The sequence below is a fragment of the Salarias fasciatus genome, chromosome 13 (genome assembly GCF_902148845.1).
Source record: "Salarias fasciatus chromosome 13, fSalaFa1.1, whole genome shotgun sequence".
Classification (NCBI taxonomy): domain Eukaryota; kingdom Metazoa; phylum Chordata; class Actinopteri; order Blenniiformes; family Blenniidae; genus Salarias; species Salarias fasciatus.
Window position 1 is genome coordinate 1,641,369 of NC_043757.1, and position 70,992 is coordinate 1,712,360.

The 70,992-nt window shown below is 45.2% G+C and overlaps 4 protein-coding genes across 5 annotated transcripts; 3 read left to right on the forward strand and 1 right to left on the reverse strand.

The window, feature by feature from the left end:
- Positions 1-11,005: 11,005 nt before the first annotated feature.
- On the forward strand, positions 11,006-34,616 carry LOC115399650 (acetylcholine receptor subunit alpha-like). 2 transcript variants are annotated; one of them, XM_030107163.1, is made up of 10 exons: positions 11,006-11,197; positions 23,465-23,607; positions 29,623-29,667; positions 30,563-30,672; positions 31,470-31,665; positions 31,734-31,971; positions 32,128-32,351; positions 32,449-32,563; positions 33,002-33,126; positions 33,805-34,616. In XM_030107163.1, exons 1-10 carry the CDS (start codon positions 11,143-11,145, stop codon positions 34,075-34,077), a joined length of 1,524 nt encoding a protein of 507 aa, XP_029963023.1. In that variant the 5' UTR covers positions 11,006-11,142; the 3' UTR covers positions 34,078-34,616. The 2 variants fall into 2 exon arrangements, with proteins under 2 accessions (XP_029963023.1, XP_029963025.1); XM_030107165.1 differs by having other exon boundaries at positions 33,002-33,140; positions 33,814-33,934.
- A 1,123-nt stretch (positions 34,617-35,739) lies between these two features.
- lnpk (lunapark, ER junction formation factor) lies at positions 35,740-43,711 on the reverse strand. Its single transcript, XM_030107166.1, has 16 exons — positions 43,651-43,711; positions 42,489-42,556; positions 41,355-41,396; positions 40,996-41,046; positions 40,606-40,742; positions 40,471-40,529; positions 40,328-40,368; positions 40,174-40,257; positions 40,047-40,098; positions 39,838-39,963; positions 39,626-39,698; positions 39,394-39,507; positions 39,201-39,271; positions 38,912-39,088; positions 38,040-38,129; positions 35,740-37,281 (listed from the first exon to the last, which is right to left on the reverse strand). Exons 2-16 carry the CDS (start codon positions 42,513-42,515, stop codon positions 37,103-37,105), a joined length of 1,323 nt encoding a protein of 440 aa, XP_029963026.1. The 5' UTR covers positions 42,516-42,556; positions 43,651-43,711; the 3' UTR covers positions 35,740-37,102.
- An 11,561-nt stretch (positions 43,712-55,272) lies between these two features.
- Positions 55,273-59,372, forward strand: LOC115399220 (homeobox protein Hox-A11-like). Its single transcript, XM_030106501.1, has 3 exons — positions 55,273-55,840; positions 56,499-56,643; positions 59,279-59,372. Exons 1-3 carry the CDS (start codon positions 55,273-55,275, stop codon positions 59,370-59,372), a joined length of 807 nt encoding a protein of 268 aa, XP_029962361.1.
- Positions 59,373-65,580: 6,208 nt separating this feature from the next.
- On the forward strand, positions 65,581-68,699 carry LOC115399573 (homeobox protein Hox-D9b-like). Its single transcript, XM_030107014.1, has 2 exons — positions 65,581-66,340; positions 68,455-68,699. The coding sequence occupies exons 1-2, from the start codon at positions 65,581-65,583 to the stop codon at positions 68,697-68,699; spliced, it is 1,005 nt and encodes a 334-aa protein (XP_029962874.1).
- The last annotated feature ends 2,293 nt before the right edge of the window (positions 68,700-70,992 follow it).

Genomic DNA, 70,992 nt, shown 5'->3' on the forward strand with positions numbered 1-70,992 from the left:
CAGCTCCATGCACAGGTCAGGCCGGCCAACCACAAACCTCGTTTACTGGTTGACAGCTGATGGCAGCCAATGAGAAACCTCAGAGGGAGGGGCAGGAGGGCGCCGGAGACGCACACTCACGTGCTACAGGCCGCGGAGAGGAAGCACAACAGCAAGCACAACCGAGTTTGGTGGTGGTGGCAGCGAGTTCTCATAAATAAAACTGCATTTTTTTTACATCCTTTTGTATGATGTTTTTATTTTTCTGAAAAATGTTCAACTTTTACTGAACCCATTGTAATATATCGTATCGATATCGAGATATCTGGCATGGATATCGAGGTATGAAATTTTGCCCATATCGTTCAGCCCTAACAGATATAACAGTACAATATCACAGTAATGCTGATCAGAATCATACAACCATAATATAAACAGCAATCAAGTACAAGATACATCCTTAAACCAATTCTCTCAATAAAAATCTGTAGAGTTTATGACTTCATTTCATTCTCTTTATGTCTGTGTGTGCTCCATGTTTGATGTTTATAATAAACTCGATCAGAAGTTAAAAACTGATGGATTTATGGTCACTTCTGTGCGGCACAGCAGCGGGGATGGGGCGTCTCCGTATAAGACGTCTGCTCACCCTCCAGCGGACTCACGTGATAGCAATGCTGGTTTTCCTCGGTTGTTCACAGCCGCGGCGCACAGGACAAATTTACCAGTAGTTTCTTTTTTTTCAGTTACCTGGGACCGAGTTGATCGGGAGTCGGGGCCGACTTGGCTTGGGGTCGGCGAGGTCAGAGACGACTTGGATTGTGGCCGTGGCGACAGTAAACCCTCGTCGTTATAATCCACGGGGAAAACAAAATGAAATATTGAAATATGAAAGATTTGAAGGAAGCCGGTGGTTTTTCAAACTCCGATCTCTTCGCCCCTCCGCTCTCCATAACTTTTCTTCAGTTTCTCTCCTTCCTGTCTCAGTGTGTGACACTGAGCCCAGCTTCGCTCCTCAGTGAGACTCCGCCCACTCGGCCATGTGCTCGCCTCCCATTGCACAGTCGCTGCATATTAACTAGCGGGGCGGGGTTTTGTACAGGGCTGGGTGAGGAGGGGAGGAGGGTTGTCTGCAGAGCCGGAGAGCAGGCGCTGGGCTCGAGGAATATGTCCCACAGCTGTTAGAAATTAATTGTAAAACCAAAAAAGCGCGCTTCATAAAGGCGAATTGAGCCGTGCAGGGCGTACCGTACGGTTTTAAACCGTTGCACCCCTAGCTTTGACGTCTGAGTGCAATGACACATTAAACGGCATCATTTTCAGTAAAAAACCTGGAAAATTTGGGGTATTCTAAAACTTTTGACCGGTAGTATATGTGTACATTTATTGCAGACCCTCAGTATACAGAATTTAAGTCTACACCATAGATATTTATTACTAAATATTGGGGTCTAAATTTACATTGTACTATCCAAAGAACATTACTTTAGGTTTGCTTAAATTCAAGGATAATTTGTTCATATCCATCCATGTTTTCAATTTCATTAATTCATTATTTGTATTATGGATTAAATCATAATCATCATTGGAATAAAATATGTTGGTGTCATCTGCAAATAGGACTAATTTTAGTAATCTAGATACCCGAGATATATCATTAATAAATAGAATAAGCAACTTTGGGCCCAACACAGATCCTTGTGGAACCCCACAATCAATGCCCAAATACCCAGATGAAAACATAGTGTTGTCTTTCAGTTCAATAACTTTGGATCCAGCTCAAAGCCACTAATACCGTATCTTTCTAGTTTTCTTACTAAAATGCCTCTGATTCTAAGAGGAAGGCTGAAATGTTAAAAACCCCCTTTGGAGGTATCAGAATTGAAAAAAAAAAAAAAAAAAACAATGCTTACTTAATCATGAAGTGAGTTTTCTGTTTGGGTTTTTTTTTTGCACTTTGATTTCCAGATCTCATCCTGGTAACAGCATGCGAGTGTGAGACACCTGGGATCTGTAATGCTGTCGTGATCGAACACGACTCATCTCACAGGAGCGCCTGCATGTTTTCACAACCAAAGACTGTCGTCAACTAAGCCTCAATTCAGTGTCCAGAGTAATAACACAACTCCTCTTCATCCAGGGATTGTTTTACAGTCGTTGTTCCTTTTGTTTTTTGACTGTATTTCTCTTTGGTGTTAATTTGGGTTCCAGGGAGATGGTTGCAATGTACAGCATGACTCCTGCTCATTATTTCGATGCATTTGAATCAGCAACTTGGTTTGAACATTTCTTGTGATCGAATGTGGAACGGACGACGTTATCTGGCTTCAGAGTTCAGTCATTTTATCTCACAGAGACTAAATCAGATTAAACTGCCTGCATAGTTTCACCTCTGAAAACCTGGATTAAAGTTATTAATGGTGAGTCGATAGATTCATGAAGATCTGCCCAGAAACACGCAAAAATTAGTCAATATAAAACGGGTGGCAGGAAGCCAATCTCTTCAGTGCTGTTAAAATTCCCGCTCTCTTTGATTTAATCTGCACTAACAAGACCCATTTGTGACATGCTGAGAAAACATTTGACTCAGCGTTGGCGCACATGCTAATGAGAGACTTTTAAACAGAAGAGGCAACGTGAGAAAGTACAGCAGGAGCAAATCCTGAAGGGTTTATCTGAAACGCAGATCTTTTTTCTATGAAATCTGGCACAATCAGCAGAAGACGCAGCTGAGACTCGTTCTGTTTACCTGCTAATTAGACAGTTTGATCCTTTAAAAAAATAAAGAACAAAGTGGTTGTGTTCCCATCAAACAGGTCACGCCACTTATCTTCACCACTGGGGAGCAGAACCGACTAAATGTGGGTAAATTAAAAAGGCATCGGTGCACTCGTCTCACAAGGACACGATGCGAGTAAATATAGTATCTGAAGCAGGAATCGGGGCTAATTAAAACACACGGGGACTCGGACTGTTGGGACTTCAGGACCGTCTCCCGCCCGGGGAGTCTTCAGTGGGACGTCTGCGTTTCGTGGCGAGTCCCAGTCTCTGTCCCAGCAAACCGCTGGCGGATCAGGCCTCCGACAGGCTGGACCTCAGCAGGAGACAAACGGGGATTCAAACAAATGATCCGTCACTCTCCGTTCAGAAGGGATTCAAATACAGGTGCAAGTAAAAATACTTAAATATAGGAGCAAAACTGTTAAAAACAATTAAAAAAATAGGTGACATTTAATAAAATCTTCACTATTCTGAACCCTAACTTCATAAATGCATCTAAAGATATTTTATGTTGTGCATCAAAACTACATAAGAAACTTCCTGAGCTGCATTCGCCTCATTCTAAAGATTAAATGTTCCTTATGACTCCAGAACTACTGGACTTGGCTGAAAGTCACTGAAACGGCTCTTTTGGTCATAAAGGTTGCAGAACCCTGATCTCGCTCTTCCATCAGTATTTTTGTGGGTATGTTTGGCGACGGTTTAAGGTTTCATTTAGTATCTGTGTGTGATGTTCGGTGTGTGACGTGGTCTCAGACCCATTTGTTTCTCTGTAATCACCGTTTTCCTTCAGGCTGAGCGAGGCTGTCGGGTGAGGACGGTGTGTCTGCTGCAGAATGGGCGGAGAGCGTGGCACAGAGGATTGTATTTCACCTCTTTCCTTTGATTCTGAACGGTGCCGTCTAAATAAACCCGCCTTGCTGTGAAACCGACCTGCAGGCGGCGAGGCGGCGAGGCAGCCCGGCGGTCTGCAGTTCATCTGTTTCTACTCATTCCTCGCCGCTCAAGTGTCCTTCGGCTCGATGGCGGCGGAAGATTTCCGACGGCCTTCGACGCGTCGCCTGCCCGAAGGACGGCAGCAAATGTGACAGTTCGTCTTCTCCGGCGCCACTCTAGCGAGCACGTAACTCATGTGACGTGTTCTCCATTGAAACATGTCTCAAAAGGCACAAATGCTCCCATCTTGACAAAGAACCCTCTTCTCAGGGAAATATTACAAACTCATTTGTTAGAGAAAGGCACATTTAAAGAGAACAAAGCGGTGAAATCGATTGTGGTGCTGAGCGAGGACAGTTTCAATCCTCTCCATGTCTGACAACACATGTCCTTGATAACAACTGAAATATCTTCCTATTTGAGCCTCAATGCCCAGCTTTCATTATCTGTGATTAAAATTTGAATTAACACAACATATTAGGTGACAAAGCAACATGGAAACGACGTCCGTTTACCCTGAAACCACACAGAAGGATGGTCGCATGACCCGAGGCCTGAGATCCGCCGTGAGGCCGATCAGGAAGCTGGGTGGGAAATGTGGAAATTGACCAGACGTCTGTAAAACGCTTTCATGCAACACATATCGGACATCTCAGACCGCTGGAGTGACTCCATTCGTCTTCTCAGACGATGCTCTCACCTTCGCCGCTGATCTCTGCTTTCATTCAGTGGCTGAAAAAACAAAACGTCGTCACTGGAAACTCAGTAAAAATGCCCGTTTCACACAGCTGGGAGACAGCCGGCAACCGACAGCCGATGAGAGACTCCAAGCTCTGATCAGAGCTGAGAATCTTAAGGACTCTTCATCTGTTCATGCATGAAAGCTAAAACCGACAAAACCCGCCCAGTGACAAGCGAACAACCACGCCCGCAGTAACTACGCCTGAAAGACACACTGTAGTGACTACATAAATGTTCAGCTTGACTTCTGTCAGCAGAAGAATTAAGAAAAACCGTCTGCTCCGAGCCGTCCTTCTCTTTGACGCTCAGCTTCGTTCATGAAGGATAAACGCCACTTCAGACGGGCGACGCTGCCATTTCCATCCCCTGCTTTGGTGAAGTGCCGTCCTCCTTAATCACCACCACATTTAGAGGAGTCTCCTTCACACACACTCAACACGTTTCAGTGTGTTGAAATCTGTCAGTGAGCACAAAGCTGAAAGCAGCAGGTCAAACGCCGCTGAGCGCGACTTCCTGACGGGATCGTCTGAGGAGAGCGCCGAGAGAGAGAACACGCAATCCGGCCTCTCCGCTGGCTTCAAGGAGCCGGCTGGTTGTTTTATTATGTGGCTCTGATTTTATATTGAGGACAAAGATGTTCAGAGTCACAGCCATGAAACCACAAAGCTCAGCTGCACTATATTTAATAAATACATTCCAGAAGTCAAAGTGCTGATCAGGTTCATCCGAAAAAGTGAGGAAATGTGCAAATAAAGAAGAAGAAGAAGAAGAAGAATAGAATAATAACAGAAATCTAGAGGAAGAAAAGATCTAACTTCATATACAACATAAATCCAGTATCATGGTCCGAATGACAGTTGGTACTGTTGGTTGTGTGTGTGTGAAGAAACCACACACACATTCTACCATGAACATTACTGATGGAGAACAAGGAGAACAACTCACTGTAAACATTAAATGGAGGACATTCCTACGGAGAGAACACCAAGCTGGATTGGTGACTGTCAACGTTAAACTACCAGAACCAGGAGAATCTAGAGTCGGAGCAGCATACACGCTGTTTACACACACACACACACACACACACACACACACACTGAGCCGTTTTCAAAAATTTGCACGTCAAACGGACCTCCGAAAGACTCCGACAGGTTTGTCTTTTTCCCTCACAAACAGTACCGCATCGACGAGGCCGTAGAGCCACCAAGCATCTGTTTTTAGTCTGAGAAAAACCACACACACACACACACACACAACACACACACACAGTGATAACATGCAAACTCCAAACTCCACAACAGCAGAGCTGCAGCAATACTGAACTGGTGTTTATGTGGAAACAAATAAGCCAAGAAAAGGTTTAGTGAGTTAACCTTTGAAAACGTGTATTTCACACAGGGTAAAAACTGCTGGTAAAAAAAAAAAACCTGGAACCGTAAACTTACTCGAGCCAATGAACTCTGTTTCTTCAAAAACAATTCAGTTGTATTTAAAAAAGAAACAAAAAAAATTACATCCTGTATTAAATCATTTTCCCACTGACAATTTAGTTATTTTATTCCTTTTTTTTTTTATTTTATCATCTTAATATGACCTTATTTTATTTTCTAACCTTGATCTGTCAACCAGGGGGGAAAACAGGAAAACACAGCAGAAATGTAAATGTGTCCTTGGAACTGTTCCTCCAGCTCTGCAGTTTCTAATCCTACGCTGCCATCTAGTGTCAGAAGCTGGGTACTGACTGGACCTCTCTTCAGAAATATTTACTTATTTCAACACTCAGACCCTACAAAGTCCCGAATTCTGCGATGTATTGAGACGCTGTGCTTCTAATGCAGTCCTGGTGGAGGCTGGATGGGGAAAGTTTGGATTGATTTTTTTGGATAAATCACAGTTTTCCATGATACGTGGTAGCTGGCTGTGGCAGTGGCTGTTTGGGGGCTTGCACCGCTCTGAGGTCCCAACAGCCATACAGGTACCCCGCGTATTCCAGGTGGGCGGTGATAATGTATATATGTGATCTTATTTGTCATTCATCAGCGTTACTTCCACCTCATTGGTGGGAGCGCTCGTTTTCCACACACAGGCATTCAGGCGGAAGGCGTTTGTTTACCTATATGCTTGTGTTATTTGTTATTCTTCATTCAATGAGCTATTCTTTGTATTGGTGCCGATCACATGACAGACGTGAATAGTTTGTTGATGAAAGTGGAAACACAGGCTGAAATTCGTTCGTTGATTATCATGATTTTGTTTCAGAACTGCTTTGTGAATACGGGCATCAGAACAATCCTTCCTTTCCTGTGTTCTTACCGACACCCATCTTGAATGCCGGATCAAACCTGAACGAACTGCGCCTTACACCTCATCTCACTCACACTGATACTTTTTCTACTTCAGCTGAGAAGCTGTAATGAAGCAATATGAGGGTCTTGAAGCGGATTTCTGGCTGGCAGAGCGGTCAGTTCTGATCATCTCTCACTGAGCTTTTCTGGTTTATAAGTGATAAATTACATTTCCTTCTAATGCAACTGTTTTCCTTTTGAACCAAAGCAGCCAATTTAAGACCTTCACTGGAAGTGTCTTAATCACAGCGTTAGTTTGACCAACTTTTGACACTTCTGCAAAAAAAATAAATAAAAAATACTGAGCATCTGCTGTTTCAAGGATTTTTTTGTTTGTTTGAAGAAATGGAGGACCATATTTCATCCTCTGGTTCCTTCAGCGTAGAGGCTGAGGTACATTAACCTTCGGTTCTCCCGGCGGCTAATGGATGCTTAATCTCCTCATAAAACCCGGTGAACAGTGACGGGGTTCAAGTTTCATCACAAAGACGAACACACAATAAAATGAGATAAATAAAACTCCTCTGCTCCGTCGGGATCATGTCAGAAGCTTTTTTGGCTTCAGGACCAGAAAAGAAGGCCTTTTTCTTTTGTTTGTTTTGCTTTGAGACGCTGCTGGAACAAAAAGGTTTTCTTGCTCCAACTCTCAAAAGCTTCATAAAAAGTTGGACCAAATTGGTTTCACTCCATTAATCTGACAAGAGAATGGAGCTGCCAGCTCACCCTGTCCCAGTGTGTGTCTGGCTCGACGCTCGGCGCTGTGACCACATCCTGCCATCTGCTGGATCCAAAGTCACAGTCTGGTCACAACGGGAAAAAGATTTCAGGGGAGGAATCCACGGCCTCTTCCTGTTATCCTCAGAGGGCGGCGTTAGAAAAGGCTAGAAAATGTGGATTTACAAAGAGGGGTTCTCAGATTAAAGGTAGAAGATGTGTATTTGGAGGATCCATGGAGGCCACACCCCGATCCCCTGGACCGGCCTCTTGACCAGATTGGACAAGCGCCTGAGAGAGCTGCATGAACAACGGCCGACGGAACAAACTGTTTCGTACTCACGATAAAACTGATAGGAAGCAAATTCATCCCAACATAAATGGTTGGAATATTGACAGGGTCAGCTCCACTGAAGTTCTCAACTTTCAATGTCATATGTCTTGGTTTTTCACTGCTGGTTATGGCGGCCACCTAAGGGGACGTGCTGCACAGCGCTCCGTCAAAACTGCTGAAGTTACTATGGAAAATCTGCCAGTTAATTGCAAAATGTGTGCCTGGAAGACCGCTGTAATGCCAAGGGCCAAAGAAAGGAGTAAAATACCCATTCAGCCGAAGTTAACGGACCTTAAAACAAGTGGATTATCGCTGAAAGCTAAAGCTAACGACGCAGCTATAGCTAACACGGACATGGCAAGCGGCGGAGACAGAAGGCGGATGTGTTAATCCTGGCTGCTATAAACTATGACAACAGTTTTCATCAAGATTCGACGGCGTTATGACGGCGACTGAAAGCATGAGGAACGGTCTGACTGAATGCACAAAGCGCATTACGCAGACAGAGGAGAATATCGGACAATGAGGACCAGACGGCTGGACTCCAAAGGTCCCGACCCAGTCGGTTTTCTGGATAAGTGGATCCCAGAGAGAGAGAGTTGGTCGATGATGCTAAACTTCTGCCTCCAGCAGCAGAGTTTTGGAAGAGGCCTCTCTAAGGTGCTGGTCATTGAAGTGATGTTCCCCATCACCCATGACCCTCTTGGAGCTGCCGCACCTGCCACAAGGACAACATCTCCAGGAGGGAGATTTCTCCTTGGCCCCGCCCACTTCTGCAGCGGGTATTCAGAAATCCAGGGGTTGTACTCGTTTCCATCCTTTCCTGAAACACAGATCACCTCGTGCCATGGTGGGTTTGCCTTTCAACAGCAGGGTGTGATTTGCACTGAAGGCTTCAAACTCATCTGCAGCAGGCCTGTAGCGACGTGTCGATTTCAAAATATTGTCAACGTCAAACTTGGGCGTCGACGCACAGCAAACTTTACAGCACTTTACAGAACAGAGACCCAAACTGCGACCTCCTCTCGTGGCGGGAAAACAAACAATAAATGCATTGCTGGACTTAACATTACTTCAGAAGTAACCGCATTCACCCTCAAAGCAAGCTAATCACGCCTCAGCACAGCAATGAGTTTCAGAGTAAATTTAAAATGCCCCACTGTCACAGCTGCTGTTCAAATTTACATTGCTGTTTTGTGCTACAACAACACCAAAAACTTTGCCATCCCAGCTTGGAAAAGACGCACAATGCACTCCACAGAAGCAAGGTGAGAGTGAGTAATCATTTGCTTGCTTTGAGCTGTCTATATGTCAGAGTAAAGATGGCGCTGATCTTACTGAATGTGTCTGTTTCCTCACTGCTGCACAGACCGTGCAGCAACCTATGCTACTGGCCCAGGTACCCCTCGGCCTGAGGCTGGTTTCCAGCAGTTGGCTGGATGTGCCTCGTATCGGAGGGTCGCGGGGAGCATAGACGGCTGCCACGTCCGCATAAAGCCCCCTGCAGAGCACGCAGAGTGTTTTAACCGAAGATGTTCCACTCGGTGCAGTCTCAGGCGGTGTGTGATCACCAAGGAAGATTTTGGACATCTTCGCTGGTTACCCTGGCTCGGTCCATGACTCCGTGTGTTGAGCGCCATCTACACCGAACAGCTGTATCCTCCCACTAGCGTTCGTCCTCCTCGGTGATGGTGGGTACCCCTGCCTGTCACGGCCCATCACCATCCAGTGAGGAACCCTGTTGAAGCCAGGTTCAACGGGCACCGCTCCAGGGCACCATCGGTGGTGGACAGAGCATTCGGAGTCATGAAGGCCAGGTGGCGGGCCATATTTTTTAAGGCATTAGAGGTTCAACCCCGCGCTGTCCTGCACAACCTCGGCCTTCAGCACGGGGACCTGCTGGAGGCGGAGCCAGTCCAGGAGCCAGAGCTAGTGGCTGTCCACCAGGACGACCAGAGCTAGCAGAGCGGGGAGCCACTGGGCAGCCATGGCAGCGGCACTGACTGCTCCGAGGGTCAGGCGTCAGGCACTCCTGGACCACGATTACTGACGATTACTCACTACATGTATAACTTTCCAGTGAGGAAAGGGATGGAAATAGTTTATTTTTATGAGAAAGCTCGCATATTTGTGTTTGTGAAACTTCTACTAAAGGGAAACAGCAGCTATCAATCTTTCATTTGAATTCTTTTTCTTTTTTTTTTGCCTGAAAGTTCTTTGATTTTTTCCATCTGAGAGAATTTGTAATGGAGATTTTCAATAAAAACATGAAATGTTCCAGTTGTTTCACTGGAGACTTGTATTGTCTTTTTTGATATTTTTATCATGGGCTGCACAGCAGCGCAGTGATTAGTGGGTCAAATATTGTCCTTTGATGAGCCGTCGTCTCTGCAGGCTGCTCTGCTCCCACTTCAACCTCACTGCAGGTCGGATCTTGTCATTGCCGAACAGCAGGGACACTTATTGAAATTACTTATGTCCCTAAAAGGCGCCTAAACTCGACTCAGCTTGTGCATCTGAGTACTGATGACGTCCTCAAAACTGACATTTAAATGGTCTGTCCCGAATCTCAAGGGAAAAAAATTCTAGTTGGACAAGAGTTGTTTGAAATGAATCCCAGGTGTTTTTCACAGTCTGGGTTTCTGGGCAGGTGAGCTGCCAGCTGTGACCCGCTGGCATCTCCAAACCATTCAGAGAGAGCCGTCTGTTTAAAGCAGGGTAAACTAGGGTGAGTGGGCATCGTGTGTGTGTGTGTGTGTGTGTGTGGTGTGTGTGTGTGTGTGTGTGTGTGTGTGTGTGTGTGTGTGTGTGTGTGTGTGTGTGTGTGTGAGTGAGTGAGTGAGTGAGTGAGTGAGTGAGTGAGTGAGTGAGTGAGTGAGAGAGACACCATGTGCGCGAATGCTTCTCATTCCACCAGAGACGGTTCTCGGCTGTCCTGTCAGCTTCCTGCCCTCAATCGTCGGCTGAAGCCCTCGAACTTCCCGCGCTTCCCGTTGTCCGGTCCGTTTACTGAAAGTGGAGGCTAAAGTACGAGCAGGTCCTCTTTAAAAAACAGAACACCCCCTCCTCCCCCGGAGCCTGGATGTTCGCTCAGGGGTGGGGGGGTGGGGGGGACATGGAGCCGAGATCCTCCATGATATAAAGGGGCTCAGAGCTCACACCGGTGGATCCAGCTTCCGTGTTCACATCAGCTCCCGGGTGACGACGGTTCAACGCTCCAGGAGTCGGCATCGTGCTGAACCTGTTATAACGACGCGCTGTCGGACCGGAGGCTGTGGATTTCAGGACTGACTCTAAACATTTGCTGGAGACATGAACCTTCCTCGGGTCCCGATCTGGCTGGCATGGCTTCTCTCTCTGTACCTGGGTGAGTCCTCGTCTCTTCGCAAGCATCGGACCGTCAGTTTATCACAGGCTGCCTGTTTGGGATCTAAATCCAAAAATAAAAAACAGTCCACTGCATGCTGAACTTGTCTTGAAGCGCTGATCTGTGGTAAAAGTGAAGCAGTGTGTGGAGTGACCACGATCAGAGTCCAGAGGCCACTTCCTGAAAACACACTTTGCTCAAGAGAAACATCACGAGGGGGAAATCTGAGCCAAACCCAACGCCGTGTGTGCAGTGCTCTGTTCAGCGCCAGAAATGTTCATCTGTGTTTCCCTGAGAGTCGAACAAAGAGAGCCTCGGTGGCGTGAACACTTCTAACCTGTAGGATAAGAAAGCGCCACTTCGAGCAGCGCTGGTTTTAAAGTAATCTGGTGACCATAAAGCAAAAACATTCAGTTCTTCAGTTCAATCAATTCATCAGATCTGCGAGCGATCTGTCAATTCTCTGCACAAAGTGCAACGAGTTTCAATTTCCACAGTTTAAAAGCTGTTGTGTTCTGTGGATGCCGTTTCCAGCCATGTTGGTGCTGGTCCTTCAGATGTGCTCTTAGAAACGCAGCTCGGCGTTGTTCGCATTCCTCGCAGCATTTATACTGAACGTACTCGCTGCAGCTGATGCTCACCCAGAGCGACTCACGATTACAAGTGAGAACTTAGTGTCTTTGATCAAGGGCATTCTTGTCAATTCCCGCTTCCCTTGAAGGGAGGAAGACCTGACCTTTCAGATGCAGTTTCAAAAACAACTTCAAAAAATGAAGCGCCTGATAGATTCCACCCTAATTCCATTCTTGAGCTCCAGTCAGGAGATTTCTGCGTCACTTATGCAGATCAAGATCTGCTTCGGCTCCGAACACTGATCCCAACAACAAAATTAACTTCCTACATGGTGCAGAGTGTTCAAAGACTGTAATTACACACAGAATAAGGCTGGTTTATCTGCTCAGCACTGAGAAGGAAATGAAAAGGCTCAAATCAGCGAGGCATCTACTTAACATCTAACTGCCTGATCCACTGCTGTGAAGCGGCGTGGCTTTTTGGCAGTGACTCAAACTGGAGAAAGATTAGACGCCAACATAACTGAGAAAACTCATACGGGCAGAAAATTCCACTCAAGAATTAAAACATCTCTTGCCAAAGAGCATGTTCAGAGAGAAAACTCCACTATGTATTAAATGAAGTCAGACTGCTTAAAAAAACTTCCATGCTACAGATCAGTGTCTGTTTACATCTTGGTGATAACATGAGACCGCAGTAGGCAAACCAAAACGAGATCAAACATGACCATCTGTACCTGGACAATCAGTCTGAATTGAGCCGACAAGGAAAGACCGGGGAAGACCAGACCCCAGGCCGAGACACGACCACACCCGACCAGAACAGAGAAGGGAAGGCAGAGCCCTCGGTTCGCCGCTGAACTGACCGACTCACTGCAGAAGCGCCTCACAGATGCACAGCTGCAGTCAGGGAGGCCAAATGCGAGTTCTGCCTTTCCCGAACCACCGCCAACCTAAATGACCCCGGGAGATTCTGGCAGACAATAAAATGTCTCTCAGCCAATACCTGCTATCCAGACCGGCCTGCCAGCTTAGTAGTGGACTCCACTTCTGTATCAGACAAGTCAGAGATGCTAAATTACTTGGACACGCGCTACACAGCCTCCAGCACCCTGTTTGAGTCTACATGCTCCGATAATCCACCATCCCTCTTCTAAGGCTGCTGACTCAGTGAACCACAGCTTTTCATGTCTAACGTCGGGGGGATGTCAGACCAGGCTGTCGGCTGGTTCTCCAGCAGTGTGTTCCGCCAAATGGTCTTTATTCAGAGTTTAACACTGTAAATGGTGTACCGCAGGGTTCTGTTGTAGGGCCCACTCTTTTTACCGTTTATATGAACGACGTGGGGCATAACGTTAATGCTTCCGTCCATCTTTATGCTGACGACAGTCTGTCATGCAGCATCAGCTGTTCAGGAGCAACTGCTGGATCCAAGGCTACTTTTAAACACAGGAAAGACTAAATGAATGCTGTTTTCCAACAAAAAGACAGTGCCTGCCTCTGTCCTGTGTTTTCTTTCTTCCTGGAGAGACTCTGATTGAGTATATCACCACCTATAAATACTTGGGTGTGACAATCGACGACAGTCTTTATTTTAAAAGTCACATTGAGTAATTAATGAGAGAGCTGAAGCTGGGTTTCTTCTTCAGAAACGGAGCCTGTTTTCCTTTTAATGCCAGTGTAACCGGCTGGTTAATGGTGAAGCCTCACAGCTGTGGCAGGAACCAATGACCAGCTGGGCTGTGTTGTGGGAGGGGATGAATTTGGTGCGGACGCGCTTCCATCTCCTTGGCACCTCTGGGTTGGAGCAGGTATGTGGCAGCATGCACGTCCACTGGCTTGGCGTTGGCATGGATCAATATTTTCAGGTTTTTTTGCTCTTTAAATCCCAGCGAGCAGGTCGGCGTGGCGGCTTGAGGGGTCGGGACAGCCGAGTTGCCTCTGTTGCCTTGTTCTGTCTTCTGTTTTGTTGGTTTTCTTCCTTGCTGTGTTTTCTTTACTCTGCCCCAGCTGTGTCAGTTTTGGATGCGTTAGTTGGTTGGGTTGTTTGTTGATTTCACTTTGCTTTTTGTTGGTTGTTTGGGGTTTGTGTGTTTGCTTTCAGGAAGTACCAGCCAAGGCTCAGCAACAGACTGAGGGGGGCTGCTTTGCTCGGGCATGTTTTAACAAGTTGTGTGTTTTTCTCCCACCGTATTTATTCGTTAGGTGGCGAATCTCGTCTTTTTCTTTGTGTCCACTGACTCAATAAAGTATGTAATTTTATTTCTCTACATAACCGCCTCAGTTTCCATCTTTGAGCTGTTCTTAATTCACCCTCGGTTACACCAGGAAACATTGTCGCGGCCACAGTCTTGCCACTCCTGGATTATGGTGGTGTGTTTATGACTGTCTCTGCTCATTCCTCACATCACCTGGATCCTGTGGATCATGGCGTCCTGAGATTCACACCTGTATAAATACAGGTTAAAAAAAATTAAAAGAAATATTCAACTGTACCTCTATTTTTAAATCTCTGACATGCAGAGGTGTGGACTCCAGTCACATGACTTGGACTCGAGTCATGAATTTGATGACTTTCAACTACCTGAAATTTTTTTTGAAAGACTTGCAACTTGACTTGGACTTGAGCCCTTTGATTGGTAACAACTTGCTTTCAATCAGACAGATAAAAAAAAGTATGTTAATCAACGCTCGCGCTCTCTCTTGGAGAAGGTGTATGTGGCATGCGTGAAAAAAAGTTTCATTACACTGTAAAATGGCCCTGAAAGCAGCTGAAGTCTTTGTTTGGAATTATTGACCTGCCGGTTTATTCTCATTCAACAGTGAGTTACATGTAACTAGACCAGACTTTATTCCGCTCAGTCCCTCGCGATGATTCAATATTCCAAGATGGCGGCCTGTGGCAAACGTTTGACCCTTCCGGAGACAATTTACCAGGAGCCTCAGAGGAGACGGACATCATGAAAAGAGTGGATGGATTGAAGCATAACTATGCAGACATTTTTAAAGCTGTAGCATCAAAGTTAAGAAAGAGAAAATCCACATAAACTCAAAGCTAATAGATGCAATTTGGAATTACTTAAAGGTCTAATACACAATTTTCTCGAAAAGACAAAGCCCCACGTCTGTTACTCACTTTTTGAACAACGCCATGCGCCAGACCATCCGCCCGGCTCTCCTGCTTCTCCCAGGAAACGCGGAAGTGTACGAGCGCGATCTCCTCTTCTCCGGCGTGCACGGCTCTGTTTACAGTTTCTGCGATCCGCCTCGCTCATAAATAAAGCTTTTTTTTCCGAAACAGTTACAGTTTCATTATGTCAGACTCGCCATCGGTAAGTACTAGCTCAGAAGCTCACCGGCTACATAAACACTCTGAATGCGCAAAAGGGAGAAGCTGATTGGGGGCAAGCACGTAGAACCGCCTTACGAAAGCAGCTCGTCAGAATGATTGACAAACGGACCCACCAATTATTAAGGTGATCCACCCGGAAATCAAAATCATGTATTATACCTTTAACTCCGTCAAAGCAGCACACTGTTCTCTAAAGGAGTGGCAGGGTTTACTGTTAGCCACCGACGCAACAAATGAAGCCCGTTCTCCAGAGAGCGCCAATACTCGACAGCAGGCCAAACAGATGGTGGCGTTTGAGGACAAGGGGCCTCCTGTTCCAGTTCACCGTGACGGCGCCGCTCAGTGACTTTCCCACAGCGGAGTGTGCGCCTCAGTCTTTTCTCTCACGGGGGAAACAACAGGTTTGTTTCCTCACGTCAAACTCTCATTTCTCTGCTCGTTGGTGTCGGACGCCAGGCTGGACATGGAGCCCTGACTGACGGCTCCAAGTGGCGTCTCCGTCCCGTCTCCTCGCTGCTATTTTTGTCAGTGTCCAGATCAAAGTATGCTGGCGGAACAGATGATGGCGAAGGGTGGAGATAATGGCCGACCGCCAGAGAAAGAGGAGTGAAGCTCTGAAGTGTTGGCTGTGAACCACGCCACGCTCCCTCGTCTGGTTCACAGTCCGTCACATGAAAAACACACATTTTGGACGGTGTCTTGTCTCATGAATGTGGAAATAACTGAAGTCTGCCACACGCCGTTATCTGACCATCTACCAGTTGTATTCTCACTGCCTGTGTTTTCCACCACGGATTCTGGGCCGCTCGCCGTATCCGTGGTTTTAACTCAGTAACTCCTCTGCAGTTTTCTGCTGCTTGGGAAAACTTTGGGGACCTTGATGTGAATGCCGGTGTGAAATCATCCGACGCTCTCTGTACTGAGAACTTAGACTCCACTGCACCGATGACTCCCACGACGGCGGACTGGCGGCTTACAAGCAGCGAGGCGGTGGCCGTTAGGCAGCAGGACGGCAGCATGGCTACACCGGTAGTGAACCCGTACACCAGAGACCAGAGGCGTGTGCCCCGAGTACCGGTGTAGGACAGTGAGGCCGTGCCGTCGGCCCAAAATGAGCCGTCCGGCTCACTGAATCGTATAAGATCGTCGCTGATCTGAGGGAGGACACCCGCTGGCTGCCGGAGGAGCTCAGGGGAGACAGACTGACGAAGACCCAGGCGGTCGCGGTGGAGCAATCTCTGGTCATCTCGTCATTCGTGGCCGCCGCGGCTCCAGCACCCTGGGCTCCCTCCTGAACTACACCGGACCCCCAGCGCTAATGGGCAGAGGCACTCCGGGAGCCACAACGGCCCCAGAAAGAACCAGGACCACCGATCCAGCGACACCGCTGCGCCAGCAGAGCGCTCCCCGGCCCTGGACACCCATGTCGCCGGCCCCGCCCCCGACTCATCCTCTCTTTTGACCCATGTCGCTTCTCGTTGGGGTAACGGTAGAATCACTAAGCATCAGGAATATTCACTTTAATGCCACAACGTGGTGTATTCCTGGTGCTACTGTCCCCATGATCCTCCACAGACTCCCACAGCTCCTGCAGTCCGTCCCCTCTACTGTCCACCGGCCCATCGTCCACGTCGGCACTAACGACGCGGCCCGGCGACAGGCAGATCTTACCTAAAAAAAGCCGCCCATAGTTTAATCTCACAGGCCCTGGATTATCGGAACTCCTTGCATGTCGGCACGGACCGGCCTGAAGTGAACCGCCTGCAGCTGGTCCAGAATGCCGCCGCTCGTCTCCGAACTGGAACAAAGAAACAGGAGAACGCAGCGCCGGCGCTTTCCTCAGGTTCAGGACAGACTTTCAGATTCTGCTGTTTCCAAGTCGCTGTACGATCCGGCCCCAGATTATTTATCAGACCATGTCCTGAGCCCTGAGGTCAGCTGGCCCTTGACATTCCTCGATCCCTCTTAAAAACCAGGTGAGATGAAGCCTTTATGGTTGCGACTCCCAGACTGTGGAGTAATTTGCCCCTCTCGGTATGGACTGGATAGACTGGATGCTTCAAATCACGGCTGTAAACTGAAAACCTTCGCCTGAGCAGAGCCTCCTCTGGACAGTACGCTCCTTTTTACTTGGTTGTTCTTTTACCGCTTTATTCTAGTGCTGTGAAGCACCTTGGCCAGCTGGAGGCCTTTTAAACGTGTTATAGGAGTAAAACCGACATTGATATTAAGATCTGAAAGGTGAGCCTGGGTTCAGGCTGCATGCGGCTCGCCAGCAGATTCCCAAAATAACACCCAGTAGGCGGCGACTTGGCCGGCGGGTCACATTAGTGGAAGTCCGATTATTCAAACCCGGGTGACGCAGTCCTCCCATCAAAGCCGAGTCATGGCACCGTGCCGTTACCGGCAGCTGGCGCACAAGGACACAAACCTGTTGGATGCTGTGAACACACTGACGGAGAGGAGAACCAATGTTCATGTCCATCGATTAACACAGACGGTGGGACAGGCGCTGGCGGTTTGGCTGGCCTGGTTTTATAATATAAAATATAAAATAATATAAAAACTTTTTTTCAGCTATTCTAAAGACACGGCCTGCTTAACAGACTTAGACACGCTGTGAAAACTTCAGCACCGCAAGGCGTTAAATGCAGGTTAAGTGTTGTGAGCCTCAGGCGATGGGTGGATTTCCAGATCGCCGGCGGCTCACCGGTACAGGCTCGATTGAGACGCGTCAACAGGAGGCTTTTCACCCATGTGAGATCTCAGTCACTCCACCGCTGCTGCTCTTCATCTGTCTGCAACTGGTCCGTCCGATAATCCTATGATTGAGCTGGCCGTGCGCCACGGCGCCAACGGCGCCGTGTTTTCCTGAGCGGCTCTGCCAGGTGGCGGCTGTGGAGCCACAGCGGCGCCCGGGATGCCAGGATCAGTCGAGTCACGACGACGTCGATCAGAATCGTCTGACTAATTTAATAATTGACGTCAGGGTTTTTTTGTCCCTTTTCAAACTGTCGCTGCACCTTCATGTGTATAAATATGCATAAATGTATACATGCTGCGCATCGTTCTGCGCTGTGAAGAGTGTGAAAATATATGTTACATATGTATAATTTACTGTATATACGTTTTTCTTTTTGATAATTTGCCTCTGACAACATTATGTTCACTTGTATCTAAAAGAAAAAAATAAAAAGCAGCTCCGTGGAAAAGTAATCCAGCTATTCCAAAAAATGCAACAAAGCTATAATCCCTCAGGCTCAGATCCCACCGGCAAACACTCCACAGCTGTTACCTGATAGCAGCAGTAAACAGCCTGACTGCCGGCCTGCCCTTCCCGTGACTCCATGCAGCAGTGACGTCAGACTTCCCATCTCCATACCGTTGTGAGCACAAAATGCGCTTCTGATTCTTATATGAGCGAGACGAAAGCTTAATTTTTTGTGCATAATTTATTTGTATTTTCTGGAGCCTCCCTCATTTGATTTTGTAGCACAATGCAATACTCTGAAGTATCTGTGTGTTATTTTAAAACAGAAAAAAAAAACGGATGGATGGAAGAATGTATGGACTTGCAAAGACAGCAGCTTGGTTCAGTCTGCTCTGCTGCAGAAACCTCACTGCAGCATCAGCATTTTATTATTCATACTTGAAGACAGTGTTACAATGAGATGAACTGAAACCAGGTCAAGCGATTCTACATGATTAATTCCCAAACGTTCAAACCATTTAATCAAAAATCAATCTGAACGGACACCGATGCCCAAAAAGCTCTGAGATTCCCAGATCTGCTTGATGTATTATCGTTTACAAATGATCACCAACGTTTGACTGTAGGGATGTGCCAATTTACGATATAATCGCGATTTACGATATTGGACAGCCGAGATTATCATATCACGTCATTTACAAGATATCGTCTGTTTCATCTGGAGACAAGCCCGTTACCGAAACAGCTACTGATCTTACCCAAGGTGTCAAAGCCTCTGCAGCAAAATGTACTGCAAACCACCACAAAAGTCCCAGATCCATAGAAAACCACTAAAGTAAGTAATTTTATGCCAGGATGATTAAAACGAGGCATTAACGCGTTCGGCCCGACAGACACTGTACCGCCCCCCTCAGCGCACATCCCGACACAAAACGCAACAGAACCAGAGATCCGTGTGCTCCATCCCAACACTGGGCCTCGCGTGAAACTAGAAAACCTGCTGTTTAAGAGACACCAGGCAGAATCTTCTCTGAGCCGACCGCCTCCCGTCAGCGGCAAAACAAACCCAAAACCCATCTTTACATTTCACAGCCAGCGCCTCAGATTGCACGTTTCTCACACACTTCTTCGCCAAATCTCAAAGCTATTCACACCAAACACAACATGTTTTATTTCCTTACCGTTCTGTGGTCATTTTCCATCTATCCACGCTCTCCTCTGACCAAAACTAACTTCATAATCCTCTGCAGTAGTGACAACGCGTCACGCGCCTGAATGTTATTGTCGCCATCTTGTGGGCTTGTCGTTAATCTTGGGAGTTTAAATAAAGTTCGCGTCTGGTGAGCGTTCATACGATATGATACACGTGACTGAGGCATCATCCAGCTGGGACACATCTTTTAGCGTAACCGCACGAGCGCCGCCGCCATCTTGGTTCTAAAAGACGCAGCAGTGCGCACTGCAGAGCGAGACACACGCGACACACACAATCAGTGATTGTTTCTGTGATATTTGGCAATTTTTTATTCTGAAACGTGCACATTTATCTTCATTGTGCGTTTCTACAGCTTATTGCACATTGTTTTTGTTTTTTTCTTCATGTGTTTACATGTTGCAAAGGGGAATTTTTTTGTTTTCCCTGTCATATAATTGGCTATTTTTGTATTGATTTTATTATTATAAATATATTTCAGTTGGAAACTAAATGCTATGGCTCAGTCATTTATTAAAAAAAGTATTTTATACTGTGCACAATACTGTGCAAAATTATAAGTTTCTGCACAAAAACTGTGCAGAAATGTATGATATAGTGGCTAAATATCAGAGCCAAAGGCTGCATTGCATACAGACTCCTGTAGTGGAAATTAAAAGTATTTTAAAGTCAGATTCCTTTCAAATAAGTTATAAACCTACTTAGTATAGTTTGGCATAGGTTGGTCTCCAAATGGCCAAATGAAGGGTTCTCCTGGTTCTATCCAAACTAAACACTATAACATCTGTGTGCTTTATGCTGATCTCATAAAACCTGGTCCAGTTGTAGTCCAGGAGCTGCTGAATGCAGTCAGCGGCAGCTTCATGGCTGCTTCATTGTTATCATGGTGTTTTTCAGTATGGAATCTGGAAAAAAAAACAGGCGAGGGTAAAAGTTTCATTTTTTCCCTCTACTTTATCAAAATGTGCTCAGGCGTGTTAAAATGCACAGTGTTGTTGACAGATGTTGATGGATTTCACAGTGTTTTTGAGCATTTTCAATAGTATTAAAAGCAACGCGCCAAATATCGTGATAATATCGTGAATCGTGATATTTTGGGCCACCAATATCGTGATATCAAATTTTCATATCGGCACATGCCTATTTGACTGTTCATGTTTCTTCAGAAGACAGCATCTCGACAATGAACCACGAGAATGATCAAACAAAACGTCACAACACTCCAAACCCGAAAGAGCCAGTCTGACCCCAAACAGACTGACTGCTGATGGAACATACGGCTGGACTTCACCGACACTTTGACTCAACATCTGGACTTTGGGCTTTTTTCACACCCGTTGCTCAAGAGCCAGGGGCAGTGAGGTGAACCACCCTGCAGTTCCCATTTGCCCGGGGTTCTGCGAGGGAACTCAATGCCCAGAAGGCGGACAGCTAATCTTCAACCAACCATTAACCAAAAAGACCATTCTCCATGTAAGAGCCACACGGGTGCCGATCTAATTCACTCTGGTTTTATCTGGAGATGACCAGCGTTTCGTTTAAATCTTAATCACAGCCAATAGTGTCGTTTTACCAACAATACAATAAGTAGCATTAAAAAATGTTTTTAAAACGTAACTGCAGCCGTGAATGTATGCAACAGGGTCGATTATACAGCTGTTTATGTGTATGTATTTGGAATATGTACATTAGTTTTTTTTATTAATAATTACACAGAATCTGTATCTGGTCGTTCAGTTAATGCCCGACTGTTTGTACCTCCTAGTCAGCAAGTGGAACTTTGGTTTGGGTGCCATAATGTGTGTAACACTGGCCTTTATAAGAACCGTTCTCGCGCCAATCCTCTCCCTTTCGTCTCATTTCTGCGGGAGAGGGGCATGTGTTTTGGCGACTGCTGACGGAAGGATTTTGTTTTTCTGCTGTGTGTCAGAGCCCGAACATAAATGTAGCGCTCCTCTAAAAAGATGCACGCCTGATTCATCATTAACACAACGCAGAGACAGATCTACACAAATACAACTGGATCCTAAATGTGTGAGACGTTGACAGACAATACGTTAAATCATGTCTTTAAACACACATCAACATGAGTGTGAAATGTTTAAACTAAAGGAACAATAGAGGCAGAGGACATTATGTCTCACAGGAGCTCTCGACCTGCCCCTCTTCGTTTCCTGAACACAAAGAGGACACGCCCCCACCGCTGCTGAGCCAATCACAAGCCTGCGTGCTCCGTTACAGTTCATTTAAGCGATCCCGGTGTCAGTTTAGAATCCGGCGGCCCTCCGCTGTTCAAGGATCGTTCACAATTTCGGATTTCCAGAACACACCGTTCAACAGTCTGTCCAGTCAAAACGATCAAACTTCCAGGATCGTGTAAAATACCATTTACCAATATTCTATTCAAAACATTCAACATAACTTTACTATTGGAAAACTACTCAATTTGAGAGGAAAAGGAGATTTCGTGTGATCTGAATTTCAAACATTCATTGAAGTTTTGTGTCTGAATGAGGAATCAGACTTTGGACCAACCTTGATATTCAACAAAAACACACTAAAAGATGTCCTTTGGCTACAAACTCAAGAGCCACGACCGGAAAAAATGGACAAAATGGTGGCCCATAGGTTAAATAGACTCCAAGGACTGACGGACGCTGGACGTCAGCGCAGTCTTTGATTTAGTCGATCATAAACTTCTACGGGGGAAACTAGAAATTCACCACTTAAAATCAGCTAGAGGATTCCTTTTGTCACTGCTTGGTTGGCAGAACTGATGGTATATAAAAGATGGATGAAACTTAGATGGCATCCCTCATAGCATTCTCAATGGCTGTACATAAAAGATGGGCGGAGCCAACGTGGCGTCCCCCATCGCATTTTGAAATCCCGTTTTGCGGACTTAAACAGGATGCCTCCATACTGAGCATTTGAAACTGGATGTAAATGTGATGACAGGGCGATTTATGCAAAACTTGAACTCATAAAATCAATTCAGATGATTTAAGTGAAACAGAGTCTGGTTCAAACGAGTCGGCTGTACAAACTAGTGAGAGACCAGAACATGTTCTGAAACCAGGTGTTCATTAGCACTCTGAAATTCAGCATTTCTGAATGGGCTCCAATGAGACCTGGCCATCATCGCCCCCTGCTGGAATTTCACTTGGCTTCACTTTGAAACCTGGATCTGACACAAACTGCTTGGCCTGTTCTCTAAACTACAGCGAACCTGGAACAGACACGGGTTGAATACTAGACAAGCCTCTCATGCCACGTTTTCATTTACCAGGAATTATTGTAATGGACGACATTTACATTCAGAGCCATCCCACACTGCAATACGAATTTCCCCCAGAACTACTGATATCCAAAAGGTACCTACAGAAATCCAAAACCAATGACTTGATGCTACATTAGCTTTGAAGTACATTATTGCCAGGTCCCTCTTGAAAAAGAGACTTTGTTTCTCAATGACGCTAAATAAACGACATAATAAACTGAATTATTTAAAACTTCCTGTCAGAGCTGAATGTCGGTTGTTAAACCGTTCATTGTAAACATGAATGTAAGCTTTTATTCTGACGGCCAACAGGAAGAAGTGTCTATTTCTGAAGACTAATGGGGGAAGACCCCAAACAGGGAAGACCGAGGACGAGCTAATTCCAAATACAACGAGAACAGGTTTCAGGTTAAAGAAGAGAAACGTCGAACACACCACGTCGTGCCGGGCACGCGTTGCCACAAAACTGTCAGTATGAGAAATTTAAATCTGTAAATCCATGAACAGGAAAAAGATTTTGAAACACCGCAAGTCAAAAAGTCCCGATGGAGGATGAAGGTGTTCTGTGTGTGTGTGTGTGTGTGTGTGTGTGTGTGTGTGTGTGTGTGTGTGTGTGTGTGTGTGTGTGTGTTGCTTCAGGCTCGGCGATCTGCTCGGAGGATGAGACCAGGCTGCTCAGCCACCTGTTCACCGGCTACGACAAGGTGGTGCGGCCCGTGAACCACCACCAGGACGTGGTGACCATCACCCTGGGCCTGCAGCTCATCCAGCTCATCAGCGTGGTGAGGGAACCGCGAGTTCCGCCGTCTGAACGCAGCCACGACGGCCAAGAAAGACGAGTCGCTGGTGAACTCAGGCCGACTCACACGAAGGGATGCAGTCGAAATAAACCTCAAAATTAACCTTCACGATCCGTCAAAACCAGACATGAGGGAATCGAACCGAGTTAGGAGACATGACCGCCACATTCTCCAGATCCACACAACCCAGGACCGAACCAGATTAGAAAATCTGGGATTCCTCAAGTAGTTTAAGTAAGAAACCAAACCTCAGCGACGACACAGGAAACCTCCACATCCAGGAGCGTGAAACCATGGAAAATACTCTTTAAGGAGGCGGCGGCGCGGCGGCCGCCAAACAGCAGCAAGCATAGAAAAAACGCTCAGCTCTTACCTTCCGGCGCTCTCTGGCGGGGTTTCCTGCCGACTGTCTCCGGATGGCGAGTGAAGGTCGGCGGCTCGACGGTCGGTCCTGCTGGGAGGCTGGAACTCAGAACACCCGTCACAGGGGTGTCAAACTCGGGGGCCGAAACAGCGGCTGCAGCGGCCTCACCTCAGTGTGGCGCTGTGATCGCTATCCAAGAACATCACCTCAGAAATGTTTGAATTTCTTCTGTTTTGCTTGTTATGCAGGCCGGACTGGAGCCTCCTGCGGGCTGGTTTTGGCCCACGGCCCTTATGTTTGACACCCCTGCGACATCTTCTCACGTAGGAAAGTGGGACAGCCGGGGGAGCATTTTCCATGATTTCACTGCTCTTGTCGTTTCCTCTTCAACACACAAACCGAGAAAACCAAGAGGAGCGTCTCAGACACTCGTCTCTCCACGACACCACAAACGGCTCAAACCCTCAGAAATCCACTTCCTCAGCCTGAGCTCTGCGGCGGCACGGCGGCCGTCAAACAACCAACACCAGCAGGATGAGGAAAAAAACCAGCGGCCTTATCTTTGATGCTCTTCACTCCTCCAGGCCAGCAGGGGAGCTGCAGACCTGCTTCTCCTCGCGGCGCCGTCCACGCTCCTCGCTTCAGCGCTCGGCGTCCGACTGTACAACACAAGAAACGCACAACATTACAAAGGCCTGAGCATTAAAGTGCAGAGAGCCGTGAACTTCAAGACGTTCCTCCCGCCACAAACACTTAACGTTCTCTGGTTCCTGATGAGGAAAAAAAACATCAAAAAGCCGACACACTGAACTCAGACTGACGACAGAAGGTGAATTTAACTTTAATGCTTGTTACATTTGAAAGGGAGACACAGGTGAAAGTTAAGAATGGAGGTAAGAAGACAGCAGAACACCTTCATAGAATCGTCACCAGCTGTGAAATATACTACACACCAGAATGAAGATTAATCTTCAAATACTGTAAAAATATTAAGACAGATTCTACAAAAACGTCGCACACCGTCACCAGTGTTCTCTGCAGCGTTATAGAAACCATGACAACCTTTACTGATGTCCTGCTGACAAGCGTTGTGTGAAGCTGGCCTGTTTCCAGGTCTGAACGGTTCACTGGATTCTGTCTATAGTGAGGATTCAGTTTCACTACACTGCACGGCGGCTGAGAAACACTTTAATTAAAACCCTGAAATAGAGCTGGGAGATATATCGAATTAATTCGATTAACTCGATTTTATGTTTTCAGTCGATGTGAAAAAAAACTTAATTTCAACATTGAGTTTAATGTTTTCTGTCCCTCCGCCATTTTTACCAGACGCGTGTAATACACACAGTCGCCACACCAGCAGGACTGGCGCTGCAGCACAGACTACTGTCAGTACAGCGCTGTAGCACTTCACAGGAAAAAAGAGAAAAAAAAGCTTCTATTGGGAGGTGGCTTTTATCATAGAATAAAGAGTAGACCCCGCTTGGGGCGCTGCGCAGCGACAAATATGGCCGCCATCTTGGTCCGGTCGAGAGCGCAGACGCTCCAGTCATTCGTACAGGGATTCAGCCGGAGCACTGTGCGTGACACCTGGGTGTCGGACGGTAGCGAGCAGCGCTCAAGGAAAAACTTTTCACAGATAGGATTATACGTTTTTTTCAACATTACCCCTGACTGTAGAGTCGTTTGCAAACAGCTGCTTAATCACAATTATAGAAACTTTTAAAAACAGATTTGCATTAACTTGAAAAACGAGAACCGAGAGGTTATAAGAAGTCTTCAGGAATAAAAGAAAAAGAAAAAGAAAAAGGAAGAAAGTGAGTTATTTCTTAAGATTATTTTGTGGTGATCCGTTTCATTTTGCAGATTTCCTGAAGACAGAAGTGTGAGATCACTCTGAGGAGGGAGAAATTCACAGCAAGAGACTCATCTGTGCTGTAGTGAGGCTGCAGAGGGCAGGATTTCCACAGGACAGGCTGTCCGCCTTAGAGATGGCTTATTCCATCCATCTTTTTTTTTGCACATATAGTCAAAACAATATGACTGTGTGCATGGGAAAGGAAAAAAAAGCCAAAAGGCTTGTACAAATGTCGCTCCTGCACAAACTCAAAGTGAAAAAAAAAATAAATGACCGTGGAAAAGTCATACATATGACTTAAAATCCATCACAGAAATAGAAAAAGAGAAAAGAAAAAACAGAAATCCTACAAAATATAAACAAAGAATAAACAAAAAGACAATCTAAAGCAATTCCCAGGTATCTCCTGTGTCTGTCATTGTGTCTGATCAGGTCAGCTACTGCAAAATTAAATTGTTCTTTCAGTTGCTTTTGTCGTTGAACACAGACGAAGCAGGGACAGGCACATTAATATCTATATGATCCCCCATTGGTGAAGAGAAATAACTGATTCCAGCGTTCACAATGATCATGAGAGAATTCGTCCAAACAGATGATCGCCCACCCCCCCAAAAACAAAAAGACAAAAAATGAGTACAATAAAGAAAAAAACAACAAACAGAAGGCAATGGAAAAACAAGCAAAAGACAACATGGAAAACAGCTTTAAGTGTGTTCTAAGTCCAAGTTTAAAGACCTCCTCCAAAGAGTAGGAGCTTCACAATAAGGCTGTTAGCGTTGTTGAAGGGAAATATTCTATTGATTACAGGACATAAATTACTTATCATTGCGATTCTCTCCCTCTCTCTCTCCATCTATCCAGGTATCTGTTTGTCTTTGTCTTATCTTCATTTTAAAAGACAGCCTTCTTTTATTTGACATTATGTAACATTATGGCGTGTATGTAAACAGATAAATCAGGGTTTCCGTTACCCGGTAATTATCGGACTTTGACCGATAAAATCTGCCGAAGTCCGACATATTTTAACACCACCAGTCCAAATGTCCCGGTGAAAAATATTCCCTCCAAGCTCAATTTATAGTTGAATGTTCCTTCAAGCAAAAATTGAATTCAACTGGCAATTTCCACGTCATTTTATTAAAAAAAGAAAACAATAAAACCCCGAATTTCATCTTCTATGAATAAGCCTCGTCTTTGTGGGAAAAAACTTTTTTTTTTTCCAGGCGGAACTGAACTTGCATGTGTTTCATTACTCCGACAAAGCGCGCAGTACAACAACTATGTAAGACACATGGAAACAGGCGAAACTTAAAGACTTTTTTAATAAACAAAATAGTTCAGAGGAGAAAGGGTCAGAGCTGTAGAGCCAGATGTCATAGTCGCTGTCCAGGTGCAGATCCTGACCGTCATTACTGGGAGCTGTCCGCGGGACGCCGCTGTTTGACTCCTCATTTCTCTTTGACGCTCAGTGCACGGTGTTACAATCAGTTTTTGCAAACACAACTTTACTTTGAAGACAGAAAAAATGTTTATACGACCACATTATGTTTTTAAATGGCTTTGTCACGTAGAGCGACAAAGTTTACATCGATTGAACATACAACCCCACTTAATAACAGGAATAGATTGTTTTTTACAGGCTTGCTTTGCAGGTGAGTAGACTTTATATATATGTCCTGATCTTTGGGCATATCTTAGAATAAATTCCCCTACCAATCCATTTTACAGGCGAGGGCGGCGCCTTATGAAAAGTCCCCCCCCCCCCCCCCCCCCCCCCCCCCCCCAATAATATTTGACCGGGAAATCAAGCGCGTGTCTGGTAAATTGAAAACCTGCCGGTCACGTTGTCCGGTGCCATTTTTTTTAGAGCGGAAACCCTGACAAATATATAAAATTTCAACAATATAATTAAAAAAACTACAGCTCTGCCAGCATCTTTAAATCATTATTTATTCATTTTAAGTATTTGAAAACGCCTAAAATTGTGGCCTCTATCATACCTCTTTGAATGATGATTGCAGATTAAAAAAAATATGCTTAGTATTGATCGAGCTATGATTCGTTCAAACAGTGATGCAGAGTGAGGTGGACGACCGGACCAAGATGGCGCCGCATTTCTCAACAGCGCCCGGCCGATGCGGGGTCTGCTCTTTATTATGTCTCTGGCTTTAATGAGCTTTCTTCAAAGACGCACCTGGTCATTTAAGGAGATGGGTTTTTAATGGAATACAGGTCATTATTAGAGGATTTACTGTATGATAAAAATGAAAAGGAGACTTAAATCGCGTATTTTGTCTGTGCTTAAATTTGATCTGTGTGGGATTTTTTATAAATTGTTTATTTTTTCTCCAGTTTTCCTTTTCTTTATTTCAAAGCAATACCCATGCAAGTGTTTTTTGATAAAATTACCTCAGTAGTAACTATATTGCCTATAGAGTTAAATGCTAACGTTTTGGCATTCAATGAAAGATCCTATTTTTGAAAAATGTCTAATTGTGCTTCTTAACACAGAAAAAAAATCAATCATCAGATTTCAAGCACAAAAAAAAAATCGAACTTTAATATTTTGGCTATATCGCCCAGCCCTCCCCTGAGAGAACAAAACACTGGAGAGGAGAGAAGGAGGCAGCGTTCAAAGAGCTTGGTGGCAGACTACCAGCAGATAGAGATGCGCGAATTGCGGTTGCACCCGCGGAGCCCGCGGATAACCGCGGATCGGGCGGATGACGTGTCGAAAAATCAAGATTTTAATTACATTCGGGCGGGTTGCGGTTGAAGCACTCAAATAAAAAAAGCAGCATTTTAATAGCCAAAACACTATTCTGCGGATGGCGGGCGGGTTCGGTTTTGAAAATTAATAAAAATCTTTGGTGCGGGCGGATGGAGATTTTAAGAAGCGGTTGCGGATGGAAAAATGAGCCATCCGCGCATCTCTACCAGCAGACCGCTCGGCCGGTGTTATGGATTAACTAGTCACTAGCTAACACGGACACCAGTTAATTCGAAACACCGACGTATAATCCGCTTCACTCAGGGCCCTGGTTGTTAGTGTTATTAGTCTGTGGTGCATTACAGTCAAGTTGAGCACACTGTCCACCTCAGGATGTGAAACAGGCGTCTTTATCGTCGTTAACAGGAGTTATTGGCGCCAAACGTACAACCTGTGAACATTGGGTCCGTTTCAGCCCGCTGTTACATCCCCAATGATGGTCCTGAGGTTTGAAACCGAGTCGACCTTGGCACGCTTGCTGAAGCTAAGCTCAGCCCAAAACTCACGCAGCCTCGTCTTTTTGTCTGAAATTCGACAAAATACTGTTTAAAAAAGCCCAAGACGCGGTTTGAATCGACTAAAAGGCTCGTTGCAGAAAGTCTCCTTACCTCCACGAGGCCTCCAAACATTTCTCCTCCTCCCGGTCCAAAGAAATCCACCGCAGTTCCCTCTGAAAAGTGTGAAATCCGTCTTTAAACGGCCGCAGACGAACTTTCGTGATGTTTCATGACCGCCAATGGCGTAGAAACTCACCTCCGCCTTTCACCTCCGTCCGCAGACAAGTGCGAGACTCCGCATCAGAACGGAAGCTGAACGTGTCCAATTTAAAGCTTTTAGCCGGAAGTGGTCAGCGCGCATGCGCGTAGCGGCGGCATTTTCGCGCGTTTGCGATTATTTATTTTATTTTTTTAATTTTTTTAATTTCCAATCCTCCTCAAAAGTAGTGTGTGGAAGAAAACAGCCTGCTTCTTTATCACCAGCTTGTTAATTTTTTTCCCGTAACAGGATGAAGTGAACCAGATTGTGACCAGTAATGTCCGCGTGTTCCAGGTAAACGTGACCACATGACCAACATTCGCCCATTCCCTTTTTTGCATATGAATTTGTGACATTTCTTCACAGAAAAATGCTCCGTTTTTGTAAGAATTATTTAAGAACATACTGAGATGATGAAAAATATTTATGAGAATCAACTTGTGAAATTATTTTAAATCAAGAAGTCATGCTTATGATGATGATGATGATGATGATGATGATGATGATGATGATTATTATTATTATTATTATTATTGTTATTATTATTGTTGTTGTTGTTGTTGTGGTTGTTGTTGTTGCTGTTACACCTGTGCAGTAATCAGCCTGTGAGGTGGATGGCTGATTATGGTAAAGGAAAAGCACTGAGTAACAGAGATTTAGACACATTTCTGAACAATATTAGAGAGAAATTGGCTCTTTATGAACAAAGACAAATTCACCATTGAGTTCAGGTCATGAAAAACGGGAGTAAAAACAAATATGCATTTTCATGTTTTGTTCAGTTTATTACAACACATTTTGAAAACAAGATTTTTTTTCTTTTATTCTACATAAGCTCAAACTTTTCATGTCTTTCTGATTTATTCTATTTCTTATTATTTTCATAATTTTGCTATTGAAATTTAGAATTCAGGATCTGATTATCTGAATATCTGATTAGATTAAATCATCTTCTTTCATTCAATAAGACTTTTTTTTTTTAATTTTGAAACTTTTCAGTTTGAAAAAACAATTTACTTTATGATACTGACTTTTTCTAAATTGCATCTGTTCTCAGGCCTGAGCCAGAGCGTGAATTATAAATTTACCTTTTACTTTGTCTCACAAAACAAAAGTTTGAGCATTAGATGACAGTAAAACCCCCTCAGGTGGACGATAACGGAGAGATGCCCCTTTTTTCTTCCCCCAGCAATGGAATGACGTGAACTTACACTGGAATCCCGATGATTATGGAGGCATCCAGAAGGTCCGAATCAATTCGTCGGACATCTGGAAACCGGACTTCGTGCTTTACAACAAGTAACCACGTCTTACACGTTTCCTCTGCTGCTCACCATTGATGGCATCCCTTGGTTTTTTTAATCATCTGTACAAAATCTTCAGAAGTAAAGAGAAATGTGCCACGTTTATATCTTCAGGATCAATCTTTGTTTTTTTTTTTTATTTCCACACTAGTTTCAAAGAAGAAACGGACGGCTTCCAGATATAACTGTTAGTAATCTAGAAGCTTCTTGAACTTCTCAGCTGATATTTTCTCCCGCTTTTCCTTTGCAGTTTCAGCGTTTGCAGGATTTTTCAGCTCTAAGTAAAGATTTTCAGCTTGATTTTGAAACAGCATGTTTGTCCCTCTTCAATCGTTCCTTTGTGCTTTTGGAGGTCTGCTGTGGGTCGTTGTCTTGCTGGAAGACCATCGACCGTCCACTCAAACCAAGTTATCTGACACTGATTAAACATTCTGCTCTAAAATTATCCTATTTCATGGTTCCTTTGACATGGTCAGTTCTCCTGTACCTGATGCAGAGAAGCAACTCCACAGCATGATGGTTCCTCCACCGTGCTTGACTGCAGGCAGGGTCTTCTGTCCAGCAACGGTGGACCAAGCTCTTTCGCCAAGTTCAGGGGTGCCAGTAATGTTGAGCAGGACTGTGTGTGTCCCTGAAAATTGTTTTTCTGAACTCGATCCAACACCCTGTGCCACATTTTGAATCTAGTGTTTTCTCAACCAAACCTTTTGGAGGGTTTTTTAACAGAGACTTAATGAGAAGCGACAGTCGGGATTCCGTGAAGACCTTCACCTCCTTGCTCTTCCTCGGCAGTGCCGACGGAGAGTTCTCCATCATCCACAACAGCAAGGTGCTGCTGGACCACACCGGCCAGATCACCTGGAACCCTCCGGCCATCTTCAAGAGTTACTGCGAGATCAACGTGCTCCAGTTCCCCTTCGACCTGCAGAACTGCAGCATGAAGCTGGGGATCTGGACCTACCACGGCTGGCTGGCCATCATCAACCAGGTGAGTGTGGAAACCTTCACGCCGTTCGGCCAGACGTTTGGAGGGCTGTCAACTTCCCGTTCTCACAGGAGCACGACCTGACGGATCTCAGCAACTACATGGAGTCCGGTGAGTTCGTGCTGAAGTTCTCCCGCTGCTGGAAACACTGGGTCAAGTACAAATGCTGCGGCGACACGCCCTACCTGGACATCACCTACCACTTCCTCATGGTGCGGCGGCCGCTCTACTTCATCGTCAACGTCATCATTCCCTGCATGCTCTTCTCCTTCCTCACCAGCTTGGTCTTCTACCTGCCCACGGACTCAGGTACCTCAGGATTCTGGAGTCAGGATTCTGGCACACAAGATCACATGCCAAACTACAAAGTTTGGCATGGTGTGTGTTGAATTTTATGGATTTTATTATGAAAATCCATCTTTTCATAAATGGGAAAGACCTACAGCAGCAAACGTGTGTGCGCAGGCGAAAAGATGACCCTGTCCATCTCCGTCCTGCTGTCCCTGACCGTCTTCCTGCTGGTCATCGTGGAGCTCATCCCCTCCACCTCCAGCGCCATTCCCCTCATCGGGAAGTACATGCTCTTCACCATGGTGTTCGTCATCGCTTCCATCATCATCACCGTCGTCGTCATCAACATCCACCACCGCTCGCCCAGCACGCACACCATGGCGCCGTGGATCCGCAAGGTCGGCTCCTCCGCCAAACGCCGCGGTCGACTCGTGAAAGCGGTACCTGTGCCGGCGGTTCTGGTGCAGTCCCAGTGACGGTCCCTCTGCCACACAGGTCTTCATCGACACCATTCCCAACATGATGTTCTTCTCCACCATGAAGCGTCCCGGTCAGGAGGCCCGGCAGAAGATGCTGTTCCCCGCCGACATGGACATCTCCGACATCTCAGGCAAGGACGTGTCTCCGCAGGAACGACGGAGCAGGTTCTTTGTGGACGACAGGCCGATTTTCTGTCTGGAATTCCAATCATCACTGCCATTTACAAAAATCACAAAATAAAAACCTTCAGTCTTATTAAAGGTTTTCATCAAGTGCTGAAATGGATTGATGACAGTTCACTGATATTTATTGATGAGCATAGTTTTTAAAAAGTTCAGGGGACCTCTGAAGGGTGCCAGAAAGCAAAGTTGTTTCCCTGCATGGGTGTCCGTCCAGCAATTTTTGAGAATACAAAACCCTGACCGAGGTCAGAGGGACATCTGGTGACTAACACACAGGCCAAGCTGAAAAAACCCGAGAAAACACAGAAACCCTGCAGAATTCAATCATTCAGTCGATCATACTTTGCTTCTGTCTCGTTCATTGGTTGGTTTTTTTCCTTCTGCAGGTAAACCCACCCCCACCAGGGTCCCCTACGAGCCCCCCATCATTAAAGACCCTGAGGTCCGCAGCGCCATCGAAGGGGTGAAGTACATCGCCGAGACCATGAAGTCTGACGAGGAAATCAACAATGTGAGGACACGTCAGCGAACATCCAGATTATAGAGCATCTTCCTCCTGTAACATCCAGATTCTAGAGATTCCAGATTCCAAAGGAGAATTAAACCACCAGTCTGAATTCTGAACTAAGTTTTCATGGTCATTTTAGAGCAGAATGAGGCTTTTCTTCAGATTTATAGAGGAATAAAAAGTCCAGTCTAAAAATGGACAGACCAGCAGGGCGGGTTTATTCTCCTTTTGAAGCGGAGTTATATGCTAATCCGGCTCGACTTCATTCTGGTCGTGCTGCACATGCTCCGTCGTGATGACGCAATTTCCAAGATGGCGCGTTTCGACTCCTACGGAGACGATTTATTTCACGGCAGTTTAGAAGAATTGGATGCAATGAAATGAGTGGGTCGACGGCCACTTAACAACGCGGACATTTTCAAAGCTGCAGTGTCAAAGTTAATCCAGAAAGAAAGACGAGGAAAACGCTGTTTACTTCCTGGGAGACGTCCACAGCCGTCCCGTCCAATTAGAACTTTTCGCAGCCCCAGCATCAGAGAGGAGGGTTAATTCTTTGTTTTTTTCTCATGTAAACACGATGCTCATGAACACAATTCTGAATGACTTAATTCTGAATAAAAACAATCTGAGCTGAAAACAGCATGTCGACCTCACTCACCCGGGCTGCTGTGCCGGTTCCAGGCGGCGGAGGGAGTGGCAGTTCGTCGCCATGGTGCTGGACCACATCCTGCTCTGCATCTACATGGCCGTGTGCATCATCGGGACGGTGAGCGTCTTCGCCTCCAGGCTGATCGAGCTCAGTGCGCTGTAGAGGCCTGCGATGACCAGCAGAGCGGCGCCACGTCGGCTGTTTCGGCTTGTCCCGGGAATGGTTTTGAAAGGTTGAAGCTCGGTGTTTCTGTGTCTCTGAGTTCAGGCAGACGTTTATTTCCTGTTATTGCTTGGTCTGCCTGACACTCCTTCACTCACTCAACATTCAACGTGTTTTTGCTTTGGAGTATCTTCTTTTTTTTTACTTGAAACGGTTATTTCCATTTGGTTTGATGACGCTGGCTCAGATCCTGGTCCTGGTTCTCCTGGACTTGGTGGTCTGTCCGTTCAAATGTCCTAAACCTGCTGTTGATAACATTTACTGCGTCTTGTTCTCCTCCTGGCTCCGTTGTTTTCAGCGTTTCTGTAAAACGGACGTTTTAAAAACGCTGACATGAAAACCTTTCGGAAGCGTCGGTCACACGACCAACGGTCTGCGGCTCTTAAAGAGACCTGAGTCTCATGACTGCCAGATAACTTCACCCTGGAAGATTTTTTCTCTCTGTTTGGTGAAAAAGGTTATTTCCCACCTTTGATTAAATCTCCAGCTTTGTATTAAATGAATGATATTCTGAGTGGAAATGTCAGGGTTGCACTGCTGCTGCGTGTTTCAACATGAAGCCTGATTTATTTCTGCAGCTGTGATCAAACCAAACCTGAGATCTGTCTTTTGTGTATTTTTTTCAAAAATAAAAATTGATAATGGAAATAAAAATGGAAAGATTTTTCACTTCTTCCCGCACCACATCCAAGGGACAGTGAATTAAAGCGATACTTCAACATTTTGGCAAATTGGCCCATTTAGGGCAATTCCCTCGTCATTTAGAACAGCCTACTTACTGTTTCTGTGAGGGCTAGCTGTTGTTTATCCAGCGGTGGGTCTGAGGAGAGCTTCACGGCGGACATAATGGAAGTGGACGGTACAGTTGCTTCCCTTGTCAAACTCATCAAATACACAATCCAACAACCCCAAAACACTCGGATGGACACGTTATAATCCGCACATTCACTACGCTGTGGAACACCAACAAATAATATTATAGCGTTACGACGCTGAAGCAAATACTGGGAACTACTTTTTCTTTAGAAATCACTACGCCCAGACGCCATGTTTAGTAAGTAGTTCCGTCTCAGCAATCTTCGCAAAAAACAACTCAATCTGGTAATTTTGCATTAATATTCCACAGCGTAGTGAATGTGTGGATTATAACGTGTCCACCAAAGTGTTTTGGGGTTGTTGGATTGTGTATTTGATGAGTTTGACAAGGGAAGCAACTGTACCGTCCACTTCCATTATGTCCGCCGTGAAGCTCTCCTCAGACCCACCGCTGAATAAACAACAGCTCGCCCTCACAAAAACAGTAAGTAGGCTGTTCCAAATGACGAGGGAATTGCCCTAAATGGGCCAATTTGCCAAAATGTTGAAGTATCGCTTTAAGTTAATTGCTATCAATTTCAATGCAACACGTATAAATCCACAAAACGATTCCTGATTATTCTGACTCGCATTGAGCAGAGTGTTAAAGCACTCGTGTCATTTTCAGATAAATACATAGAAGAAAAACAAAGTTTACTATTGAAAAAGGTTAAAAAAGGAGGTTCGTCTGATCGTGTCTCTGCTCTAAAGAAATCTCTTTCAAACATCAACATTCTCTTTGAAGTCTGTAAAATGTGCTTCGACCGGATTGGAGCCTCTTGTGTGCTGGTTTCAGCCCACGGGCCTCACGTTTGACACCGATGAAGAGTCACATGTTCACATTTTAAAAAGGAGTGAGACAAAGACAGGAGGAAAGACGTCCGTCCGTTTGTAGCTGAAACCTTTATTGGTGCTCGGCGACAAAAACAGCATTTTGGCAGAAAATTCATGAAACAAGCAAAAAGCAACTAAAACCCAACACAGGGTTTCCTTCTTCAGCACGATGAGGAGTAAGAAAAGCTTCACACACTCTCATGCTTTTTGGCAAAACCACAAACATTTTGAAAGTTGTTTTGGGGGAAATGTCAGTTGATGCTGAGGTTGGTCTTTGCGATCGAGTTAAAGCGGTTAAATGAACCGAAACGAGTCGTCTGCTCACCACGCTGCTCTCTGTGGGGGGTCCAGTGTATTTACCTTTTGCATAGACACTTGATAAAAACACGACGGTCGTAAACACGAGGGGAACAAAACGCCGGCGACTCTGTCAGCTGGCCGACCGGCGGCGGCGGCAGTAACCAAGGCACACATTCAGGCGTCTGCAGCCGGCGGCCAGGAAAATAAATACCATAACATAACTTAGTGCAAAAACGAAGCGGAGACGCAGGAAAACGGCGGGAAGTCCGGAGACGTGACAGCCAATCGGTGCGCCCGACGGGCTTTAATCTGCTGCCAGATTATTCAAACGCACCTCAAAAAACATCGGGAGGAAAAGGCGGCTTCGAATGTTTGAAGTGAAAATCTACAGCTACGAAAACCACGGAAAACTGCAGAGAAAAGGGGATTTTTAAAAAACATTTGGAGAACTTTTTCTTAATTTTGATGATTTTTCAGGTGAATTTAAAAACAAAGAAACGTTTGAGTTTATGTGTCAGAAGATCTGCTGATAAAACGGTTCCGGGCAGGAACTCAGCTGACGCAGCTCTGGATCAGGAGGGATCAGGAAAACCAAGTCAATCATCCCAAAACGTCCGATTATCTCACCTGGCTGGACACCGTTTGTACTTTTACTGAAGCAGAATTCATGAAACTAACAATTAAAACATGGAAGCTTTTGTGTTTCTGAGTCCAGCGGGCGGCGTCGGTCCGTCCTGCTTTCATCTGTTCACCGACTGACGGAGGAAGATGAGAGATGAAGGGCGAAGAAACGACTGATCTGAACTCTCTCCAACGCTAACGTAACTTAGAAGAAGTAAAAATGGTGTATGTGTGTGTGTGTGTGTGTGTGTGTGTGTGTGTGTGTGTGTGTGTGTGTGTGTGTGTGTGTATGTGTGTGTAATGTGAAGGGGAGCGATGGCTGCAGTGTGTTGCTGGACAGCGTTGCAGACCGCGGCGCCGTGGCCCCGTGTCAATACTGATCAATAGCACTGATTGGGGGGGGGGGGGGGTGAGGTGAGGTGGGGGGGGGGCTCTCCTGTTCTGCCAGCACCGCCTCGGTGGATCCCGGTCCGGTACGAACCCTGCGGAGAGCCGACACTACGACGGCTGAGCCTGGGATTCTCTGCTGGGACTCGGCTGGGACTCTGACTCCGCCCCCTCCAGGACTTCCGGGACCTCCCGGACCTCCTGGACCTCCGGGACCTCCCGGACCTCCTCCTGCTCCTCCGCCCGGCTCTCCACCGCTCTGGCGTCGTCCTCTCCAGCCTCCCTCTCGTCTGAGGAGGGAGAGGAGTGTGAGTGAGACCCGGCAGCCGAGCTGGACTCGGCCGGAGAAACGTCCCCGAGGACCAGGACGACTCCGCCCGACTCCGCCCGACCCGAGCAGGAAAGCGAGGCGGCTCGGCTCTCTGCCTTCATTCCCATCATTCCCGTCGCCAGAGGATTAAAGCAGCGTGGAATTTGACGCCGTGTGGAACATCCAGGATTTGAAGCAGGTTTTTGTGAATCAGGGTTAAAAGGCTGCGAGCAGCAGAGACCTGAAGTGCAAAATATCAGACTGACGGGAAAACTGCAGCAGCGTCAGAGAAACAGTTTCCTGTTTCACCTCGCTGGATTTTCTTTCAAAATAAAGCATCAAGTAGACCAACTTAATACAACGTCTGTGTTAAAAATACAGTTTTCAAACTGAAAAAAGCCCGAAGCCTGATTATGTGATTAATCAGGATTAAAAAAATTATCTTTAGTCATGCCCAGACTGATTAATGAGGATTAATGCGATAAGAAATGAAACATTTCGGCTCATTGACGCTAGATTAAACTCTTTTCTGCTCTCAGAAGTTTGGACAGAAGCTCGTTTCTAGATATTTTGCACTCAGAGAAACCAGATCAAGTCTCTCTGCTGCTTCGTTATCGATCATCTCCGTGATTAAAGTCAGGAAGAGAGGAATTAGTGGAGCTGCTCCCGGTGACCTTCTGACCCCGATTCGGCTCAGAGCGGCGATCAGTTCTAGGGCAGAGGGGGGGGAGGGGAGACCTGGACTCTGCTGGACCCGGCTCTGTGGGGTCAGGGGTCGCCGCCGGATCTGGAAACTGTGGACCGAACTCCACGGAGCCGGAGCTTTAGCTGCGGGAGATCAAACCGGTAACGGCTCTTTAACGGACAATTCGGTTTACTGATCAACACACTGAGAACTGATGAGAGCAAACTTTCCTTGTACATAAACAGCATTCTGATTGAAAAGGTTACAACTAGAATGGAAATTGAAAATGTATTAATAGACCTAATACAATTAATTAAACACTATATAAAGAAAATACAGGTCGAACTACAAATAAGCAAATCTAGTTAATAAGCAAATAACAGAACTAGGTTAATAGAATAATTAGGAAACAAATGAGCAAAAATGAATAAAATATATAAATGAGGAAATAAAAAAGATCTGTATCTTCACATTTATTTATTCAACACACTATTTTCTATTCGAGTTTCTGATACTTTGGATAAATGTGAAAATAGTTAGCTGAATGCAGGGAGATGAATTCATGTTGGGAAAAGAAACATTTGACTTTAACTTGGTGAAAATAATCCAACCTGTTCAGTTATTCTCCGTTTTTTAAATCAATCTTACTATTATGTAAATTAATGTGTCTTGTTTTGTCGTCTCAAACAGAGAAAACTGAAACAATCTCCAGTTCCTGGATAAAAATCAAAAAATAAAAGCTAAAGCAGATCCTCCGACACTAGGAGCTGGACTTCCTCTGATACTCAGCTGCTTCCTCAAATCTAAAGAAACGTCTTCAGTCAGTCGCGTCAGCTCAGAGGAAAACGAGCCGTTAACTGTGTGTGTGTGTGTGTGTGTGTGTGTGTGTGTGTGTGTGTGTGTGTGTGCGTGTGCTTCCTGCTACCTCCAGAAGGGGGCGCGCTGTCCTCCGAGTCGGTGCCGCGGCGCCGTGGCGGCGGCGGCCCCGGCGAGCGGGACTCGGACCGCAGCCTCCGCTCGTAGCTGAACTCCGGCAGCTTGGGGGCCTGGGGGCGGGTCTTCCGGGCCGGGTTCATGAAGTAGCAGTAGGCACAGCGGAAGGCTGGAGGAGGGAGGGGGCGGGGCCGAGGGAGGGGGCGGGGCATAGGGACAGGACGGCGTTCAGTATGACCAATGGGAAAACGCCGCTGCGGAACCGACCGGCTGCTTCTCACCGAGGTACTGGAACTCCTCCTTCAGAGCCATGCCGTTATGAGAGGAGCACTGCTGGCAGATCAGAGCGTACCTACACACACACACACACACACACACACACACACACACACACACACACACACACACACACAGTAAGAGACTGCTTACCCCCCCCCCCCCCCCCCGGCACGCCGCCTCCAGCAGGGTCTCCACCTGTTCTGCGGTCCGTCTCCCACCAGGTACTCGATGACTCGGTCCACCGCTCCTCTGTCTTTGGGGAGAACCGGCCTCGCGAGGGGGGGTCCGGGGGGGTGGAGCCCTGCAGCAACAAACAAACAAACAAAAAACAAACAACTTTCTAACATCCAGACGATAGAGCATCTTCCTCCTCTCAGTTGTCAGTAACCTCAGAGACGTCCAGACGGGGGACCACCCTACCCAGGCCGGGACGGGGGAGCAGGGCGTCCTGCGGATCAGGGACGGAGACAGATCGGATCGTTCCGGCGGTCCGCCCGGAGCTGGGAGGAGGAAGAGGAGGAGGAGGAGGAGGAGGAAGAGGAGGAGGAGGAGGAGGAGGAAGAGGAGGAGGAGGAGGAGGAGGAGGAGGAGACGGTGCATGAAGCTCAGGTTCAGATCACTCCGGTGGGACCAGGAGACCGTCCTCACCTACTGGGGTTCCTCCTGGTCCCGTGACGGGCCGCGCTCCGGGAGGGGGGGTCATTCCCACGGAGGAGGGGGGGCCCATCGGCATGGGCCTCATGGGGACGCCCCTCTGCCTGATCTCTGCTCGGAGGAGAAAAGAAAAGTTTCATGTGGTCAAAATGCCTCCAGGAAGTGGGCGGGGTCTGGACGGACGGCGGCTGTACCCTGTCCCGGCCTGGGGGTCACCGGAGGTCGCGTCGGGGTCGACTCCAGCTCCTGCGGCACACAGAAGACGTGAGCGAGGGGACGGAAAGCGGCGGGGGTCAAACCTGCGGGGCGCGGCGGACGTACGGCCTTCCTCTTGGCCTCGGGGTCGAAGCGCTCCAGGATGAGTTTGGCGTTCTTGTACGTCTCGGTTTCCATCACCTCCTCCAGCTGAAAGCACCGAGCAGAGCGGCTTAGAACCGCGTCACCACGAGCGGAACGCGCTCTCGCAGAAACTCACGATCTTCTTCTTGGTGATCTTCAACTCCTCAAGTTTATCGTCTGAAAGAAAACAGGAAGTTCAGGAAGATCTGTTAAAAGACACTGACAGAAAATAAAAGCTGCTGTTCTGGATCCGGATCCGGATCCGGATCAGTAACTTACTGTTTCTTTCAGTGCGTTTGGAGAAAAGGAAGATCAGCAGCTTCCTGATGAACCAGACGCTGACGAGGAGACACAGAGACGGTCAGGATCCAGACTCTACTGGTCAGATCAAATCGGGGGGGGGGGGGGACTCACAGCAGGGGGTAGAGGAAGAAGGGCAGCGCCATGGCGAGCCGCTGCAGCCACTGGTCCGGCAGGTAGAGTCCGTAGACCAGGAGGGACGTCAGCAGGTAGAGGACCGAGGAGTAGAGCAGCAGGCGGCCCACCCACAGCTACACAAGCCAGACCAGAGAGAGACACAGTGAGAGCCGCTCCACCGCCGCCGGCGTGACGCTCCACCGCCGGCGGCGTGACGCTCCACCGCCGCCGGCGTGACGCTCCACCGCCGGCGGCGTGACGCCTCCACCGCCGCCGGCGTGACACTCCACCGCCGGCGGCGTGACGCCTCCACCGCCGCCGGCGTGACGCTCCACCGCCGCCGGCGTGACGCTCCACCGCCGCCGGCGTGACGCTCCACCGCCTCACCTTCTGCAGACGCTGGTTTTTGGCTCTGAACTCCTCCAGCTCTTTAATCTCCTGCAGGACGAAACAAGAATCCCAACATTCAGACTTCCACTCTCTCCCGCCTCGCAAACTGTTGAATTAATCTTTAAATATGGTGATAATTCGCTCCAAAATGGCGTTTGCCCTCAAAAGAAAGGTCGATTTTCTGTTTCTAACAGCAGTTTGCTTCAATTTGAACTGAATTCATGATTATTCTGACTGGAGAGAATTCTAACCGACCGGATTCCAGCCGTCAACACTCAGTTAATGGGATTCAGATTCCGATCAGTCGGGAGTGTTTTCACTGCGGCTCCTCCTGCTGGAGCTGTGTGCGTCGTTACCTTGTCCAGGCTCTCCAGCTGCTCCACTGTGGTCTGCTTCGTCTGGAAGAAAGAGGATCTCGTTTTATGAAAGCGACTGGAAGCAGTCGGTCAGCGCTGCACTCGGCTCGGTTTCTAAAAGCGGCTCCTGAGCGTCGTTCAGCTCTGCGGGCCACAGGGGAGAAGACGGAGCAGGAACAGACCCGGTTCTCTCTCCTTTAACTGAACTTGTTTCACGTTTCTGTCTTTCTAATGTGGAACATTCTACAGTTCACCAGCCAGCGGTGTCAAACACAAGAACAGTTCTCCTCTGCTGTGGAGCAGACAATACCCGAAGGAAATGTCTTTATTTCTCCCAGAAACATCCTTTTATTCCAGGATTACACATCAGGTGCTGCTCGATGAGAAAATATGTGCTGCATTAAAATAAACACGTTGATAATTTCATAATTGTTCATTTTCAACAGAAAATCCCAAAAACAAAGGAGTGTCTGAAGACCCAGAATGTTAGATGAAGTATTAAATGTTGATCAAGTCCTTGTATTGACACCTTCAGAGCTTCTCAGGGTCCTGAGGCCACGCCCTCTTTTCTCAGACAGGTCGATTTGGTGGCGTTAGGCTAGCAGCAGCTCCACTGGGTGGATCTGATCCTCCACAGCTTCTAATCTCACTGAAGCAGCGACAGCGGCTACTTCCTGTTTTGTTTTAACAAGCGCCGAAATGTCCGAGTCTTGTTCTTCTGCCGACATCACTGCTGTTTTAAACGCTGCTGGTTCCTGAAGCTGCATTTCCTGGCAGTTCACAGCTAATTCGATTCTGGAAATTTCATTATAAATTTCCAAAACTTTTCCAGGGTTTCCTGACTGTGTGAACCTTGTATCAACCAGACGCTTGAAAAACGAGACTTCCTCTGAACAGAGAGTCAACGTGTGAATCCTCTGAGAACGTCCTGAAGAGAAGAGAGAAGGAATGGGAAGATTACACTTTAAAACAGGCCGAGACTCGGCGAAACCTGGACCTGGAGTCCATCAGGATGTCTTTAAATGTGACCGAATACCCGCAGAGGTCAGCCCTCTTCACACAACACCAGATCCTCCTGTCTGAATGTTCAGGACGGTTTGAAGGATTTCCCAGGTCACCCTGTCAGTCACTCACCCTCCATCGGGACAGCAGGCCCCCCATCCTCCAAACGTGTGGTCGCCGCTGCTCAGACGTCCGGTTCACTGGAAAAACATAAAAACTGAGATAGTCAGCAAAGCCCAGGTGCATTATGGGAAGCTGTTAATGCAGCTTATGGAATTTAAACATTACAGAATGTGAGCCGCCACACAAAGACCTCGTTGTTGTGGATTTACTGAGTTCCTGAGGGAACGTACAGAAACACACACGGTTCCAAAACGTCTCGGGAGGAAATGCAGCTCAGAAAGGACAGTCTGGACGCCAGAGGAAGACAGCACGTCCAGGGTCGGGTCTCACTGAAGACCAGCTGATCCCACACCGAGTCCAGACCGAGACCGAGACCAAGACTTTAAAGGACCGACGCCGGGTCCAGACCAAGACCAAGACCAAGACCAGGACTTTAAAGGACCGAAAACAAGTCAGGACCACAACCAGATCATCCCAGAACCAAAAGAAAACTCAGACGATCAGAGACTGAAGCCAAGTAAAGACTAAGACCAAACCTAAAGACTTCAAGGGACTGAAAACCCAGTGAGGACCAAGACCAGCGCCTTGAGGACGAGGTCTGGAGGACGGCAACACTGGTCTGAGTCACTGGATTTTAGCAGGAGGTCAAAGGTCATCAGTGATATCAATTATGTCACAATTATATCACAGCAGCAATAAAACGCACTTAAGGACAAAGTGGAAAATAAAGACCATAAAAATGTGGAGCTGCTCCCGGTGGAGTGATGGCTGGATCTGATGAACAGTGTCAAGCTTTAGGCAACACTCAATCAGTGGAAAAGCGCTTTAATACGAGTGAAATTTATTATTTACACGATGAATGAGGAGTCAGTGGGTCCGAGCGTTGAATATGGGACCACCGCCCACGAAGCCTGACGCTTAAGGTTTGCTACGCAAGTGAAAGCTCCAAAGGAAACTCTGCAACGCCTTTAAGAATCATTATTAAAGATTTAACCAACAATAAGCCATCATCTTTCATTTCACGTGGCTATAATATTAGCTTATCCATCAAAACACCGCTGACTGCAGGCATCCTTCCGGAACGAGCGCGCTGCGGCGCCGCAGCCGCGTTTCTTCCCTTTATTTAGCAATAAAGTAGATAAAAACAAACACGAGGCAGGAAAATACTTACATTAACCGCTCATTCAGTCAACTTAGCGCAGAGGCTAGCGGCTAACCGTAGTGGCGCTGACTACACTGACGTAATGACGTCGTGACGCGATGAGGTCACGATGTTGCGGACATGTTTCCCAGAATCCCCTGCGTTGTAGTTCTTTAATAGAATTTAAGGATTTATGTGTTTTTTCCATGTTTATTTTGACTTTTGTATATATATGTTCTTCTGTATACCATTTTAGAACATTAATTAGAACGGGTGTACATAGTTTTATATTTTTATTTTCATATTTCTCCATTTAACTCATTTCCTCACTTAATTCCATCTGTTATTCTCTCTTCCAATTAAAGGTGCATTAAGGAGTTTTACAACCTTAAAAATACTTATTTTCCACCATAAATATGTTACACATTTTTAATGATGTGTACAATGTGCCCTGACATATTCGTTACAAGTACCGCTAGACCGGTCTGGCTCCAGCATTTTTTTGGGGAGAATTTGAAAGGAATGACGTAATGCGCGCTCCGGCTGGTTAGGTTTCATTTTGTCCACCATTACTCCGTCAGATGCTTAGTGAGCAACAACTGAGCAGGAGCTTCCATAAATTAAGAACAGACTGGCTTCTAGCACTGCCACAGCTCCACACAGACTCCACCAGGTAAAGAAACTTAAATCTTACTTGAGCGCTACTAAACGAGCGAAGACGGAGTTCCCCTCTTCCATGCACGCGAGCCACAGGGACAAATTTTTCACTAAGCTGCATTACGCCCAAGGCCTGCAGGGGGCGCTGTTTTGCATAAAACGTGCAAACACCTTAATGCACCTTTAAAATTCATTTTTTATTTTCTGTACATTTTCATCTTCAAACACCATTTTCACCAGTATGCCACCGTTTGAACACAAAGCCCATTGATTATCTACCTTTAAAAAGTGCTTTGAACGCAGTATTATTATGCAGGCTAACTAGCATAGCAGGGCTGCAGGGGGGTTCCGGTCTTAAGACCACATTTTCAAGGTCTTGACTCATTCTTGGCCCCTTAAAGTATTGGTCTTGACTCAGTCTCAGGTCAGGTGATTTTGACAACAACACTGGTGCTGACTGTTTGAATCGTGGATCGGTAAAAGATTTCTTCAGGGAAAACGACTCCACTGTTCATTTCCACAATTTTTACTCTGAACCCTTGAAGAAGGCCCCTTTTGTCTTTCTCTGGCCTGTCAGAGACTGTCTACTGAAAACAGAGAAGAAAATCCCTCTGGGCTTGGGGAGATATACCAGAAACAAATCACTAAATTATCTTTTTGAAACCAAAGGTAAGCTTTGTGTCTTGTCTTTCATGAAAATGTTCTGGACAAACCACAGCAGGGAGTTTTCTCATCATTGGAAAAAAAAAAAAAAAAAGCTTTTAGTTTATGAGCTGATTTGAAACATCAAGGAAAATCTCTTGTATAAAGAAAAAGGTGGTTAATCACTGCTTGACTAGATAAAAAAAGACTGGTGAATTCTGGTCGAAGTCCCTGAAAAGAGGTTCCAGCTTTTTTAAATCTTGCTCTGAGCTCTGGCAGGATTTCTCCTCGTTGTAGCAGGATGGATTGCTTTGGCTTGAGCAGCTGTCCCTGGATCCTACCGAGAAGCCGGAGGAGGAACCTCTGCTCCCTTCATGAAGAACTGGATGCGGCAGCGTGGCACATTTGGCTGCTTCTGAAAGGAAGACGTATTCGGCACACTGTGCTCCGGGGATCAGTTCACTGCGGTTACTTTGAGGTCAGTTCAGCACGTTGACACAAAACACCAGACGGACTGTCAGGAACAATGTCGTCATCTCCTCCTCCGCACCGCTTGGCTTCTTCAACGACTGGGTTATTTATAGGTGACTGTTACCCTGGACACCTGGAACCAGTGGTGTCGGACTCCGAGCCAATTCAGCCGATTGTCGGCAGGTTCTTCAGTTTATCGACATCGTCTCTGCTGTTATATTATTTGGTCACGAGGTGGCAGTAACTGGACACAGGTACATAGAGGGCAAAGGTCACAAGAAGAGGAAGGCACAGAGTCCTCACCAGACCAGAAACATCACTGAATGAAATCCCTACGATTGTCACCGTTTCTAAACTGATGGCAGACAGACTGGAAGGTCTGTTTTTGGGTCGTCGTCGGTTCACTGCACAACAGGACAGTGAGGCGTTGAATAGTTGTCATTATGGCTCTTATACCTGATTTTATTTCTGTTGTGTTAATCTTTTTTTGTTTTTATCCACATTATTCTTGTCTTCATTCACATTTTTTATTGTTTCTAACCACCTTAGTTTGGTTTTTTTGACCTTTTTCTTGTTTTTATTCTTGTTTTTATTTTTATCCACCTTTTTCTTGTCTTTCTCCCATTCTTGGTTTTTTAATCCACCTTTTTTCTCCTTTTATTGACTCTTTATCTTGTTTAAATCCACCTTTTTTCTGTTTAATTGACCTGTTTGTTGTTTTTATTCATGTTTTTATTTTTTTCCTACTTTTTTCTTGTTTTTCTCCACTTTTTTGGTTTTTTAATCCACCTTTTTTCTCTTTTTATTGACCCTTTATCTTGTTTAAATCCACCCTTTTCCCGTTTTATTGGCCTTTGTCTTGTTTTTATTCATCTTTTCATTTTTTATCACCCTTGTCTTTCTCCACTTTTTTGGTTTTTAATCCACCTTTTCCCCATTTTATTGGCCTTTTTCTTGTTTTTATCACCAATCTATAGTCTTCCTCTACGTTTTTCATTGCCAGCTGTTCACATTTGTCAGAGCAAAGCACGCTGAATTCCTCTGCTGCTGAAATCACCTCCACAAATAAAGCCGAGCTCCGCGCATCCTTTCCACCTTGGCTCTGCATTTCTCCCTGCACTCACCCAACCGGCCACTAGATGTCGCACGTTTCCTGCACGGTGAGGCCCGCAGCTTCACGCGGCTCTCATTCGGAGCTGCCCCTGCGGACTGGCCATCAGAAGATGTCCTGGTTAATTAAGCGATTATCAGACCTGCTCTGCATGCGGGCCGCGCTCCGTCCGCCGCTCTCTGACTGCAGATCGTCCTTCTCTCTGAGCTGAGAGGCTGCAGGGATCCTGCTGCTGGATGCAGGTTTTCCTCCAGAACACAGACTCAGGTTTCCAGGGTGTTTCCACTGCTGTCACGTCGCAGAGGAGGCCGCAGCTCGTGGCTTCTCACTAATATTCAGCAGCTTTTCTCTGGAGCTGCCGGCCGGGCTGTGATCCGCTGCAGTGTGCAGAGATCTGGCCTTCAACTTTTAATGCTCAGAGCTTCCTCTGGAGCCTGGAGAGTTATGGGCCTAATAAAACTGGCTCTCTCTCCTACACCAGCACACTATCCCTTTCTCCTCCACACACACACACACACACCACACACACACACACACACACACACACACACACACACACATGCAAACACACACACTCATACTCCAGATAGGCCTGTGGTGTTGATATATATTATAGCTGATGAGTAATCCTGATGCTAATGTTATTTCCGTTTCATTAACCTGTAATAAATTACAAATTTACACATTACAATGAAAGTGAGCAGCAGGAACTTTCCCTGCTCAACACTTTGCTCACACACACACACACTGGGTGTGTGTGAACAGGACTAAGGATGCTCCGTGCATGCACAGCATGGTGTCACAAGAAATAATATAAAGCACAATTAAAGCCGGGCTGTGTTTTCCCTTAATGAAAGACGGAATCAGGCTCTGAGATTACAGGGATCTGGGCTCACAGGGGCGGAGCTTCCCTTCCCGGGGCCTGTAGTCCGATAGCCCCCCCCCCCCACACACACACACACACACACGCACACACGCACACTGTAAAATATGTAAAACTGCCATCCTTCGTATTATAGACAGGAAATAAAACGCAGCCCTGCGTGACATTTGATCAGAAACTGCAGGACGACACTTTCTTTCACCGCTGTTTGTTTTTCTCTATAATAAAGAAATGAACGGGGCGTCATGTGAAAACGCTGTTTGGGTTCTGCGCCGCTTGGATCCTTTCCTTATTGTGCTGAATAAGCAGAAGTTAAAGAGAATGATCTTAGCCAGCGAAAGAGATAATTAATAAATAAATAAACTAACTGCAGAAGCATCACATGAGCATTACGTGGCTGCCTTCACCCTCTCAGCTCAACCCCTCAAATTCATGTTTCTGTACGATTTATGGTCCAAATCCTGAATTTAAGGAGTCATTTAAACTCTTAATTAATAAATAATTACATTTTAAAAAAATCTGTAACATACTGTCTGGATTTCTTCATTTTTGTGATTTGTTGCTTTTTCCTGTTTTCAAATGCCCCACATGCTGCACATCAGTCAGACTGAAGCGCAGCATGAACGGCTCGAACGGTACCGTACTGTACCGTCCCGGCCGCTCCACGGGGGCCGCAGGCCTCCTGAAGGCCCCGCGCCACCATTTGCTCTCCTCTGTTGACCAAACACTACAAGTGGAAGGTCCACGGTTCAAAGACACTTTTTTTTAAGGGAAGGGGGGCAGGCCGGTTTATTGGACTTGGCACTCAGTGTGTGTGTGTGTGTGTGTGTGTGTGTGTGTGTGTGTGTGTGTGTGTGTGTGTGTGTGTGTGTGTGTGTGTGTGTGTGTCCGTCAAAAGACAGCCAGACACCTGCTTTAGGGCTGAAGTTCGTCGCGACGCACGGCGCGTGAAGTTTGACCCGGATGCGCCTTGGTCCCCCCATCCAGCAGCGGCAGCAGCAGGTAACCTCTGGTTCTCCTCTGGTTCTCCTCCTGGCTTCAGGCAGGCATCGGATCCAACATATCTGTGCAAAATATTCCCAGATACCACATTTGTGTTTCTGGCGTTTATTTCCTTTTATTCCTCGGAGGATGTGATTAACCCGCCGGTGCCAAACGGTTCGTTTGAATCTGTTTTTAGAACATACTCGCACATTTGTCTCTTTTGTAGTCTTTTCTCTGGATTAGGAAAATTCTGTTCCTCGAAATACTGAATTTTATTTCATGTTTCCATCCCGTCCAAACGCAGCGCAGCGCAGACCTTCTGCTGCCTCATTAAACGGCATGCTGCGCTCCTTGTATTTAAAATGTATGTATTTCAATTTATTTTTCAATTCTACATAATTTTAATATTTAAACCTTATTTTCTGCGTGTTTGGATCCAATTAATCTATCATTTTTACAAGGGAAATTTTTCCTGGTGTCAGTATTAAAAAGGAAGAAACGTGCTTTGAAAATAGAAGCTTTTTGAAGGTAAATCAGAATTTCACAATTTTTGAGGCAGTAAAATAAAACAACAAATGATAAAAAAAAAAAAAAAACCTTACTGATAATTTCTAACTTGAGTGGGTTTTTTTCCCCCTAAACGTTCCTGCTCCTGCGCCATTTGCGCAAAGTCTATTTCATGTAACGCTCATTTTCTTCCCTCTGGCCTTAAACTGCCAGAGTCGTTTTCGTTTTTGTCTTTTTAGAATTGTGTAATTTCACTCATACTCTAGTCCACTTCACATTATTTATTTACTTTTATTTAGATAAATACAAGAAACTCTTCACAGTGACGCAAAATACATTTCCTGAGTGTTTTCTTAATTAAAATCAATGCATTTTTGTTTGAAATTGCAATTTAAATAAAATAAAACTACAATATTTCTTAGTTTGTTTGTTGTTGTTTTTATTTTTATTTCATTAGTTTACCTGTAATTTAACAGTTTGGCCTCCTCGCTGCTTGATCGCGCAGTTTGCTCGTGACCTACTTTTTTCCCTCCACTAAAGTCTCATTAAACCTTCAGGAAACACATGTTTCAAACAGCAGCTTCACCTTCAGTGCAGACTTGGCTTTGCTTTGGTGTTTTTTAAAATGGGAACGCGGTCATTTTACGGCCTGGAATCCGGGAATCGGTTGATTTCACTGCGTTTCTCACTGTTTCAGGAAATAAAACCAACAAACCAGATGTGTTTGTCAATAATCCGCAAGGCTTCTGTTAGTCTTGATTTTCTTCATATTTAAAATATTATTTTGAGCTGAATCCATTCAGATCTACAAGAACCCCGATTAAAATTCTCAAATTAAATAGAATTAATCAACCAAATGCATTTCAGCCAAACATAACAGTATAAATATTTCTTCACAGCAGATGGATTATTTTTCTTCTTTTTTTTTTCTTTTCATTTTGCTCGTTTTGTCCAGACTTCACGCAGAACGATGTGAAGGAAAGGCGCACGTGGCGCCGCGTGAGGCCCAAGTGCCAAATCCCGAAGCAGCAGGGACTAATGTGTGTGTGTAAAGTTTAATATGTGACAAAAACATGAGGAACTCTCACATGAACCACATTTATTCCCAGAAATGTCTGCTTTTTAGCAAGAGTTTGCTGTAAAGTCTCTTCAGTGCGCAGTGATTTAAAAAAAATCCTACCTTTAGATGTTTAAAGATTTAAATATAACTTTTGTCATTATATGAAATATATTTAGAAAATATGTATGTTTAAATCTGAAAAAAGTCCCGTATTTCACATAATGATGATGTAGTTTATCATAAAAGCAGGATTTGGATGATTTTAATGATGCAATAAAAGAGATTAGAAGTTTTATATATATATATATATATATATATATATATATATATATATATATATATATATGTATATGTATATGTATATATATATGTGTGTGTGTGTGTGTGTGTGTGTGTGTGGATATATATATTTTTTTGTTCTTCTTCTTCTTTTAAATTAGAACACAAATCTGTACAACTTCATGTTTTAAGGGGACATTTGAGTTTTTGGCTCCAGGTGATTCAGACTCTTCACATGGACAGAGGAGCTGCAGATCACACACACACACACACACACACACACACACACACACACACACACACACACACACACACACACACACACCCTTCATGCAGTATAATGAAGCAGAAGGAGGGGTGTTACAGTGTGAAAGTCCCGCCCTGCTTGCTTCTTCCTCAGTTCCTGCTCTGAGCATCACTTCCTGACTGTCAAATGACCGGAGCAGTGTAATCTTCACAGGTGACACTTTCACTGATCCTGATAACATTTTTCTCTGTCTCCATGATTTAAAGTAACAGAACAGACCACTGATTCCTCAGGCCGTACCACGACATTACTTCATTTAGAAATATCTAACTTCAAGTGAATTCTTCTGTTTTTATTGTTCATAAAAGCAAAAAAAAATCTTCTTCATTTTGGAAAGACACATAAATACTCCATCTTCAGCTGAGATCTACAAGATAATGTCTCATTTGTGCCAAAAATCAGTGTGACTTTAAATCTTAGGCCGTGTTTACATGACAACAGTTTGAAAAATGAAGACTTTCACTGTGTTTCAGGCGTCGAGCTGCACAGCGCTGCTCGGCATGAGTGAGGAGGCAACTTTTGAAAATGGCTCACAAAGTGGAACTACAACTACTACAAATTTTCCAACAACAGACCAAACTCATCGCTATGGAAACCCATCTCCATGAAAACAGGGAAAACACAACTTTTTGAAAACATACAGACTCTGTCTCTGAGGCAACGGGGGAATAAACTTTTCCTAAGCTCTGCTCCTGGTCCTGCTCCTGGTCCTGCTCCTGGTCCTGCTCCTGCTCCTGGTCCTGCTCCTGGTCCTGGTCCTGGTCCTGGTCCTCAGCAGACGGACAGCGTCTCCTCTGCTCAGCAGCAGAAACAGTGGCTGTGCTTGGGTTGACAGAGTGAACTGATCAGTCCACCGGCTGTTTTCAGTCGAGGCTCAGTGTTTTTAGAGCACGAAGTAGTGTGTTTGTGGATTGAGTCCTTCCAGTTCTCGTTCCCTTATCTTGAGGTCGATGCGACACGGCGGCCTCTGTTTTGTCCTCATGCTGGACTCCTGAGGTCTCCTCCATCTTGCTCTGTTATTCCAGCACTGAACCTAAATCATGGTGTAAACTAGACGTGGACCGGAGCTGCTGGGACCGCCGGGGGGGCCGCTGGGGCTGCCAGGGCCGCCGGGGCCGCCGGGGCCGCCAGGGCCGCCGGGGCCGCTGGGGGGACCGCCGGGGCCGCTGGGGGGACCGCCGGGGCCGCTGGGGGGGCCGCCGGGGCCGCCGGGATGCCAAACGAGCTGAGACGTGTCAGTAAGCGAGGAGCACGGCTGCAGAGCTGCCGTCAATGCCGCAGCGCTTCACCAGCTCCTTCATTTTCTGCATTATAAACATTTCTAATGAGGAAGCCCAATCGCTTTAACCCCTTCAGGGACGGCCGTGTTTGGATTTCATGGCTGTGGGACTGATTAAGAAAGACTTCCAACTCTAACTGTCTGGAAGCCGTGTGACCCTCAGCGATGGAGCTGGGATTTTAGAATAACACCGTGGTTCTCTGGTTCTTGATGTCATGGCTCTGTTTTATCTACATTTTCCAGATATCTGAAGTAGTTCTCGTTTGAAAGATGAATGTCAAATTCTGTCACAGGATCAGATCTGATCATTGATAGCACATCAGAAAATCCAGATCTATCTGAGGTGCTTTTAAAGGATGTGTGGATAAATCCACTGTGATTCAACGCAAAGTAGCTGGAAAGAGTCAAACTGACCTAAACATGGCTGAAACTGTTTGGAAATGTGTCACAGTTCTGACTTAATTACTCAAAAATGTTCAAAAATGTAGTTTTTGGATAATCAGGAGTGTTGCTGAAATGTTGGTGACGTTCACAGAAACCAGTGATCTGAGTTCGTGCCAGCCACAGAAAAGAGGTGCTGCTGTCGGACAACATCCAGAATTCATCAGAATGGTCAGAGTGATTCACATTCCAGCTTTTCTGTCCCCAAAATGAAAGAAAACCAAACGTGTCTGAAGCGTTTCTCCTCAAAACGTGGAAAAGTAGAGTCGATCTCGATGGTCAGTGATAAAATCAACGCGACTGTGAGCACAGCTGCAAACAGATATATAAAGAGGTCAAAAGATGTAAACTGCAACAATAAAATGCATAAAAACTGTGAATTCTAGCATTTTTATCAACGGCTCTGTTGCTCAGAACTATTATTTGTTCTTAATTCAGCATCAAGCATCAACAGATGTGTGTGAACACACTCCTCCAGTATCCGTGTGGATACTACACACACACACACACACACACACACCCTTCTGGGCTCAAACATGCATCCACACAGCAGTGCTTTCATGTGAGCGATGCGTGTGGAAACCAAACAGCCCGTACTGTATGTACTGAAGAACATGAGAACATGAGAGCAGCGACGTGGTTCCTGCAGACTCTGAACCCTCCTCAGGACAGCAGCGCAGCCAGACCCGCTCGCTATGGGCCCACGCCTGGAAATCGATTGGACACATGTGTTTGCTGGCCAGTAAATTCAAAATGAAAACATGAAAAGTCCCCCTCACAGCATGAAGTTTTAATCAGACGGGACGCTATGACGCTGTGCTTTTCCCAGCAGACTGGAACTCCGTGTTTGCCGCTGGCCCTGGTGGCTTGTCTTCCTGCAAAACCGTCCATTCGCTCAACGTTTCACACAAATAGGACTCGAGGTTGTCTTTCATTAATGCTGTTTCTGTGTCTTGTTGTATTATCTATACATACTATTATAGTTATATCTGTACACTAATTTACATCTGGGGTGTCAAACATCAGGCCAGTGAGCCAAAATCGGCCCATAAGAGGCTCGAATCCGGTCGAACCACGAAGTGGATTTGTTAAAATTCAAAGAAAGCATTGATGTTTTCAACAAGTCTCTTCAGAGTGGAGACACAACGCTGAGCTCACAGCTGATGTCAGTGACGCTGCCATGAAAGCTGCTGCTAGCTACCTGCTACCAAGCTAGCTCCTTCATATCAAACTCGCTACCTGCTATCGAGCTCGCTACTTCATATCAAACTATCCTAAAGGGGAGTCAAGGCGAGTTTGGAAAAATACCCAGAATGCAACAGCTGCAGGGGACGTTTCAAGACGTTTCTCTGATTTACAGAAGGTTCCAGTAAAAGTGGCTTCATGTTGAGACTGGACTTAGTTTCTGCAGTAATTGTTTGGGTTTTTATGAAAATATGGAGATTTTCATCACGTGCACTCAGCACCTGAGCAAAGTTTATTGGTGTAACACACTGCCCCCCCCCCCACACACACACACACACACACACACACAGCCCACCACCACCCCTGCTGCTCCTGCACAGGAATCCAATCAGGCCCAATAAAACGTTGTTTGTTGCATTATTTATCAGCTGGTGAGAGGAGTCCTGCCATCCTGCAGCGGCCGTGGATCTTAAAGCTGCTTGAAGTCTGCTTCTTTATGTTTCATTTACATTCACTGTACCCAAAAGACAGAGAGGTGACTGTGTGAACGTCCAATATGAACGGAGGATTTCCTTCAGTTCTTTCAACAACCTTTACACACACTGTGAACATCTCACGAACCAGAAAATCTGTTTTGAATCATTGTTTCACCTGAAGAACATGAATATGGGGCCGTTTTGTTTTTAACGTCAGTTCAATTACAGGAGAACGTCCACACAGATGTGATCCATCTGGAGGAAAAACAAGGCTTCTCAGCATTTAATGATCAATTCCCATTTCTGGTGTTATTTTTCAAATAGTTCCCACTGTGTGTGGTGAAGTAGGGGTATCAAACCTAAGGCCCATGGCCCCAAAACTGTCCCTCCATCCAGCAGGGCTGTTAAACACACTTCAGCTCATCGGCCACATTCGGGCCAGACGGGTAAAATAAACATATTCAGGCACAATCACTGAGCTTTTGGCTTAGTGAATGTGTGATGAAAATATCAATATAGTCACAAAAAACAAATAATTACTCCAGAAAATGACTCCAATCTCAACATGAAGTGAATTTTAATGAAACTTGCTGGTATAAAATCCAGTGAAATGTCTTTGAAACATTTCCTGCAGCTTTTATATCCTGCAGCTTTTTACAAATTTGCATGGCTTCGAGGCAAATGCTAAGTCACTAGCATTCATGGTTATCTTAAAAAGGATTCTTTGAAATTCTGAGAATTTGCTTTGAGGTTTGACCGATTGGACTTGTTTACTGGCCAATTTTTTTGCACACGGGCCTTATGCTTGATACCCCTGTTACGAGGATTCAACCCGGCCAACAGGATGAGGGAACATTAACATCGATCTTAATCATTAGCAGAATTTATAACAAAAAAACCCCAAAAACCTGAGGCCTGAACAAAAACAGTTGTGATGTTAAAGCAGCTTGAAGGTTGTGAGAAGAAACTGAAACTTGCAGAAATCATGCAGCCTGAAGGTAGTGTGTGTGTGTGTGTGTGTGTGTGTGTGTGTGTGTGTGTGTGTGTGTGTGTGTGTGTGTGTGTGTGTGGTGTGTGTGTGTGTGTGTGTGTGTGTGTGTGTGTGTGTGTGAGAGACATGGCCTTTCTTCCTGCCTGTGGCTTTTCTTCATGGCACTCAGAAGACCAGTTGGGCAGGCTCAAGGTCAAGCCTGTGTTTTCCGGAGGACTGGAGATGTTGGAGGACAGACTAATGAAGACATGCAGCCTGCAGGAGTTCCACTTTTTATTAAATTGAGATCTTATTAAGTTTTTATGATAAGACAGTAGAAGAGTCTGAGGTTGTAAATAAACACTGTCCGTTATAATAATCGCCCCGGTGTTGATCCTCCATGTATTTTCCAGGCTGCAGCTTTGGCTCCATTCCTGCACCGTTCTCATTTTTCGCGGAGCCCCGCAGCGGCGCCCCGGGCCGGCTGGAGGGGCACCGGGGCTTCGGCCGCCCTCCAGCGGGGGAGCACCTCCGCCTCTCCCCGGCGGACAGACCGCCGCCCTGCTTCAGCTTCCCGGGGAAGGCTGCTTATCGCGGTTTACCGCCTCCACCCGCGGCGGTCTTCCCGGCGGATGGACGGGGGCTGCTCGGCGGGGCGGCTGTCGGGGACTCCCCGCGGCAGGAGGCGCTCCCCCCGCAGGGCTTCCCCGGCGGAGCCGCGGGGTTCCCCGCCGCCTTCGGACTCCCGCAGCCGGGCCGCTGCCGCAGAGGAGGAGGGCTGCTCCCGGGACACACGGCCGGGAAACACGCGGAGAAAGAAGCGAGGAGACCGAGCGAGGAGACGGACTGTCGCCGCCGGGACAGCGGCGAGGTGAGGGCGGGGCCAGAGTCACCTCCGGCCGGGAGGGACGGCGAGGAGGAGCCGCTGTTCTCCAGCCGGAGCCCCGGGAAGCACGAGCAGCATCCCAGTGAGTGGCGGAGAAACACGGACAACATTTATACCGATTTACTGACGGAACAGATGAAAAAGACCCTCATAATTTAACATCATTTAAAAAAGACAACAAATAATATCTATATATATATATATATATATATATATATATATATATATATATATATATATATATATATATATATATACAATTGTTTTCATATGCGTATAGACTTGTGTAAACTGGATATACACCTGTCTTCCAGAAATACACTTATATAGGATATGAATATATGTATGAAACAGTTGTATCTAATTTAATATTTCTGAAAAAGTTTTTTATGTATTGCACAGTTATTTGGTTATATTATGGCTAAATATTTATATGAAATTTATATTTCTAGAATTTAATCTCTTTAATTATGTTATTTATTTATAAGGAAAGATCTATCTATCTATCTATCTATCTATCTATCTATCTATCTATCTATCTATCTATCTATCTATCTATCTATCTATCTGTCCTTTTTTTCTCATGTGTGTGAATGGGTGAATGTGATCATGCAGTGTACAAAGTGCTATAGAACTGTGGTCTATTTACCATTTAGTTTTTCACCTTTTTTGTCTTTATCTTCCTCTTTTGTCCTGGGCTTTTGTTTCTGCCTCTCTTTAAATTTGTGTCTCTGTCTCAGCGACAGACTGCTGTGAGAGGAGGAAGAAGCGCTGTCCTTACTCCAAGCTGCAGATCATCGAGCTGGAAAAAGAGTTTCTGTCCAACATCTACATCAACAAGCACAGACGCACGCAGCTGTCCTGCCTGCTGCAGCTCACAGACAGGTATGTGCTGTGATGATGTACAGATGGATATTCTTAATAACGTCATACTTTAACAGCATCAGAAGGGGGTATGTGACACAGGACAACACATGCAGGCTTGAGTGGCTTCATTGACTCTGCAATGCAGCACTTTTATGTAACACCGATTGTGAAGAAAACCAATCGGGGAAGAAGGTGAGCCACCTTTTGGAATTTATAAGAAAACACAATGAAAAGCATTTCAATCACATGAGTACAGGGAATATATGTGAAATAGTTCCTCTCTAGCTTTTCTTTCATGAGTTTTGAATTGAAGGCTTCCTTTGATTTCTTAGATGGGTCAATAAAGTGAGTGATATGTACAGTGTGAGATTTGGGACCTTTATTGACATTGTGTAAAGATGTGTTTTGGTGAAAAAACTCAAACTACCATAATATAGTAGCATAATAGCCTTTAAATTCAAACTGTGCAGGGTTTCTTTATGCAAAGCATAAGTGGTGAAAATTGTGTTTTCACTGAACAAATCACTACTGAAAATAAATCCATAATAACACAAAGCCGATTTCAATGATGTAAAATCAAGTGAAATGTCTTTCAAACTTCTCTATCTGTTGCATTCTGGGTGTTTTTCCAAACTGTCTCTGACAGCATGACTTTGAGGCTAGTTTGACAGCAGCTGGCTTTCATTGAAGCATCACCAATATCTCAGCTCCATTCTCAATAACAAGGTTTCTGTCCACCTATTTTTTTTTCAAAAACTAGCAAAAAATAAACATTAATGGAAATGCTACAAATCCCCCCTCCAAAAACAAAAACAGCTAGAATTCTCAAGTACGACGTGGAAACAGGTTTTACGGATAAATGATGACTGGATACAACGTCACATGTTTACGCTCTGGTCATAGAAAAGTAAAAAATGTTTTGGGGACGAAGAAACAGAAATTTTTATGGAGTTAATGCAAGAAGCGAACTTCATGCATGATGTGTTTTGTGGAAGAGACGCACTCTGATGATGTCATCAGAAATAAGCTCTATGATGATGTCATTGTCATCAGAGATCAGCTCTATGATGATGTCATCAGAGGCTTTGTGATAATGTCATCAGAGAGAACTCTGTCCGATGACATCACCAGAGAGCATCTCTGATGATATCATCAGAGTGACACTCTCTGATGACTTCATCGGAGAGGGTTTATATGATGTCATCAGAGAGTGTGTATTTGATTATGTCGTCATAGAGATGCCCTCGGATGTCATCATACCGGTGCTCTCTGATGACGTCATCTCATGGTGCACTCTCCTTTAAATAATTACCAAATAGTAACAAATGGAAACTGGCATAAAGTTGCATTTAATTTTTGCGAAATTTCCCCTAAATTCACTAAAAATTTTCAAGCCAATCAGATTGAAACCTGATCAATGTTGTGATGTGTCGTTACTCTGAAGAAATTTGTTGAAAAGTTCAATGTTTTCTCAGACATTGTTAGAAGTGCCTCAGTGGTTTGGCCCTACTGGAGCATGTTGTGGGACAGTTTTGGCCAACAGGCCTTATGTTTGACACCAATGTACTTTGAACTTTATCTTCAACTTCTACTGCACTTAGTGGCTGCTATTCCTGTCCTTTTAAGAATCAATAATTTTTAATCTAATCTAATCTAATCTAATCTAATCTAATCTAATCTAATCTAATCTAATCTAATCTAATCCAGCTATTTCAGTAATGGGATTCAAATTTGGACAATAATGTTACGTAACACAACAAAGCACAACACAAACATAGACTCTCTGTGTCCCTCAGTGGAGAAAATCCAGGTGCAACGATTTTATAGATAAAAGGTTAAAAAAAACAAAAAAACCCAGTAAAAACAAAAACTCATCAGTAAATGAAATAAGATATGAAGTGATGTGAGCCATACATGTTGTCACAATATGCATATTATTAATGCAAATTCTAAATATACTAATACAAATGACTGTTTTGGTGTTGGGTGTTAAACATGAGGCCCACAGGCCAAAACTGGCTTCCAATAAGTTCCAATCCGACCGGCTAAACCAGGAAGGAAATGGTAAAAATTCAATGAAAACAAATTCCTTCAGAGCAGCAACACAGCTTAACGAGAGCCGAGCTGAGATATCGTGATGCTGCTATGAAAACTAGCTACCTGCTGTCAACCTCGCTACCTGCTATCAAGCTAGCTGCCTGCTATCAAGCTAGCTGCCTGCTATCAAGCTAGCCTCAGAGCCATGCTGTCGGGCTGGAGTTTGGAAAAATACCCAGAATGTAAAAGCTGCAGGAGAAGTTTAAAGACATTTCACTGATTTTACAGCAGAAGTTTTCAGTAAACCTGGTTTCATGTTGAGGTTGGAGTAATTTTCTCTTGTGTTTGTGTGAAAACATGGACATGTCCATCAGGTATACTCTAAGAAAGACTTCAGAAGTGTGAATTTAAAGGTCATGACGGCTCTTCTAGCAGTCCGACCCACTCAGGATGAAAAGTGGCCCCTGAACTGAAGCCCACTGCTGGTTCGACGCGTAGCGCTGTTGAACCGGCGCCTCCCGACGTGTCTGCGTGGCGTCTCTCAGGCACATGCGGCCGCCGGAGGCTGGATCGGTGTGTTTGTGGATGAGTCTGGTTGCCGGTGTGTGTTCTGCAGGCAGGTGAAGATCTGGTTCCAGAACCGGAGGATGAAGCAGAAGAAGCTGGAGCGAGAGAGACTGCAGTACTTCACTGTCTACCCGCCGTTCTGACGGGGACCAGACCAGTGACGGCTCAGGTTTTCGGACACATTTCACTTCCCTCTGAGGTCGTTTTTCACTGTGAAGCCTCGAGCCTTCATGCCCCATAAATACACATGAATGGACACGGTCCCTGCTCGTCCTCCTGCTTTTCCAGCGCTTTTTACAGTTCCTCTGGCTCTTTTGTTATTCACATATTAAGTTGCAGTACTTTCCTTCTATCTCTTTTATCTGTCTGGATTTTTGAGCCTTTTTTAGCATTTATACCAGAAAAAAAAACAACAACATAATGATTGCAGTTATATTTGAAAGAATAAATGTAAAATGAAATAAAAATAATTTCTACTATTGTCAGCTATGTGTCAGTCAGTTTGTGGAAGACTTTTCATTCTCAGACACATTATTTGACATTCGTTGTGTTTCATACATGTTAACGCCTCCGAGCGATGTGTGCTTTACATGAGCTGTGTGTGATTGTATCCTGGAAAAACCCTTCAGCTCTTCATGGGATGAGGTTTTATCAGATTCTTTTAGACCATTTAGACATTTTACAACAAGTTAAAAGGCGTTCATACAGAAGGAAATGACAGATTTCACCATTTCAAGCTTTAGAAGTCTTTCAAATGGATCTAATCTCTATGATTCCATGTAAACGACAGACTGGATCGTACAATAGATTTGATTATTTTGCATTAAAATGTAATAATTACTGAAAACTTAGATGAGTTTAATGATGCTGTTTGTGCAGTTTACATGACATATTATTGGTTCGCGGGAGGAAGACTCACTTTCTGCTCTTTATAAGAGCTTTCGACTCATTTTGTATTTATATTTGAAATTTATTCTCCCAGAAAATCTTTTTTTCTCCTCAGAACAGAGAATAAGGGTCGAGTGTAGAATTACAGGCTGGACCTGAACAAAGACTCAAAGTGTGTGTGTGTGTGTGTGTGTGTGTGTGTGTGTGTGTGTGTGTGTGTGTGTGTGTGTGTGTGTAAAAAGCCTTAAAAAGGATCTTTTCAGGTATTTGCTACAACTTTAATATTTAGTGTAGTTTAGTTTAATTTATTTCATTTTTTGAGCAGTTTGCATTGGTCAGTTTCAAGATTTACAACAATTAAATACATACTGGCTCAAAAAAAGGAGTCGGCTGAAGCTAAAGCTTATTTACCCCCCCCCCCCCCCCCCCCCCCCCCACTCCAGTCTGTTTGAAAAAAAATAAAGAAGTCCAGAGGTGAAAGCATCAAACAGTATCAGGGCAATATACATACATCAATCCACCTTTTCCCCCTGTACAATGTGGGATGCTTTATAAAGTGCAATCATACATGAAAAACAAAACAAACAAACAAAAAAACAAGGTCCAGAGTCTGTCTTTTTTTTTCTTTCTTCCTTTTCCCTTAACAACACATGAGCTTAGAATGGTCACATTCCATAGACAGACACACACCGATGTTGGTTACCTGTCTATGATCTATCTTTTGGTCATAACTCATATAATCAGAATGATGCAAGTAACAATATCACCTGATACCAGAGCTGATAATGTAAAAACCTTCGGCTACCCTTCCCAACAAACCTACTAACGCTGCATTTATACAACTTAAACTGAAGTTTGTATAGTATATTGGATCACACATTACACACACAGAACAGCCCATCATAATGATTTGTCCAGTTTCTGAATTGTGTTAAAGAAGATGATCAGCAATGCCGCTCCACCCTGCAGGGCAGCAGTCCCTCTGTCAGTTTAGAACCCTGTGATGGAGCCACTTCACTAATGTCATTACAATATCATTAACTAGTTTCATGTATGATAATCAGAGTATGTTTCTTGTTTCTCTTCTCTGTTGTTAGATATTTTAGGTGTATTCCTGTCTTGATGTGGTGCATTAAAAAGCCAGGTAACAGGAGGCCAGTTGCGTGAGGTGCTCGCCTCCAATCAGCAAACCTCAGCCTGGCTGCCCTAACCAGCATGTATTTATCTAAATAGTTTTTTTTTTGTTCTAAGTATACATAAGTGAGTAATTTAGGTGCTTCCCTTTATTTAGTGCAGCGCATTAAAAAGCCTGGGTGAGCGGTCAGTTGAGAGACGTACTCGCCCCCAGTCACCAGGCCCCCACCCAGCTGGTCCCTTGCATGCAGGTAATAACTTGATGAACAATGACAAGACTGACAATTAGCAACAACCAGATCTGTTATTATATAACTAAGCAACATTTAAAGCCCCTCCTCGACACTATATTGCAGTAATATTCTCACTTTATACTTTTTTTTAAGCTTTTAACTTTTTTTAAGGTATTTTTGCCAAATTTAACCTCCCAAAGATCTTTAAAGTCGACGTGAAAATCTCTTCTATCGTTTTGTGAAAATTATTTTAAATGAAACGTCACTGGGAATTTCAAAAAAAGTTATTATATCAGTTTGAATGAATTTTCACGCACACACACACCTACACACACACACCCACACACATATATATAAAATCCTTTTAAATATCTACAGAATTACATCTATATTTAAATAATTTAAATCTATATTTTTTTTGGAAATATACACTCATATGCTGCACATATCTAACACACATATCTAATTCAACATGTCTGAAAATGAAATGGAAATGAAAACAAACCCTGTGATGCTCAAGGTTTTTTAAGGTGTGTGTGTGTGTGTGTGTGTGTGTGTGTGCGTGCACGTGTTTGGATTTCTGTCTGCGCGTTGAGGGAAGCTGCATTAAATGATTTGCAGTCTAACAGAAAACACTTCCACTTTACTGCCAGTAAAAACTTTCTCCCCTGTTCTGTGTGAAACTTTCATTCATGCTTTTATTTTTTTTGTCCTGTCAGAATAAAATGCACAAGTTCATGTGACGCTGGGTTCAGGCCTCGTCTGATTCTAAATGGCGGCTGATAAGCGGCTCTCTGTGGAGGACAGACGGCGGAATGAGGCGGAAACGGCGTCTTTTCAGTGGGAGTTTGTGACTCTGCTGCCCGGGGTCTCGCACTGAGATGTTGTCTTAATGTTTTTATGAGGCCGTAAAGCGGAATTAATGTCATGTGTAATCACTTCTGGAGCAAAACAAGTAATCCCCAGGAGCACCATGAGGCGGCCGACATCCCCGCTCTGATGGCGGCGGGGCTGAACGCGCCCGGCAGGTCTGCGGCAGGTTGGCGTGTCGGAGAGGAGACGCTTCTTCACACCCCGAGGTCCCGACTTTGAACAACACGGGACCAGACACACACACACACACACACACACACACACACACACACACACACACACACACACACACACACACACACACAATGAGTCCAAGGCTGCTAATGAACCTTGAACCGCCAACACATCACAGCCGCCATTTCCTCAACTTGGTGCGGTTTATTGGGGCAATACGGCTCAGACGGTCGGCTGCGTCTCCCTCTCCTCCCTTTGTCTCTGCGTGTGTGTGTGTGTGTGTGTGTGTGTGTGTGTGTGATGTCAAGAGAAAGACAAGGAGATGAAAGGACAGATTGTGTTCCTGGTCTGGACCTGAAGGCATTCAGTCAAATGGCCCGTAATAAAGTCAGCACAGGCCTGCTGTGCTTTCTCTATCTCCACACACACACACACACACACACACACACACACACACACACACACACACACACACACACACACGCACACACACACGCACACACGCACACACACACACACACACACACACACACACACACACACACACACACACGCACACACGCACACACACACACACGCACACACGCACACACACACAGGCCATATCTGACCTCTGAGGTCATGTTTACAACCTTTTTCAAGGCAGAGAACTTCCAGACTTTACGGGTTTGTTTACATGACGATGGCGAAAACGCAGCTTTTTGAAAACGGCTAGGACGGCGTTTTTTTTTTGTTTGTTTTTTTTTCAATTGGAACGTTGTCATGGAAACCAAGAGGGACAGTAAACACCATCTGTGGGCTGAACTGGAGTCTGATGCTCAGAGAGATCATAAACGACGGGACGGAGCTGTAATAACGTAAAATAGGTCGTATTAACACCGGGCTGATGGACGGAGCGAAGGCCGATCAGCTGGAGCAGCAGTGCATCGTGGGCCGCGGCCGCCGGCCGGCATCCTGCCGTCGCCTCTTACTGTACGCCCTTTAAAATTTATGTGGCAGCTTGAGTGACTTTTACACAGCAAACACTCCACATTCCTTCACACACACACACACACACCCATCATCTCTATCAGCACCCTCCTCCACACACAGCGCCCCCTACAGGCAGCCCCAGGCACTTCACCACAGCAGGTTGTTGGGATTTAGACCAAATAAAAAGCTTTTATGAAGCGTCTGACTGGATCTTCTGGGTTCTGCAGGCGGAATATTAAACTTTACTGACCTGAAAACCGACATCTTCCTTTTTTTGCGGAGGATTTACTGCGACGCCACAACCCAGCGGTTCCTCTGAAAACAGAAAGCCTTTCCAACTTTCCACTTTTCCTCCAAACGCTCAAAACGAACCGTCAGTGACATTTTATTCCAAAGGAAACTTTATAGTTTCATATTATTGGTCTTCATTTATCAAAACTGCAGTTTTGTTTCATTCAGGAAGTGTAAAAAAGAACCACAGATGTTGAATCACTGTTTGCTCAGCTGGTTTAAAAAGGTTCACTTTGAGCTTTATAAACCATTTTAGCTACAAGGAGACATTCTTGAGCCTTCTCAGCTCTTTGAGCCACTGAGAGGCGTTCACTGCTCAGGCCCTTCAAGTGAATTTAACTATTTTTGTTCTTTTAGTCACTTTAGCGATATATGAATGTTGAAGTCACTCGAACCATCTTAGCTGTTTATCCGGTTTTAATTTGATATTAATTTAACTAGGAGTTTGTCATTTGTGTGATTTTCAAAGCCATCACTGATGCTACTTTCATCCACAACTGTGTTCCTCTCTTTTATCTATTTTTTATCTATTTTTTTCAGCTTTCAGAATCATCATTTTACATTGATTGAGCAATGCATCTCAAACTTTGAAGGTAAATCTGGGATCACTGGCTGTAAAGTCAAATCAATCCTCTCGTGTTTCATTTAAACTTTCCCTGATTTGGAGTTTGAAAGTCTTTGGTCGAAGATGTTTCACAGGGAAATATTCAGCCATTAGTTTATTTAAATGTCACATTCATCAAGTGAGAATCATCCTACAGGACTTTCTGCTGTTTAACAGACTTTAAAGTGAGAGTAAAATGTTTGATTTGCAGTCTGGGCCCAGTCTGTGGGAGACTGCATGCTGCTGTTACACACTCCGGCCAATAGATGGCGCAAAGCAAACACAGGAGGCAACAACCAAGGTGAGCTCACAGGCCTGGCACACTTAAAATTCCGCTTTTTTGCCTCAATGAGTTTATTTTGTGCTTTAAAGTTGCACTTTGGCTCCTTCAGCAGACACTTTAAGCCATAAACTGTGAAAATGAATTTTAAAGAAGTGAAGAAAAGATTTGCTGCGGTTTTCAGTCACTTGTTTAAAAATCATAAAATGCATCATTGTGGGGAGATTAGGGAGGTTTAGGAGCAATTTCACAACAAAATTATTATTTTCTTGAGGAAAAGATTGTTTTGGTTCATAAATGAAAAATTGACAAAAAAACAAACAAACAAACATTAAAATTCCAGATATAAAAGTGTTGATCTTATTGACTGACATCCGTATGAGTAATTTCACAATATAAATGTTATTTTCACTAGAAATAAACATATAAAGGCATAAAAAGTGATGAAATTTTAATTCGTTTAGTGAATAAGTGAAAACTTGACAGTAATAAAAAGAGCATGTTGATCTTATCTCTGACATCCATCCTCTCAGCGGCAGACTGTTAATCTGAGCATCTCCTCCAATCCGAGCAGAGATTATCTCCAGACTCTAAGAACTGGAACTTTTCCAGCTCCTGAAAGCGGTGCAGAGTTTAAAAGATGTGTTTGTACAGCGATCCCCTTCTGCAGCGGCCTGCGATCACATTTCTGAGCACAAAAGAATGATTTGATTTATTCCCCATACTGGCTAAATACAGTGCAGCCATGTGACGCGCTCCGCAGCCAATGAGCTTCCGAGGAGAAGGTAAGGGCAGGAAAAAAATTACTACCATTTTAGGGGAGGATGTAAGCCACTATACCAGCCCATCTAACCTTTTACAGTCGCACTTAAGTGTCTTTTTATTGAAATAATAAAATAAACATGTCGCTAACGAATTATTATTCCATGATGGGTCTGCAGAGCGAGGAGCCGTACGGCGCGCATTTCATCCCGGGAGGCTTGCAGGGTTCGACGGCCGGCTGCGCAAAGCCAGCCCGGGGAGCGGCGGAGGAGGAGGAGGAGGGCAGCGGCGGCAGCGGCGGCGGCAGCGGCGCGCACCCCGGCGCGCACATCCCGGATTTCTCCCACTTCTCCAGCAAGCAGAGCGGCCTGAGCCTGAACGGCTTCTCTCCCTGGTCCAGCAGCTCGCCCGCGCCCGCGCCCGCGTCCACGTCCCCGCAGCAGCTGCAGCTGCAGGCGGCCCCGGGCGGCCTCTTCCACCCGCACCCCCTCCTGGGACACCCGCACCCGCACCCGCACCCCCACCACCACCACCACGCGTACTACGGCGCGCAGACGCAGACGCACGGCGAGCACCTCGCGGAGAGCCGCTTCGTGCGCTGCTGGGAGGGCGCGACCCCGGCCCCGGCCCCGGTCCCGGACACCCCCCTTCCGCAGGTCTCCGCCGCCTTCCCCGCGGCGGCCCCGGGCGACCTGTCCGACCCCGGCGCGCGCTACGAGGCCGTGAAGCCGGAGAGCTCCCCGCCGCCGCCGCCGCCGCCGCGCGCCGACAGCCCGGACGACTCCAGCTTCGCCAGCCCGGCGGAGGTGGTGCTGGAGCGGCTCGGCACCGCGGAGGAGCTCGGCAGGAAGCCGGAGCCCAAGACGGAGGACGAGGAGCGGAAAACGCAGCTCGACCCCGGTAAAAACACACCGGAATGTTTATTAGGCTCCAAGAAACGGGACAGCTCAGGTGTGTGTGTGTGAGAGAGTGAGTGTGTGTGACTTTTATAGGCCTATAAATGTCTTGTAAACGGTAAAATATAAAACTTTATTGTCCATTAAAATAATTAAGGTGCTATTGTTACTTAGTAATTTGTCACTATAGGAGGAAAACAGCAGGCTGGCTTCAGCCGTTTAGTTTTATCACAAATATTTAGTAAAATAATCTGCATGTTTTGTTTAAATTTTAGAATTTAACTTTCATCAAACGTTCTGGTTCTACATACCAAATTTCCAGTTTGAATCTTGTGCTACCAAAATCTGAAAAAAGAAAAAAAAACTGGCAAGAAAATAAAAATATTCGTAAAAATACCCTAAAAAGTAATCCAACAAACTTGATGTGGCTGCAGCTGTGAACTCCTCAAAACCTTACAGAAATCCAACATGTAGAAAAAAAAGGACTTCATTAAAATAAAAAAAAAGTTTGAGACGTTTTGCATTATAAAACAAGTCTGTGCAAGAAATGTCCAAAGATCCGGCTTGTGTGTTTTAACACACTCAGGTTTATTTTAATAATTCAGCTTAGATTATAATGAAACGTCCACATGCCAGGACAAAGGCTGAGGTTAAATTAACGGATTTTAATGTAACATGAAGAATATTCAGCAGAAGCAGTTGGATTTGTTTTACTAGAAAAAAAGGATGAAAATCTCTGAGCAATTAAAAAAAATAAGATTCAAAACAGTTTATGTTCATTCATGGAGCTGCAGAGCAACAAAACGGGCATTTCACACACGCTGCATGTACGAGGTTAAAAGTGCTGAATTATCAGTTAAAATCTGACAGTCATGGTGGAAAATAGCGAAATGATTTCATTATCTGCACATCACTCAAAACCAAATGAAATGTTAAAAATCCACTGCTCTGCCTCATTGTTCTCAATCCAAACAGCTCAATTAAACTCAGTGTTTTCACACCAAAAGCTGGATTTATGTCAATAATATTTAAAATAAGGCTGATTAAAAAAATGTCTGAGAGAGATACTGAAGTGGAAAAGACAGAAGTGATGCTGCAAAACAGTTTACAGCTCATATCTGCTTCTATTCACGCTCTAAATGAAAAAAGTTTTTAGAAACTGCAGCTTGGTTTCCTGGTAAACAATCCCAGATACAAGCTGAAGGTATTCACATTGAAAGGAGAATTTATCACATCTGGTGTGTGTGTGTGTGTGTGTGTGTGTGTGTGTGTGTGTGTGTGTGTGTGTGTGTGTGTGTGTGTGTGTGTGTGTGTGTGTGTGTGTGTGTGTGTCACTTGTTGCTCTCTGCTGTAATTTCGCAGCACTCTGTGGCTGCTTTGCTTTTGTAAGTGGCCAATAAAGCATCTCATATCAGCCAGAGGTTTAAGCGCCTCCCCAGCTGCACTTTAATAATTCTAAAATCGTGGCTCGCTGTGGCTGTTTATCACCGCTGCCTGCTCTCTCTCTCTCTCTCTCTCTCACACACACACACACACACACACACTCACACACACACACAGAACCCACCCTGAAGGTTCTGGAGCCACATTTCAGACACTCCTCCTCCCAGAACCAAAAAAAAATACCACAGCAGAGTCAAATCTCAACAGGAGCCAGTGTTATTGGTGCAAAGTCCGGGGAAATGTCCTTGAAATTTCCCCTGTATCTGTTGCATTGTGGGTATTTTTCCAAACACCCCCCTGACAGCAAGGCTAATGCTAGTTAGCTAGCTTTCATGTTAGCATCAGTGTTGCTACTCTGAAGAAATTTGTTTAAAAAAAGAAAAATCAACATTTTTACCGTCTGTTGGGTGGTTTGACCAGATTGGAGCCTCTCGCTGGCCCATTTTGGGCCACGGGCCTCATGTTTGACACCCCTGTTTTGTGGTTTGACAAGAGAAACTTGAAAATGTTGATAAATTTGTCTTTTACGCACAAAATATGAGAAAATTCAACAAAAAAAGGTGAATTTTGACATGTAATGTCATTTACACCCATAAGTGACCTTTTGACCCCGTTGACCTTCTGCATCTGGAAACCTGAGCTCACGAGACGTGAATCTGTGTTTCTCCGCCGCAGAAAACCCGTCGGCCAGCTGGATTCACGCCAAGTCCACCCGGAAGAAGCGCTGTCCGTACACCAAGCACCAGACGCTGGAGCTGGAGAAGGAGTTCCTGTACAACATGTACCTGACCCGGGACCGGCGCCTGGAGGTGGCGGGACTGCTCAACCTCACCGAGAGACAGGTCAAGATCTGGTTCCAGAACAGGCGCATGAAGATGAAGAAGCTGATGATCCGGGAGCGGAGGAGCATGAACGAATGATGGATTTGGAGGGAGGAGGGACGGAGGTGGGGGGGTTCGTTGAGTTTAGGTTAGTTTAGTTTTTTTTCCCAGGAGAGACGAGGAGGGTTTGTAGAAGAGACGTCTCGGCAGCTCCTCCACCTGAAGACGGCGAGCTGGATGTGGAACCCGGGTCCAGATGTAAATAATAAAAATGTTAACGTTTACAGGCCAGATCCATAAATTGAAAGAGAAGCGGAGCGGCCGGATCGGACACATCTGGTTCTGATGGGGCTGCCGAGCGGCGCTGGAGGAGGAGACGGGCGGACGTCGCCGTGGAAACGCAAACAGGAAGCCGTGCAGCGGCGATCGGACGCCGATTGATGGATGCGATCGGCTGCTTTCCCCGCTGTCCGGACTGGATTTCCTCGGCAGGAGTTCGGGATCCGTTCACACGACAACAGACCGTCTCCGTCTCCATGGAAACGGGAAAACTGTTTCTGCAGGCTGGAGTGAACAGTAGCTTCAATACAGCCAGCAGCAGCACCGCCTGCGGGACCTACATGAAAACTGCAGCGTTTTCACGCGGTTGCCGTGGAAACGTGGAACTCTGAAGGATGGATGTTTTCACTTCGTTGTCGTGGAAACAGGTTCTGAGCTTTGATTGAATGTTTTGAGGATAAAATGACTTTCAAAAGAAACAACAGAAAAACTATGAAAACACATTTTGACATTTCTGCTTCTGTGAGGAGAGATCCTGCTCTTCCTCCTCTTTCTTTGCCTCTCTTCCTCCTTTCTTCATTCCTCTTCCTCCTCTTCCTCCTCTCCCTCTCTTTCTTCCTCCTCCTCTCACAGGACACCACACAGGGAGCAAAGGGAATCTTGGGATCTTCTCAGTTTTAAAAACTAGAATTTTCATCACTTTTGTTCACTTGACCTCAAGAAGCTGCTCTTCGTCCTCATTTCCTGTCATAAACACTCCGTCTCACATGACAAATGGAAAAACCTGCAGGTCACTGATTGAAAAATCCTTTTGAATTTATGAAAAAGTCACTGAGGATTCACAAAGTAGCGTCAGACTCAGGAGGAAAAATACTGAGAACACGGAGATGTTAAGAGAAATGATTTTCTTCTCATTAAACAAGAGAGAAGAGGTGTTTTTTTCCCAATGTGTAACATATGAGTCCAGTCACTTTAAAATTCACAGCTTTGATATGAAAAGATTCTCACTTTTAAATTTCATGATTACCAAAATAAAAGTCGACGCAGGAGAGATTTTACTGCTACTTTTACTTTGAAATAGGGAAATTTGACACTTTTGATGTTAAGAAATTCCTGATTCATCTGATTTTCTCCAAAAATGAAGAGTTCAGAAATGCTGTAGTCTCATTTTGACTGTAAACAATGGAAGCAACCCTGTGAATCTCACTATTCCCTCATTCAGTTGTGAATTTTCCACATAAAAGCTTCGTCCTCTTCTTTTCTCTGGGTTAAGATTTTCAGCCCTTTGGTTATATCTGGTAACTATTTCTTCAAATCCCTTCCAAATTACAAGTAACAATCCCTGAATGCTGTCATACATGGTGCTTCAATTCATGAAACTCGCATCTCATTTCTCACGATTTATACAAAAGAAAACTTTTGATAGAAACTCTTAAAAATCACGTCAGTGCAGTTTCTCTGTCACGCTCGAAAATGCTGAAAATTCTCTCAAACTGATTCAAAATGTTTAGAAGAGCCAACCAAACTCACAGTTTACGACAAAAAAGTAAGATGTATTTTAGTCTTTCTACTTTGTGGGAATCGGAGTGAAAAAGCTGCTTTTCGCTGTTTGTTCTCAGATAAATGTGATTTTGCTCAGTTTGATGCTTCACAGCAGATCATTGATTCTTAGTTTGGTGCTTAAATAATGAACATTTATTGGATAAAACCTGGAAAAGGGTTCAGCCTTTATTGGACAAGGGACAATATTTATTTGGTCATTTCTTCGATGAAAGCTTCTCAGTATTTACGGGGTCACAATAAGGAACTTTTTGCAAATAACAGAATAAATTGTTGGATTTTAGCACTCATGAATGAATACACTTTGAGAAAAATACTGTTTTTCTACTTGAATATGAAGAAATGCAGCCTGATTTTACACTTTTATTCTGAATTAGATTCATACTCTTTGCCTAAGATATAATTTTCATGTCACTGAAGTAAACATATCTTTCTTTTCCCCACAAAATCTGTTAAAGGTGAGAAAAACTGTCCAAGGAAGGTAAATCCTGATGAATACCACATTAATTACACTAAATTTGACCATATTTACAGGAACAGGCTACAAAAACAG

Bases quoted from the DNA above. Each gene is read 5' to 3' on its own strand.
- LOC115399220 (XM_030106501.1), top strand. From the start codon at position 55,273: ATGTATTTTCCAGGCTGCAGCTTTGGCTCCATTCCTGCACCGTTCTCA. The intron at 55,841-56,498 runs GTGAGTGGCGGA...TCTCTGTCTCAG, and splicing joins GAAGCACGAGCAGCATCCCA to CGACAGACTGCTGTGAGAGG. The intron at 56,644-59,278 runs GTATGTGCTGTG...TGTGTTCTGCAG, and splicing joins CTGCTGCAGCTCACAGACAG to GCAGGTGAAGATCTGGTTCC.
- LOC115399573 (XM_030107014.1), top strand. From the start codon at position 65,581: ATGTCGCTAACGAATTATTATTCCATGATGGGTCTGCAGAGCGAGGAG. The intron at 66,341-68,454 runs GTAAAAACACAC...TCTCCGCCGCAG, and splicing joins GAAAACGCAGCTCGACCCCG to AAAACCCGTCGGCCAGCTGG.
- lnpk (XM_030107166.1), bottom strand. From the start codon at position 42,515: ATGGGGGGCCTGCTGTCCCGATGGAGG. The intron at 40,743-40,995 runs GTGAGGCGGTGG...TGGCTTGTGTAG, and splicing joins AAAACCAGCGTCTGCAGAAG to CTGTGGGTGGGCCGCCTGCT. The intron at 38,130-38,911 runs GTAGCAGGAAGC...GATCTCCCGCAG, and splicing joins CAGCGCGCCCCCTTCTGGAG to CTAAAGCTCCGGCTCCGTGG.
- LOC115399650 (XM_030107163.1), top strand. From the start codon at position 11,143: ATGAACCTTCCTCGGGTCCCGATCTGGCTGGCATGGCTTCTCTCTCTG. The intron at 29,668-30,562 runs GTAAACGTGACC...TTCTTCCCCCAG, and splicing joins GTAATGTCCGCGTGTTCCAG to CAATGGAATGACGTGAACTT. The intron at 32,352-32,448 runs GTCGGCTCCTCC...TCTGCCACACAG, and splicing joins TGGCGCCGTGGATCCGCAAG to GTCTTCATCGACACCATTCC.